The 72,089-nt window shown below is 38.1% G+C and overlaps 1 pseudogene across 1 annotated transcript; it reads right to left on the bottom strand.

Moving 5' to 3' along the window:
• Positions 1-46,029: 46,029 nt before the first annotated feature.
• Positions 46,030-55,279, bottom strand: LOC308632825 (U6 snRNA-associated Sm-like protein LSm2; annotated as a pseudogene). The gene is made up of 2 exons: positions 55,194-55,279; positions 46,030-46,436 (listed from the first exon to the last, which is right to left on the bottom strand). The product of its transcript is annotated as a U6 snRNA-associated Sm-like protein LSm2 (transcript).
• Positions 55,280-72,089: the final 16,810 nt, after the last annotated feature.

The following is a 72,089-nucleotide window of genomic DNA, read 5'->3' as shown; positions in this document are numbered from 1 at the left end:
GAAAAGATAGCCTCTTCAACAAATAGTTCTGGGAAAACTGGAAGCCCATAGGTAGCAAAATGAAATTAGACTCCTATCTCTCACAATGCACAAAACTCAAAGTGGATCAAGAATTTAGGCACTAGAGCAAAGACCCTGTGCCTATAGAAGAAAAAATGGGCCCAAATCTCTACCGTGTTGGCCTAGGACCTGATTTCCTTAACAAGACCCCTAAAGCACAAGAAGTAAAATCAAGAATCAATGAATGGGATGGGATCAAACTAAAAAGCTTCTTCACAGCAAAGGAAACAATAATGTGAACAGAGAACCTGGAAAGATTTTGACTGAGCCACTGTTTTATGACAGCCATGGATACAACTTTAAAACACAAATATCAAGTGTTTCAAATCATAAAATAAGGACAGAACTGTTAGCCCAGGAAAGTCAGTTGCTAGACCTTGAATTAATTACACTGTGATCTAAGATTAACTTTGCCTGAGGAGAAAGGGCCCAAGATTTCCCATACTCAGTGTTTCTTTATATTGGCCAAAATTTCTCAAAAAATGTGCACTGAAGGGGTGTTAATGGTATGTGAAGCAAGATGATCCCAGGCATGGTGTAATGGACTGAGGGATCAAAGACCTGTGCTAGCATGCTGGAGTAGTTAGGTGAGTAAATAAGAAGGTGGCAATCTTCTGTGTAGAGGTTTTGGTTTCTTCATCTAATAAGGAGACTAAGATAAATAATCTGCTAAATTTTCTTCCCACTTTTGAGTTGTAATAATGGAGTGTTCCACAATAATGTTTAAGAGCTGGTAGTTCTGATTTGGACAGAGAGTGTGTTTAAATTCCGGCTCTACCATTCACTAGGGGTATGAACTTGGCCTTGCTACTGAATGATTTTTATTTTTGTGAACTTCAGTTTCAAATTCTATAAAATGGAACCAGTGATGCCTTTCTTGATTTATTGCAATAAAGCATTGTTTGGGAATCAGCAGAGTCAGGTCTATAACACAGTCATTCCACAGGGAATGAGGACATGCCACGATGAGGGTACCACTGGTGACTGTACTTACCTCAGTTTTCTAGACTAAGTGCATTCAGCTGTCCAGTGTCAGGATGCTCCATGGTCCATGCATTTGTTTCTTCCCAGGGCTTCTGCTACATGGTGCCACAAATTAAGTGGCTGAGGACAAATTTATTCTCTAGTTCTATAGGCTCGATGTCTGAAATGCCAGTTTTGGCAGGTTTGGTTCCTTTTTTAGGTTCTGAGCCTGTTCCGTCTCTCTCCAAGCTTCAGGTGTTTGCTAGAGATCTTTAGAAATCCTTAGCATTTGGAACTTGTAATTACCTCACTCAGGTTCCAAGTCTGTCTTCACCTGGTCACCTTCCCTCTATGTATGAGTCCCTTTGTCTTCAAACATCCTTTTTAGAAGGATATTAGTCATTGGAATTAGGGCCGACTCTAATCCAGTATTCTTCCATCTTAACTGAAATACATATTCAAGGACAACTACCTCCAAATAATTTTTTGTGTGTGTGTGTACCAGGATTTAAACCCAGAGGTGCTTTACCACATCCCCAGCTTACCTCCCCCGACTTTAAAAAAAATATTTTATCCAGAAACAGGATCTCACTGAGCTGCTTAGGCCCTCACTAAGTTGTTGAGGCTGGTTTTGAATTTGCGATCCTCCTACCACAGCCTTCCAAGCATCTGGGATTACAGGCCCGTGCCACTGTGCCTGGGGCCCAAGTTCACATTCTTGAGGTATAAGGGGGAAGAACTTGAACCTATCTCCCTGGTGAATATAATTATACTCACAGTAGACTGTGGGGATTATAAAAATTTGAAGCAATGAAGTTATTATTCCTGATTATGATGATCATGAGTACTACAGGAGCAATATGAATGAGTGAATTATCAGATCATACAGATAGCACTTTATGCCATTTGCTTTTCAAAATCAACAGGGAGGATTTTGGGGTCTTCTCAAACCATTGATAACCAAGTCACTTGGATTTTAAAATTCTAGGGTACAGTTGTGTTCCTAAGTGGGTCTTGATTTTTACAGACATTTTGATGATATCTGACTGTGGGGATAAGCACTGTTGAGGGCAGTTAAATTTCCTAGAAGTTCCAGGAAACTTGAAAATGATCCATTTTTAGAATGGCATCTAATCGTGTCCATTAGGCCATGGACTGGGGAATCAGAGAAAATGATTTATTCTGATTCCAGTGACTTGGCCATTGTGTGGTTTCTCCTAGAGCTTAGAACTGCTTCTTCTGCCTCCAACCTCAGGTAACAGCCTGGTCCTCATCCTGTGTGACAATACCAGAGCCAACTCCATTCCTCTCTAAATCATCTATCAGGGGTCCCGGGACAGTTAACTAGTTAGCATCATGCCTTCAATTGCCATTTTCCCAGAAAGTGTGAATTTTGGGGGAGTAGTTCTTAAAATCCCTAAGAAAAACCGTCTCCACAAGGATGCCAAAGAACTTTGATGTGTAGGAAGGGCTCTGGGCTAAGAAAAACATCATTCCTAAGAAATTCCAAGTTTTTTCTCTCCCCAACCAAATGAATTAATGATCCATATATATGAGGTGTAGGACCAGCAGACTGGATGTCTGACAAGCTCTCTCCAATTTTTTTCTCTTGTGTCCAGTACACTTAAAAAATAATAATTTGTTGTTGGCTGAATTTGGAACTCAGTCCTAGGGATGAATATGTAAGTTTGCCAAATGCCTATGTTTTCTTCTCTTACAGACATCTAAAATGTATTCTACCAACCTTTCTGGGTCAGTATTCTTCCAGGATCAGGATGTGGCAATGGACCTGCTTATTTCCTTTTTAAGGATTACTCTAACTCTGGCTATTCTCCTCTCTTTGTTTTTGAAATCCTGTGTTTATACTGAAGCCCTTTCTAGGTTCTAAAATCAATATTTTTATCTATTTGTTTGCCTTCTATGTATCTTCCATAGTTTCTTTGAATGTGTACAACTTTTTAGTGAACCAAACCATTCAGTGAACAAATTTGTGAGACTAGAAAAAAGAATAATATGGAATAATGAGCCATTCTTCTTATTCTTGTGCTTCAGTTTCCCCAGTTTTTCCTTTTATCTGCATTCTTAAAAAATCATGCACATTTGCATGCCATGCAAGATTTCAATCTTGATATTTTGTTTGTTTTCCCATCATTTTACCTTTCCAGATTCCTTCCATTTTTACTCTCTTGTTTTCATTTCCTCTCTTCTTCCCTCATAGTCTTCCTATTTTCCTCTCTTCCTTCCTTCCTTTTCCATATTTTTCACAATCAAATAATTCAGGAAGCATCACAATAAAAAGGAGAAGGATGAAGAGGAGGAGGGGAAGAAGAAGAAGGAGAAGAGGAACAAGAGTGTGGAAGAAGAAGAAGAGGAAGAAGGGGAGGAGGAGAGGTCGTGATGATGGAGAAGAAGGAGAAGAGAGAATGAAACAAAGAAAGACAGAAAGATGGAGAAACAAGCATAAAATGGTGATGCCAAAAGGAAGCAGAAATGCCAGTATCTAAAAGTACAAGCCTTAATATAAGTGAATGTGTGTTTAACTTTGTGCCTACTGGGTGCTAAAAGGGAAATATGACTAGTTGCCAAGTATACACTGTTGCTAACATAAAATTATTACATTTGCTTAAAAAACAGGGAAATAACTAAAGTATGGGACTAAGATATATTAGTCAGCTTTTAATTCCTCTAATAAAATGTTTGAGACAATTAACTTTTAAAAAGAAAATGTTTATTTTTCCTCATGGTTTTGTAGATTCCGTGTCTTAGTGTAGTGGACCCATTGCTTTGACCCTCTGTGGGAGTACCAAGTGGCCAAAAGAGCTTTCATTCAAAGAGAAAGATGGATACACTGGCATGCCAAAATTCCCTTCAAGAAAATAAACAGAATATCAAGGGAACACCTATATAAACCTAAGGACCTGCTACAAGATCCCATTTCTCAAAGGTTTCACCACTTACCAATTGTGCCATCCTGGGGATCAAGTCTTTGGAGATGGTTTTCCAAACCATAGCATCACATAAGGTAAGGATTTTTAAAAATTATATAAATACCCATAAGTTGGCTTTCAACTGACCAAAATCTTAGATGTAATAATTTCTAATCAATGGGAAAAGTGAAATTCACCTTTGCTGAGGTATCAGCCACTCAGTGTAAAGTGGCATCCCATAGACTCTGCGGCCGGAAGGCCTGGTGGTAAGAAACCAGGATCTGGAGTCCCAGATCTGGAGCCAGGTGGTGCTGTCACTTCCACATTCCTGTGATCTCGGGATGTAAGTCTCCTCATCTCTTTATTCTTAAAGAGAATAATGAAGAAAAAAAATCTTATATGCATACAGGTATTATTATGTATTATTTTTAATTATTAATTACTCAAAACTAATGTTACAAAGTCATTGTAAATCTCAGGCAACACCATTTTTCAGTCCTTTCAACATTGTTAAATTTTTTGATTCTGTTTAATTAATTTGGTATATTAGAAATTTTTACTGAAAAATTTAAGCTCTTTTTTAATGGCCAAAGGTTTTTATTTTCTGGTTTTCAGGTCACATTTTCTGTTGGTATATGTTAAAAAAAATGTACATGGAGGGCATCTACTGCAACAACTCAATATCCTTTTAGATTACTTTTTAAGAAGAAAAAAAAGAACTTAAAACAACACCTGCTATTCAGCAGAATTTGACCTGACCCCTTTCTCCTTTTCTTGTTATTATAAACATGAAGCTCTTTAAGTGAGAGCTGTTTAAAGGATGGAGGGCTGTGAGTGCTCCTTCCTAGATCCCAGATGCACTGGGAGACGGATGGGCTTTTTGATCTTTATTTTATGAGCGTCTGATAAATTGCCTCTGGCACCTGGCAACTGAAATTTCACTATCTGAAAACTAACCCTCATGTCAAACAATATGACCAGCCTCAGCCTCTCAATCGAAGACCTACGTAGTTGGGCAGAGGACGCCTTCCGCTTCCTGGACAGGTCTACCACACACTCAGGGATTTACATACTTTTAATTTCAGAGGGAAGAGAGGATTATTACAGGATTTATATGCTATGCAAAAACGTGTTTTTTGAAGAGTTTCATCATAGTTTTTATTCTAGGATTCTTGAATGAGTCAAATAAAGACTTGAGCACACTTTCTAGTTTGAAAAAAAATGCTGGTAACAGGATAAAGATTTGCAACCTCGGGTCAGGAGCCTCTGCAGACTAGGCTCACTCTGTGTGTTGACAGGAGAAGAGTGCAGGTGGTCCTTTTCTAGAGACAGAAGAGCTTTAAACAAAGTCATCAGCTGAGACCATTACCACCTTTACTTCAACATCTTGGCCAGGATAAGATTAACTCAACCCCAGGAAAGAGTTCTATTTTTTTCTTTATTTATAGAAATTCCAAATATATATATGTCTTAATTTTTAAGAAAAGTTTTGAATACTCTGGATATTAGGGCTCTATCTGAAGTGTGAGGAGTAAAAATTTGTTCCCATGATGTAGGCTCCCTATTTACCTCTCTTATTGTTTCTCTTGCTGAGAAAAAACTTTTTAGTTTAAGTAGGTCCCATTTGTTGATTCTTGTTATTAACTCTTGAGCTATGGGTGTCCTATTAAGAAATTTGGAGCCCGACCCCACAATATGCAGATTGGAGCCAACTTTTTCTTCTATCAGACTCAGAGTCTCTGATTTGATATCAAGGTCCTTGATCCATTTTGAGTTAACTTTTGTGCATGGAGAGAGGAGGGGATTCAGTTTCATTTTGTTGCATATGGACTTCCAGTTTTCCCAACACCATTTGTTGAAGATGCTATCCTTCCTCCATTGCATGCTTTTAGCCCCTTTATCAAATATAAGATAGTTGTAACTTTGTGGATTAGTCTCTGTGTCCTCTATTCTGTACCATTGGTCCACCCGCCTGTTTTGGTACCAGTACCATGCTGTTTTTGTTACTATTGCTCTGTAATATAGTTTGAAATCAAATAACCCAATAAACAAATGGGCCAAGGACCTGAACAGACACTTCTCAGAGGAGGACATACAATCAATCAACAAGTACATGAAAAAATGCTCACCATCTCTAGCAGTCAGAGAAATGCAAATCAAAACCACCCTAAGATACCATCTCACTCCAGTAAGATTGGCAGCCACTATGAAGTCAAACAACAACAAGTGCTGGCTAGGATGTGGAGAAAAGGGTACTCTTGTACATTGCTGGTGGGACTGCAAATTGGTGCGGCCAATTTGGAAAGCAGTATGGAGATTCCTGGGAAAGCTGGGAATGGAACCACCATTTGACCCAGCTATTGCCCTTCTCGGACTATTCCCTGAAGACCTTAAAAGAACGTACTACAGGGATACTGCCATATCAATGTTCATAGCAGCACAATTCACAATAGCTAGACTGTGGAACCAACCCAGATGCCCTTCAATAGATGAATGGATTAAAAAATGTGGCATTTATACACCATGGAGTATTACGCAGCACTAAAAAATGACAAAATCATGGAATTTGCAGGGAAATGGATGGCACTAGAGCAGATAATGCTTAGTGAAGCTAGCCAATCCCTAAAAAACAAATACCAAATGTCTTCTTTGATATAATGAGAGCAACTAAGAACAGAGCAGGGAGGAAGACCAGGAGGAAAAGATTAACATTAAACAGAGACATGAGGTGGGAGGGAAAGGGAGAGAAAACGGAAATTGCATGGAAATGAAGGGAGACCCTCAATGCTATACAAAATTACATATAAGAGGTTGTGAGGGGAATGGGAAAATAAACAATGAGAGTAATAAATTACAGTAGATGGGGTAGAGAGAGAAGATGTGAGGGAAGGGGAGGGGGGATAGTAGGGGATAGGAAAGGTAGCAGAATACAACAGTTACTAATAGGTCATCATGTAAAATTGTGGATGTGTAACCGACGTGATTCTGCAATCTGCATTTGGGGTAAAATTGGGGGTTCATAACCCACTTGAATCTAATGTATGAAATATGATATGTCAATAACTTTGTAATGTTGTGAACAACCAATAAAAAAAAAGAAAAAAAAAACAAAGGTCACGTATGAAGACACGAATTGGTGTCAACATACTTTATATGCAACCAGAGATATGAAAATTGTGCTGTATATGTATAATAAGAATTGTAAATCATCCACTGTCATTTATTTTTAAAAAATCAATTAAAGGCGGGAGGGAAAGGGAGAGTTAAGGGAAATTGCATGGAATTGGAAGGTGAGCCTCAGGGTTATACACAATTACATATAAGAGGAAAGGAGGAGTAGGATAAAAATTATATAAGTGGAAGAAACGATTTTTAGTAGAGGGGGTGGAGAGAGAGAAGGGGAGGGGAGGGGAGGGGAGGGGAGGGGGGATAGTGGAGAATGGGATAGACAGCAGAATACATCAGTCACTAGAAAGGCAATTTATAAATCAATGGAAATGTAACTGATGTGACACAGCAATCTGTATACGGGGTAAAAATGGGAGTTCATAACCCACTTGAATCAATCTGTGAAATATGGTATATTAAGAACTATGTAATGTTTTGAACAACCAACAATAAAATATTATAAAAAAAAATCAATTAAAAAATTAAGAACAAATTAGGTAAAATAAATAGTGAAATTTATATGCATTGAATTGAAGATATGCTTAAAAGTAATGTATATTTCAACTTAGAATATATTAAAATAAGAATTTTCATATTCTAAAAAAATATTTTTATGATGATTTCCTCACAAATTGAACTGTTGAACAGGAACTCTGCTAAGGTCTGTAAGCAGATCTGATTCTTAGCCTCAAAAGGTTTTGTCACATGACATGTATGTGGACTTTGCAAGTACTGGATGTCTATTGTGACAGAATAATTTCTATTTCAAAACAACTTATTTAAATAACTTGTATTTTACTTTTTAAGAAAAGATGCAAAAGCTCTGTACTAGCTTTGCATGTATTTTTTCGTTTGACTTCTTACTCACAAATTTTCATAGCAGCATCCAGACCCTTCTGGGATAGATGAATCTAGTGCCCCTCTGGGAGGTGCCATCCCCTGCTGGGCTACACCCAAGAACCCAATCACTGCAACCTGCTGACTGGCTCTCCCATCTCTCCCCCACATCATTCTAAGACTCCTTTTCTTTTCAGGCTGCTCTCTGCAGGGATGGCCAGACATGCCTCACTTGCCTTGATGATAACTACTTCGTTTTCAAGCATTGGAACATATGTCACCTCAAACCTTCCCTTCACATTCTTGTGTAGCCTCATTCTTCCAAATACAAATTTCTGAAAAAGCAGAAAAAGCAACAACAAAACGTACATTTACTGTTTATATGTATTTATTTGTCTCTCACATGAGAATATGAGCTCCACAAGATATACATATATATACACACACATATATATGTATAAACTTGTATAACAATAGTTTTCTATTAGATGGATATATAATACACACACACGCATATATATATGTATTATATACATATGTATGTATTATATATATATATATCCAGTTCCCTTCTACATACTCTGAACTAAGCATAAAATTATGCTTAGCTCAGAGTATGTAGAAGCTAAGCATAATAAAATTCTTACTAAATAAATAATAAATAATGCTTCAGATAAGTAAATGATTAACCTATGGCACTGGTGTTTTTATAACAGAGTTACTGTATTTCAGATAACCATGCCCCATGCAGAAATTTCTTATTGGCTCCAAACAAGAAAATACAAACAGGGGTGGGCAGGGGAAGAAAAAAAAAAGAAAAAGAGACAAAAATAAAGAAAAGAAAAATTTAAAACAAAACATATGTGTACTTTGGATAATGATAAATATTTTTTAAAAATAATATTTTTTAAAGTGAAATTCTAAGAAGAAAACAAGGCTATGTGTTAGTAACAGAAAACAAGTAATGAACTTGGATCCTAAAATTTGGGATTCGTGTTCACTTCCTGTGATACAACATAGTACAAAGCAGTACAAAGATTGTGAGAAGCCTGTGAAAGTGCAGTGAACTTCAGGTCCAGGGTCCTGGGATTTGCCATTAAAGTTCTCTACAGCTGTGCATTTAGGCCATTTCTTAACCCCTTCAGAACCTATTTCCCCATTTTGTATATTCCCCTTGGCAGTGCTTACTATACTTGCAATGTTTCACATATGCATATTCTACTGGCCTGATGTCCAAGCACCTAGGAATTGTCTATGAACCAAACCTCAGGCTCAGTGTAGTTCTAAATCAACTTGAATGAATGAGTGAATGGATGCATGAAAGTTGGACAATAGGTAGATCATATCTGGTCCTAAGAATCAATTTCTGAAGAATATAGTTCACCTTCTTCTTGAAAATGAATAATTGTGATTCTCATTCTGGATTTTCTTCTGATGATGGGTTAGTATAGAGTGCAGTGTGAAAGAGCAGGCTATGATTGATCAGCTCTGAGGCTGGGCTTTGTGGCCCATTGTTTCATTTTCTTCATATATAGAACAAAGAAACATTCACTGTTACCTTCTCTCCTCCTTGTCTCCCCCAAGTCCTTTTCCCCCTCCCTCTCTGGTGTCCCTCCTCCCACTACTTCTTCTCCTCCTCCCTGGGAGTAAACCTTACCCTGTAGGAGAGAAACTGAAACATGCCATTATAGTCCAGAGACTCTCAGAGGGTGGGAGGAGGGTGGACTCTCTAGGGAACCTGGACATGCAGATTCACAGGGAAGTTTATGAGTCTGTGAGGGCTGATAATGGGGCTGTATAACAATGCACTGTATACAATAAGCCTACAATGCCTAATTCCAAGTTACCTAGCTAAGGATCCCACCTGTCAGCAGGTCTTGTCCCTGCTGGTAGGAACAGAGCAGTCCAACCTGTGGACCACAGGCTTGCATCCTGGGAGCTCAGAAGACAAGGCCTGGGTACCCTTCAGTCCCCCGCCCCCCACATGTTGCCGAAACACATGCAGATGTGGAATCTCTTGAGCTGGGGTCACCTGGGATTAGAACAGCCAAACCCTGGTTTCCTCTGAATATAATTTAAATTAAGTTATTAAAATTAAAGACTATGCCATCTCAACCATCTAAAGCCTGGTGGAATTTTAATGTACTGAGTGAATTTGTCAACACACACACATAACTACTTGAGTTATTTTTTTATGAGGATGAAGCACACGCATGAAAAACATATTAATGTGTCACTACATAACAATAATTTATAAATATAATACAAACTCTCAGCCTTAAAAGTTCAGATCCCTTGGATATGTATTGGTCCCTCCTGAATATTTGATAAATTTCAGAAAGATAAGAAATCTCTAAGTTGTTGGCTCTGGCATTTAGAGTGTTGACAAGGAATTTAACAATTATGTTTTTCATGTTTACAGAAAAGAGGAATGCTGGTAAAAGTAAGTATGGGCTTGGAAATAATAGGCTTACAAAGAATAAAATTGCTGCACCCAGCCCTCCTTCTGGCTTTCCCCCCTCTGTCTCTGTGGGTCACAAAAGTGAAGCTATCAGGAATAACGAATCTCCTATTGTGCAAAGTGGAAATAAAAGGTTATTTTTTTTCTTTTTGTTTTTCATTCTCTTTTTGCTGTTGATAGTTAAACTGGGTCTTGAACCCAGGAGTCCTTCAAAAACTATTTGGTGAATGAATGGAATGTGGACAAGACCTGCTCACAGGTGGGATCCTTAGCTAGGTAACTTGGAATTAGGCATTGTAGTCTTATTGTATACAGTGTATTGTTTTGGAAGCTCTCCTTGGTGAAGTCAGGCAAAAGAACCTCAGATCAAAAGGACAGGGGCTGTTTCTTCAATTAGCTCCTCTCTTCACCAGTCAAGGGCAGGGAGGAATGGGACCAGACACTCACAGAGCAGGTGGGGTGTGCATGTGGGTCTGTATGAGTGTACTTATGGTATGGGTTCGGAAGTGCATGGCACACATATAACATGCAAAGACAGCTCGCTAGGGTCTGGAAGGAATTGGGGACTCAACACTTATATTGCCATTTTCCCTTGGAAACCAGAAGCATGAACATGTGCAATATGTCAGGGAATGGAGACGTTTGGACATGTCTGCTTTCGATGTCATTAAATGACCAATGAATTAAAGTAAGTGAGGGGATCATAGTGTGACTGTCTCTACAGATAAGCTGAGATTGGAGTGTGAGATGGTGCAGTCTAGTCAGGTTAGGAGTGGATGGCCTGCTGCTGATGAGAAGTAGTTGAAAAATAGTTCCACTTTAATTGTTTCATTGTCTATATTATCAGGACTTGTGGGAGAAAAAAGTTATAGATAACAAAACGTGATATAACCCATGTGCCTAAGAAGCCCCTGTCAAAAGGTATGAAATACTTCTTTAGGTAAATCACATTTCATTTGGCAAGAATCACAGAATGTCTGGGAAAATGCGCAGGAAGGCCCTGGATGTGCTTTCAGATGTAAAGTCTGTAGAAAGTGGTGTAGTCAACAGTATTCAGACAGTAATTAGAAGGGAAATAGCTTATAGAAGCCGCAGCTTTTCAGTGTTTTAATGGTCATGCATGGCCCCTAGAGATGTGGGTGTTTTCTTAGTTTTGGAACTTCTTTAGGCAGATTACATATCTTCCAACAACAGGGTCACTCATGGAGTACGGCTATTGAGGAATGGACCTGTCATCAGAGAAGCCTGGGTTCACATTCTGGCAGAATTGCTTGACAGCTAAGCAGTGGAAATGAATTTTACACCTATCAGAATCTCAGTTTTCTTACCTGTAAAATGGAGAAAATATATCTATCGAATTGAGTTGTGAGGTTTAAAGGAGCAAACAAAGGTGAATAGCTCAATACTATGCCTGGTGGGTAACCAATATTATTAACTTTTATAGTTTTAATCATATATCATCAAATCTAAAATACCAACTTGATGATGTCAAGTTCATCATCAGACTGAGTAACTTTGGCAGGGGCAGGGGTGGTTTAATATGCCCATTTTAAAATTAGTACCACTAACACACAGTAATATGTGCATATAACTTTTCTCTTTAGTTCAACATTAGTATTTAAGGACAATCCTGCCAATATGGACCTTATAATGTCTTTCTGAGTGCATTTTGACCTGGTTACAGAGAGCACCATGGTGATGTTCTTCATTCCTGACTCCTGCTCCTTACCTTTTTTTTTTTTATTGGTTGTTCAAAACATTACATAGTTCTTGATATATCATATTTCACACTTTGATTCAAGTGGGTTATGAACTCCCATTTTTACCCCCTATACAGATTGCAGAGTCACATCAGTTACACTTCCACTGATTTACATATTGACATACTCATGTCTGTTGTATTCTGCTGCCTTTCCTATCCTCTACTATCCCCCCTCCCCTCCCCTCCCCTCCCCTCCCCTCCCCTCCCCTCCCCTCCCCTCCCCTCTTCTCTCTCTACCCCCTCTACTGTAATTCATTTCTCCCCCTTGTATTATTTTTCCCTTTCCCCTCACTTCCTCTTGTATGTAATTTTGTATGACCCTAAGGGTCTCCTTCCATTTCCAAGCAATATCCCTCCTCTCTCCCTGTCCCTCCCACCTCTCATCCCTGTTTAATGTCAGTCATCTTCTCATGCTCTTCTTCCCTACTCTGTTCTTAGTTACTCTCCTTATATCAAAGAAGACATTTGTTTTTTAGGGATTGGCTAGCTTCACTTAGCATAATCTGCTCTAATGCCATTCATTTCCCTCCAAATTCTATAATTTTGTCATTTTTTAAAGCAGAGTAATACTCCATTGTGTATAAATGCCACATTTTTTTTTTTATCCATTCGTCTATTGAAGGGCATCTAGGTAGCTTCCACAGTCTTGCTATTGTGAATTGTACTGCTATGAACATCGATGTAGCAGTGTCCCTGTAGCATGCTATTTTTAGGTCTTTAGGGAATAGACCCAGAAGGGGAATAGCTGGATCAAATGGTGGTTCCATTCCCAGCCTTCCAAGAAATCTCCATACTGCTTTCCAAATTGGCCGCACCAATTTGCAGTCCCACCAACAATGTACAAGTGTACCCTTTTCCCCACATCCTCGCCAGCACTTGTTGTTTGACTTCATAGTGGCTGCCAATCTTACTGGAGTGAGATGATATCTTAGGGTGGTTTTGATTTGCATTTCTCTGACTGCTAGCGATGGTGAGCATTTTTTCATGTACCTGTTGATTGATTGTATGTCCTCCTCTGAGAAGTGTCTGTATAGGTCCTTGGCCCATTTGTTGATTGGGTTATTTGTTATCTTATTGTCTAATTTTTTGAGTTCTTTATATACTCTGGATATTAGGGCTCTATCTGAAGTGTGAGGAGTAAAGATTTGTTCCCATGATGTAGGCTCCCTATTTACCTCTCTTATTGTTTCTTTTGCTGAGAAAAAACTTTTTAGTTTGAGCAAGTCCCATTTGTTGATTCTAGATATTAATTCTTGTGCTATGGGTGTCCTATTGAGGAATTTGGAGCCCGACCCCACAGTATGTAGGTCGTAGCCAACTTTTTCTTCTATCAGATGCCTTGTCTCTGGTTTGATCCCTAGCTCCTTGATCCATTTTGAGTTAACTTTTGTGCATGGCGAGAGAAAGGGTTTCAGTTTCATTTTGTTGCATATGGATTTCCAGTTTTCCCAGCACCATTTGTTGAAGATGCTATCCTTCCTCCATTGCATGCTTTTAGCCCCTTTATCAAATATAAGAAAGTTGTAGTTTTGTGGGTTGGTTTCTGTGTCCTCTATTCTGTACCATTGGTCCACCCGCCTGTTTTGGTACCAATACCATACTGTTTTTGTTACTATTGCTCTGTAGTATAGTTTGAAGTCTGGTATTGCTATACCGCCTGATTCACACTTCCTGCTTAACATTGTTTTTGCTATTCTGGGTCTTTTGTTTTTCCATATGAATTTCATGATTGCTTTCTCTATTTCTACAAGAAATGCCATTGGGATTTTGATTGGCATTGCATTAAACCTATAGAGAACTTTTAGTAATATCGCCATTTTGATGATGTTAGTTCTGCCTATCCATGAACAGGGTATATTTTTCCATCTTCTAAGATCTTCTTCAATTTCTCTCTTTAGGGTTCTGTAGTTTTCATTGTATAAGTCTTTTACCTCTTTTGTTAGGTTGATTCCCAAGTATTTTATTATTTTTGAGGATATTGTGAATGGAGTGGTTGTCCTCATTTCCATTTCAGAGGGTTTGTCGCTGATATACAGGAATGCCTTTGATTTATGCGTGTTGATTTTATATCCTGCCACTTTGCTGAATTCATTTATTAGCTCTAATAGTTTCTTTGTAGACCCTTTTGGGTCTGCTAGGTATAGAATCATGTCATCTGCAAATAGTGATAATAGGAGTGATAATAGGTGGTAATAGGAGTTGGGGGTTGAGGATCCCCTCTACTTCCCTCAGCCCCTGCAGTCACAACCACACTGCTGGCGGTAGGAGGAGTTGGGGGTCTGGAGTGTCCTCTGTTTCCCTCCGCCCCTACCGTCACACCCTCTCAGTTTGCGGTTGAGGGATTTGGGGGTGGGAAGTCTTCTCTGCTTCCCTCTGCCCCTACAGTCACGCCCTCGTCACTGGCAGTAGGGGGAGTTGGGGGTCGAGAGTCCTTTGGCCCTTACAGTCACACCCACGGAGAGATTTTGAAGTTTCCTAGTTGTTTGTATCTGGTGTGGGTGGGAGTCACACACCTGCTAAAGTAGATTCTGCTGGGAAGGAATCTCTTTGGCCGAACTTTGGTGACTTCCCCTCTCTGCTATGGCGGGCCCCTGGCTCCTTGCCGGAGTGTCTGAAGGGAGGGGTGGAACTGGCTTGTCTCTGGTCTGACACAATCTCTGGTTTTAGTTCCCAGTTCGCTATTTCGTAAAGCGTTGGTTAGATTCTCAGGGGGGGATCCATTCGCCTGGTGGGCGGGGCTGTTAGTAGAGCCCGGAGGGCACATGCTGTGTGCTGGGCCAGGCAGGAACACTTCTCGCTGCACCGGGCCGCCGGGGGCTGCCTATAGAGCCGGGCAGCTGCGGCCGTGTGGCTAAGATCCGGGCGGGCGGGGTGGCCGTTCGCTGAGCGAGAGCGGGGCCTCCCGGGATGGCGGGATGGCGGGTGCCGTCTGCGGGTTCGGGCGGGCTGTGCCGCTCGGGGCCGTCGGCAGCTTTCTGAAGCGGCTGGTGGCTGCGGGACTGGACCTCCACTCCCGCGTGTCCGGCCAAGATCCACTTGTCTGGGACAAACTGACACTTTTAATAAACCTACCAATTCCCGGCAGGTCCCCTCTTAACGGAATTTTGCTGGAAGTTCCTCAGTAGGTAGACTGCCGCTGTTCCAATGGGTTTTTCTGATCCCGTTAATGTGGAGACATTGGAATCGCTGCTTCCTTGCCGGCGGCCATGTTGGATCCTTCTGCTCCTTATCTTGACATGGCACCTTTACGAGTGACAGGCTAATTTTAAGCTTGTCAATGACTAAGTGTCCCTTTTTATCCCCCATTAATTGAATTACTTTCACAAGAAGCCCAATAACTTCTTTTGAAAGAAGCCAGCATATTTCTGACAAATTTCTGATGCTTGGGCAATAGTGTTGTGTCTAGGAAGATGTGGAAGGAGTAGTCTTTTGTTACCTGGCTGTCAAAACTTCTGTGTCACCACTGTCTTTCTAGCATGAAAAATCTTTGCTAACTCATAAAATCTGAGATTTTACTGAATTAAGTGAATTGACATGTTAAGCAACTTGATTAAATACAATAATGTGTTTTGTTCTGTATTGCTTCATAAAAGAATCTTAAAATGTTTTAAGCAACAGCTGGTGTTGTAAATCAAAGCTTAAATCTGATCCTATGTGATGTTATCTATGAAACTGCTAAACAGAGGTGGCCATTAATTAACATATACCTCATGGATGGTCTTTTTCCACCAGTGAGAAAACCGGGAAATCTATTCCCAAGCTACCTCTCTGCCTCACTGCTGACAAATCACTGCTGAGATTCAATTGTCAGGTGTGTTCAGTTTTGAAAATGACAAATGATTTTGAAATACACACTGAATATGTGAATGGCATCACATTGTACCCCCAAAATACATACAATCATAGTATGTCATTTAAAAATTAATTTGACAAAAGAAAAATATAAAAATATCAAAGTGTATTTTCTAAAATGAAAAAAATCAAAGCATTATGGGACTCTCTAAAACATGTCCTAATATGTTCTAAGTATTATACCTGGTGTTTCCTTAAATGCTCATCCTCCATAAGGTTTATTACTGTTTTCCCTGTGCTTCTTCAATAGCTCACTCTGTTTGATTTCTTCTGGTCCTGTATTTGATTACTATAATCCTAGAGTCAGATCCATTAACCTTATGGAGAACATGAGCTTTAAAATCAGTGCAACATATTGGTCTAGCCTCAGTGAAGAATGACTCTCTGCAAGTAGATAGTCACTTAATTCTCAGCTCTTGCCACTGGCTAAACCATCCAACCTCTGTTATCCTGTTTCCTCTTCTGTGAAATTGCTATGAATCAAGTACCTAGGCATTAGACCAGAGACCCTGTGCCTATTAAAAGAAAATATAGGCCCAATTTTCCATCATGTCAGCTGAGGAACCAACTTCCTCAACAACATTCCTAAAGCATAGGAAGTAAAATCAAGAATCAAGAAATGGGATTAAAAGTGGTGATAGAGGGCATCCCTGTCTTGTTCCAGATTTTAGAGGGAAAGCCTTCAGTTTTTCTCCATTTAGGATGATGCTAGCCTGAGGTTTAGCATATATAGCTTTTACAATGTTGAGGTAAGTTCCTGTTATCCCTAGTTTTTCTAGTGTTTTGAACATAAAGGGATGCTATACTTTGTCAAATGCTTTTTCTGCTTCTATCGAGATGATCATATGGTTCTTGTCTTTAAGTCTATTGATGTGGTGAATAGCATTTATTGATTTCCGTATATTAAACCAGCCTTGCATCCCAGGGATGAATCCTACTTGATCATGGTGCACAAGTTTTTTGATATGTTTTTTTATTCAATTCGCCAGAATTTTATTGAGAATTTTTGCATCCAAGTTCATTAGAGATATTGGTCTGTAGTTTTCTTTCTTTTTTTTTTTTTAAAGAGAGAGTGAGAGAGGAGAGAGAGAGAGAGAGAATTTTTTTAATATTTTATTTTTTAGTTCTTGGCGGACACAACATCTTTGTTGGTATGCGGTGCTGAGAATCGAACCCGGGCCGCACGCATGCCAGGTGAGCGCGCTACCACTTGAGCCACATCCCCAGCCCCTGTAGTTTTCTTTCTTTGAAGTGTCTTTGTCTGGTTTTGGGATCAGAGTGATGTTGGCCTCATAGAATGAATTTGGAAGAGCTCCTTCTTTTTCTATTTCTTGAAATAGCTTGAAAAGTATTGGTATTAATTCTTCTTTAGTTCTAGAAGTACTAGCCAGAGCAATTAGACAGACAAAAGAAATTAAAGGCATAAAAATAGGAAAAGAAGAAATTAAATTATCGCTATTTGCGGATGACATGATAATATACTTAACAGACCCAAAAGGGTCTACAAAGAAGCTGCTAGAGTTAATAAATGAATTCAGCAAAGTGGCAGGTTATAAAATCAACACGCATACATCAAAGGCATTCCTGTATATCAGCAACAAAACCTCTGAAATGGAAATAAGGAAAACCACTCCATTCACAATATCCTCAAAGAAAATAAGATACTTGGGAATCAACCTAACAAAAGAGGTGAAAGATTTATACAATGAAAACTACAGAACCCTAAAGAGAGAGATAGAAGAAGATCTCAGAAGATGTAAAAATGTACCCTGTTCATGGATAGGCAGAACTAACATCATCAAAATGGCGATATTACCCAAAGTTCTCTACAGGTTTAATGCGATGCCAATCAAAATCCCAACAGCATTTCTTATAGAAATAGACAAAGCAATCATGAAATTCATATGGAAAAACAAAAGACCCAGAATAGCAAAAGCAATTCTAAGCAGGAAGTGTGAATCTGGAGGTATAGCGATACCAGAGTTCAAACTGTACTACAAAGCAATAGTAACAAAAATAGCATGGCACTGGTACCAAAACAGGCAGGTGGACCAATGGTACAGAATAGAGGACACAGAGACTAATCCACAAAGTTACAACTATCTTATATTTGATAAAGGGGCTAAAAACATGCAATGGAGGAAAGATAGCATCTTCAACAAATGGTGCTGGGAAAATTGGAAATCCATATGCAACAAAATGAAATTGAATCCCTTTCTCTCGCCATGCACAAAAGTTAACTCAAAATGGATCAAGGAGCTATATATCAAATCAGAGACACTGCGTCTGATAGAAGAAAAAGTTGGCTCCGATCTACATATAGTGGGGTTGGGCTCCAAATTCCTTAATAGGACGCCCATAGCCCAAGAGTTAATAACAAGAATAAACAAATGGGACTTACTTAAACTAAAAAGTTTTTTTGTCAGCAAGGGAAAAAATAAAAGAGGTAAATAGCGAGCCTACATCCTGGGAACAAATTTTTACCCCCCACACCTCATATAGAGCCCTAATATCCAGAATGTACAAAGAACTCAAAAAATTAAACAATAAGATAACAAATAACCAAATCAACAAATGGGCCAAGGACCTGAACAGACACTTCTCAGAGGAGGACATACAATCAATCAACAAGTACATGAAAAAATGCTCACCATCTCTAGCAATCAGAGAAATGCAAATCAAAACCACCCTAAGATACCTTCTCACTCCAGTAAGATTGGCAGCCATTATGAAGTCAAACAACAATAAGTGTTGGCGGGGATGTGGGGGAAAGGGTACACTTGTACACTGCTGGTGGGACTGCAAAATGGTGAGGCCAATTTGGAAAGCAGTATGGAGATTCCTGGGAAAGCTGGGAATGGATCCACCATTTGACCCAGCTATCGCCCTTCTCGGACTATTCCCTGAGGACCTTAAAAGAGCGCACTATAGGGATATGGCCACATCAATGATTATAGCGGCACAATTCACAATAGCCAGACTGTGGAACCAACCTAGATGCCCTTCAATAGATGAATGGATAAAAAAAAAAATGTGGCATCTATACACAATGGAGTATTATGCAGCACTAAGAAATGACAAAATCATAGAATTTGCAGGGAAATGGATGGCATTAGAGCAGATTATGCTAAGTGAAGCTAGCCAAGCCCTAAAAAACAAATGCCAAATGTCTTCTTTGATACAAAGAGAGCAACTAAGAACAGAACAGGAAGGAAGAGCCTGAGGAAAAGACTAACAGTAAACAAAGACGAATGGGGGGAGAGAAAGGGAGAGAGAAGGAAAAGCATATGGAAATGGTAGGAGACCTTCAATGATACACAAAATTATAAGAGGTTATGAGGTGCAAGGGGGAGGGGGGAAAAAGGGGGAGAGAATTGAACAACAGCAGAGGAGGTAGAGAGGGAAGATAGGAGGGGAGGGGAGGGGAGGGGGGATAGTAGGGGATAGGAAAGGTAGCAGAATATAACAGTCACTTATATGCCATTATGTAATAATGTGAGTATGTAACAGATGTGATTCTGCAATCTGTATTTGGGGTAAAAATTGGAGTTCAAAACCTAATTGAATCTAATGTATGAAAGATGATATATCATGAGCTCTGTAATGTTTTGAACAATCAATAAAAAAAAACTGTTGATATGCACTTGGGAGGCTACCCCTGAGAAGTGTAAATTAGCACCAAAATGAAAGTCACTGAGAGAATGACTTGGGACATAAACTTGGATTTACATTAAAAAAGTGTTGGAGGAAGAATAAATTCATAAGGTAAAAGAAAAAAAAAGAAATGTGATTAAAAAGTTCTTCACAGTTTTTTTAATTAAAAAGTTCTTCACAGTAAAGGAAACAATTCAACACATGAAGAGAGAGCCTACAGAATGTGAGAAAATTTTTACCACCTGCACCGCAGATAGAGTTAATCTCCAGGATATATAAAAAACAAAAAAACTTAATATCCCTCTCAAAAAAAAACACAATCAATAAATGAGCAAAGCAACTGAACAGTCACTTCACAGAAGAAGAAATATGAATGGTCAACAAATATATGAAAAAATGTTCAACATCTCTAGCAACTAAAGTAATGTAAATTAAAACTACACTGAGATTCTATCTCACTCCAGTCAGAATGGCAATTATCAAGAATACAAGCAACAATAAATGTTGGAGAGGATATGGGAAAAATGGTTCATGCATACATTGGCTGGTGGGGCTGCAAATTAGTGCAACCATTATGGAAGGCAGTATGGAGATTCCTCAGAAAACTGGGAATGGAACCACCATTTGACCCAGTTATCCCTCTCCTCAGCATAGACCTAAAGGACTTAAAATCAGCATTCTGCAGTGATGCAGCAACATCAATGTTCATAGCAACTTAATTTACAGCAGCTAAGTGTGGAACCAACTAGGTACCCTTCAACAGATGAATGGATACAGAAAATGTGGTATATATACCACATTTTGGAATATTTCTCGGTCTTAAAAATGAGTGGGTTTATGACTTTTGCAGATAAATGTATGGATCTGGAGACTATCAGCTAAGTGAAATGGGCCAATCCCCCAAAACCAAAGGCCACATGTTCTCTCTGATAAGCTAATGCTAACACACAATAAGTGGGTGAGGGAACAATAGAAGTTCAGTGGATTAGACAGAGGGGAGTGAAGTAAAGGGAGATGGAATTGGAAAGAGAGTAGAATGAATTGGACATAACTTTTCTATGTTCATGTATGAATACATAACCAATGAAACTACACATCATATACAACCACAAGAATAGGATCCTGATTAGAGTAATTTCTACTACATGAAAGTATAATATGTCAAAATACACTCTGCTGTCATGTCTGTCTAAAAAGAACAAATAAAGAAACTGCTATGCCATGCACTTCTTGGTTTATATCTGTACTACATTGTTGACTGTTCCTCCAGATGCCAGTATAGGTATAGGTATGGCAACCAATAAAACATAGGTTTAAGCTTATTGCCATAGGTAAATAAATCAAACACCTATACACCTGCTACTTTGTAGTTTCCAAAATATTTTCTTGAATAGTAGCTTAAGTTTTATAGCAATAGGTAGCAGTAACAATTCTGTTAAATGAAAGCAGATTCACTTAAAAACAAATCTCTGTATTTTTATTGCATTAAACTTTTTACTTCCTCCTTGCCTCTCAGTGCAAAATTCACTACTCTTCGGGCTATCAAAATCCAGATTTGATGTAGTGTCAACTTGTGTCATAGTTCAGCATAAGTAATTTTTGAGTAAATGTAGTTGAATAGGAATGTTTTGGTAATATTTAGGCCCAATAAACACTCAAGGGTCTCCACTTGAGGCAAGACAGGCTATTTTGCCTCAGCAATGCAAAGTAGGAGGCAGAAGGGCCGAGGCAGGAATTGTGTATGAGAGGGGCATGCTCTAGGGCAGCTTTCTTAGCCCCACAAATAAGGCCACCAGAAATGGTACCTGGAAATGTAAAGTCTACTTTTAAATTTCTGTCAGATAATGCTGTACCTATATATTTTTTCTTGCTGTCCTCTATCCCTAAACTTCTGGTTCTCCATGATCCAAGTGTGTTCTCAGTCCTTGCTTGGGTCTTGAAAAGTCAGCCCTGAAATCACTGTTGAGTTTCTGTGCGCCAAGTTCAAGCAGAGTGCAGGGCTTTTGGAATCTAGCTTTGGTGCATCCCATGGTGTAACTATGATATATGATAAAAGGAAAAATTGCAGCCAAACTTGACTATGTTCAAAGCAAGGTGCTAGTGAAGGGATGGGACGGAAAATAAGTCCTAATGGATTAATGGGTCATGATAAATGTTTTATTATAAGAGCTTGTGAATGATTAGATAATTCTTACTTCCAAGAGCATAATTTAAATATTTCTGCCTGGCTTGTTACCAAAGTAAATAAATCACTTAAGTATCTAGTTAGTAGTCAAAACTTTATGTGCAAAAAAATATAGGATAGGAAAGGTATTTTTTTCACGTAAATAATCAATAGCTAAATTTTCACTGCTCATTTTTAAAATAACATTTACTGCTGGTTGAGCCACCTTACAAAAAACTAAATAAATAAGAATATTTTCATTAGACCATTGAAGTTATTCTGTTTGATACCTATCTATTAAGCAAAATAAATTTTCACTGCTCATTTTTAAAATAACATTTACTGCTGGTTGAGCCACCTTACAAAAAACTAAATAAATAAGAATATTTTCATTAGACCATTGAAGTTATTCTGTTTGATACCTATCTATTAAGCAAAATAAAAATAAAGCAGAGACAGCTGTAGTTGTTAGTAGAAACCAAACATTTAGTGAAATATTTGCTGAAGTTTATAAAAGTTCTTCAATGATTCTAGGCCAATTCTCCCTCATGTATACCCACGTGGTTCCCACTGAGTGGAGCACATGCTTGTTTGAGGGCAGAAACCAAGCATGATCTCCCTTTGAGCTAATTTTCTTTTTCAATTTGCTAAGGTCAAATTTTCTTGGATCCTCTTATGAATGGAATTCATATCCTTGTAATGGGCTGGAAGCCTATATGCCTATTGACTTCAGCATGGGGAAAACATCATTAACAAGATTTCAAAGTACGGTGCAAATATTTTTTCATACCTGGATCAGTGATCTGGACTGGCTGATTTTTCGCTCACCTTTTTTTCCTTCTCAGATTCAGCTATCATATACAGCAAATGATTTGTTCTGATCACATTTTTATGTGTCATTTGTTTTTTGTCTACTAAAGTATTTCAGGCTTTAAAAATGACCATTGGAAAGCATCGCATGGGCCACATCTGGGAACATTTTTTTGTCTTTCATATCAACCAAATCAAGATGCTTTTTTGTCATATATGCTGTAGAGTCTTTGAAGTGAACTAGGCAGTTGTAATCCGAGGAGCATTTTAAAGATGACAAACGATAGCTTCTGTATGTGCTTTCCCATTATTGAAACACTAATTGATAGCCTGAGGTTACACTGCTTACTGCTTTAGCACAGTATATTGCACATAGTAGGTGTTCACTTGTTATTTATTTATTTATTTTGTAGACACCACCTTATTTTGGTTACACAGATAAAATCCATCTGATAAATTATTTTAGTTTGTGACCCTTTTCTAGGCTGGCAAAAGTTAAAATTTTATATTTTTGCTTTATGTTGATGAGAAACAAGTCTGAATTTGTCCCAAATCCACAGCTATTTCAACTTCAAGCCTCAAATTTATATAGGAAGTATTTTCCCCCTCAAGTGCAAAGATTTGCAGTTAATTTAATTGTTATTTATTTATTTATTTATTTATTTATTTTTTTTAAAGAGAGAGTGAGAGAGGAGAGAGAGAGAGAGAGGAGAGAGAGAGAGAGAATTTTTTTTTAATATTTATTTTTTTTTTTTTAGTTCTCGGCGGACACAACATCTTTGTTGGTATGTGGTGCTGAGGATCGAACCCGGGCCGCACGCATGCCAGGCGAGCGCGCTACCGCTTGAGCCACATCCCCAGCCCCATAATTGTTATTTATTTAAAAACCAAACTCAGTATTGGACACTGAATGGTTTTATCTTCATTGTGTAACTGCATAAAGGAGGAAAAAAATCAACAATAGGAAAAATAAGATTTTCTTTCTTATCCTATTCAATCTGCTTTTTCCTATAAAATTAATCTTATGAACATAATTGGAATTGCATACATTTCCTAATATTAAAACACTATTTATACCAGTGCATCATTTTCTTACAGTAATGGTTACCTGATATCCTAACTACCCATTCATAAGTTGCACAGATGGAAATGGAAATGTGTATTTACTTAAATATACATTTCTTGGGGTTAAAAACCATGCCATAGGAAGCAGTTTTCCCATTTTGAAGTCTGTGGGATATTTTGAGAAATGAATAATTGGAAAAATATATGGACCACTCTGAATTTCCCTGTAAGATGGGAGGCAAAGTAATGGCGAGCTGCAGCTGAGTATTGAAGGCAGAAGTGGAAAAGGGGTGGTCCCTGGTGGGACTGAGGTTGGTTTTTGAGAGTGCACCCATAAGAGTACAGGTGCAGGAGGAGGTTGGCAGGATGAAATAGTAGTTTGGGAGGAGGCTTTAGCCTAAGTCTTAAGTAATTATTTTTCTCTGTCCTCTCCCCACATCATGATAGAAAATCTTTTGATTGTAAAACTGGTCAGCTCTTATGTTTGTAAGGGGCTGAATGAAGAAACTCTTCAATCTGAAGGAGTATTTCTCTTGAAGGGAACAAATTCATAAGATTTTTAGAACAAGGTGAAAATCCAGATGAGATTCCATGAAAGCATAATTAAATTTGGAGAATTAAGACCTCAGAAAGACATGATAAAAAATTAATCTCTTCACTGAATAGCAAGTAACACATCATCTGTTTCACTTGAGGTGAGACTTGAGATTGATACTGAATCAAAGTAGAGCTTTCATATAAGAAAGGGAAAGGAACACATGGCTATTCAGATTGTGCTGTACAGGAGCACTGCACTAGTCCATTTGTCAACGTCATTTTATTTTGTTCATATAATGACCTTGTGATTTACAGGAATAGAAGCTCAATTTTATGGAGAAATGAAAAGAAACTTTAAGAGGTTAAAATGTTGCCGAATTTCATGATACTGGTATTTTCCAGGCCCATAATTTAAATATAAGATTTCTTGAATCCAAAACTTGGGGTATTAAAAAGAGTTTGGGTGGATATTTCAAAAGGACCTTAATGATGTTTGTTGTCTTAGCTGGTACAATCTGCTTGTGCCATGTTCACATGTGACTTCCCTCTATGTGGTGGCTTCTTTGTTGTCACTTAGACGATGTTAAGTGTTTTGTCTCATTCTGCTACGTCAGCACTAGGAGTATTTTAACCTACAAGAGATGCTCTGAATTTTCAAGGAAGGATTATTAGAAATCAGGTGCACTTATGTGTTCATACATGTGCATGTGTAAAATTTCATGTTCTCAGCAAGTTGTTTGCTGTCCCATTTGGTCCTGTTTTCCAAAGCTACACTGGAGCCTATGGAGTATTTACCAAATCTGTGGTGAAGGAGGTATCTTGTGCCACTTGGAAGAGAATCTGAACCACACACCTTGTTTAAAGAAAATTGATTTCTCTAAAATAAATACTTTTCACAGATAACCTACACCAGAAAATGAATGTAACTTTTGTTTCATTTACTACAAACCTGCTTTTTCACCTGTTGGGTTAATCAACTGCATATAAATAGGTGGTCATCTCCTGTTCTGCCTCCCCCATTTTCATTACTGTTCCATACGATTGTAGCTTGTCCTTTCAGACGCCTTTTATATCTCCCCTGAGAGAATCGTATGTGAATATTTATGTAAGAATCCATGAAAATAGAAAATTGTAATTAGTTAAGGCTTACTTTAGTAAATAGAAAATTTTTGCTTCATCATCCTTATTTAAATGTCATCCAACATTTAGAGATTATGAAATTTATTTTTGCAAACTGAAGGATATCATAAATGATCCATAGTTATTGCTTCTCTAGTGACTAGTAAAATTCTGACATATTCTACTGGGTAAGAGCTATGTGATAAACTCAATTTAATTTTATGTTCTCTATGGCCCTTTTTATATTTAACATTGTTTGATTTGTTGCCTCAATGATCTAACACATATTCAAGTACCAACACATTAATCATAGTGTTTTGGACAATGAGATGTAGCAGGGAATCACACATGTTCACCTTCATTAAGTCTGCATACTGGCAGGATGATAAACTTACAGACAGCAAACAGGCAACAGAAACAGTGGACCAATCGGGTGAGGAGTCTGTAGAGCAGGGCCCATGACATAAAGTGCTGGGGGTTCTTTCTTCAGTAGATGGTCAGAAAACAAAAACAAAAACCAAAAACTGTCCTGATAAGAAAAGACAACGCAGAGGAAGTGAAGTACTAAGGATGTGTGTGTTCAGGAGATGAGCATTGCAGAGAAAAAAGAAAGATGAGAGAGCAGTTGCAGGGTTTGGGACAGCAAGGCACACAGAGTGGCCAAGCAGGAGAAAGAGGTGGGGAGAGAACCTTCCAGGAGTGAAGGGAAAGAAATGAAATCAAAGGGCATTGAGGGCCGTGTTGGGGACTTCAGAAAGCCACTGGAGGCTTATGATCACAGGAGTATCAAGATCACAATAGTATATGCCAACATAGGGTCAACTCTACAGTAATTTAATAGATGTGATTTAAATATGTATTTTAAAGGATGTCTTTGAACACCTTGTGAAGAATATATATTTGGAATCAGCTGCAGAAATTAGAAGGTCAGTTGGGCTTTGGAAATAACCTGAGAGCATGATGATGGCACTTTGAACTAGGTAGTAAAAAGTGATTAGATTCTATAAATATTTTGATGCTATAATCAAAATAATTTAATTATTTTGTGCAGATGCACTGCACATGAGGCATGGATGAAAAGAGATGAGCTAATGATAACTAATTTATTGTCATTTGCTAGGATGGGGAAGGCTTCAGAAGGGATAGGGTGGGAGGGAATCAAGGTGGAGATTTCACTGGGGCATCTGGGTGAGCATGTGAAGGAAGCAATTGGAGAGCAGAGCCAAGTCTGGACTGGAGAGGTATTTTGGGGTCAAGAAATTAGATAGTATCTAAGCCTGTGAGTCTGCATGGGATCACCTTGCAGGAGAGAGTGGGTAGAAGGGATATGAGGTCAGACGATTGAGCTCACACCTGCATCAGCCCTTACAAGTTTTAGGGTCTAAGGGGAGAGAAATCAAGGAGACTGGGGGAAAAAAACAGCCAGTGGGCAAGTATAAGTTTGTTGGTGACATTGAAAATAGTTGTTTTGATTGATTGTGGGGACAACAGTCTGACAAAGCTGGATCTGGAAAAAAATGGGAAGAGATGTAATGGAGGCCGGGATGGCAACTGTTTCTTCCTAAGGGTTTTACTGTAAAAAGCAGCATAGAAATGTGTTGGCTAGGGGGACATGCTGGGCAAAGGAGGTGCTTTGGTTCTTTTTGTTTATCTGCTTTTGGTTTTAACATGGGAGATGCTTTGGCATGTTTTGTGGTGAGTGGAAGGGTCCACCAGAGAGTGGCAGCAGGTAGAGATTTATAATGGTGATTTTTGATGAAACATTCTTGTTGAAAGTTCATTAAACAGATGCCTTTTGGCATTAAGGCACCTCCTGGTCCAAGGGTGGATGGAAATTCCCTTCACACTTTGTAACAGAGTCAGCACCATGACAGGGACTCACCCATCACTCCATTTGCTAAGCTAATAAAGAAAGCAATCAAGGGCTCATGCGCTCGTTCACAAGGTGGGTTGCTATGATCAGAAAAGGAAATTTATGGCTCAAAATGGGCCACGATATTAAACGGACACAAATTATATTTCCCTGTCACATACTCTCTACATGTCCTAAGGCCCTCTACTTCTGTCTGCTTTTAGAGAATGTGCTCAAGTGCAGTTGTGAGCAGTGCTAACTTGTGACGGTTAACAATGGCACTGCATAATCCCAGGGGTGTGGAACAGAGAGGCCTCCGCCCTGAGAACTAGCATGGACTCCTCTTGACCAAGACAGAGTGGGAGTTCCTGCCAGACGGGTCAGGACAGACAGTCCCTCTTTCTGCTGTCTGTCTGTGGCTTCCTTCTGGTACTAGTGTCCTGTGTTTTAGTGATCCCAGAGTGGGCTTTTCAGAAACCATGATAACCTGCTCTTCTTGCTGCTTCAGAAACAGCAGTGCCTGCTTCTACACAGAAAGTTCCCAGGCTGTTAAACTACCTCTCAGGAAAAAGCCATCTCTGACTTTCACCTCCTTTACATTTCTCCTTTTCTTCAGATAACTTGCCTAACTAAATTAACTGAATGCTCAAGGACCTTCAGCCATGTCTTTCTGCTGATTAAAGGTATTTGGAATCTATTATCAATAAAGACTAAACTGAAGTTTACTCTAGCACAAGCTATAACAGAAAGCAGCTTTTTAGGTGTGTGTATGTGTGTAAGGCAGTGGTGAGTTATGTTTGGTTGATGGATAGAAACAATCTTTTCATATATTAGAAGAACCTGTTTGTCTAGAAATAGCTATTGTATAATTAAAGTTAGCAGGGTCTCTACTGGGTAGTATTCCTGTAGTCAAGTGATTCATATGCCCTCAAGTTTTATTTATTTACTTATTTATTGGTTGTTGTTATGTTTCCTTTGATTCACTTCTACTCTGAACAAAAGCATGTAAGTAAGGATGGTTTGAAAACTGATTTCAAGTTAATCAGTCATCGGTCAGTATCAGTGAAAGAATTGCTGACCACCCTGAGCTTCCAGGTGGAAATAGCAATAAGGGACAGATAGTGTTTTTTTCTGTTTGTCCTGATGTGTCAAAAACTTAAAAAAAATATTTCACATCCATATCTTAAAAATATTAAATGGCAAAGGACTATTCTCTTTATTAATTAGGAAGGACTAAGATGCAAAGTATAATCATGAAGATATTTGGGAACAAGACGTTGCCATAAAAGCAGGCTTTTGTACATCGGCTTAATCCCAGTGTTCTCCTTTGATTACTTTGGGTACCATTTAGTCCACTTACTGCATCATCTTGTAATTGCCTTGAGCAGTTTTTCATCACGAAAGTAGTTATGTTCTCTTGTTGTTTGACACCAAGTGTAAAGAAAAAGTATTTAAAATGTCAGGCTACTTTGGTATGTTATACCACAAAGGAGGGAGCAGATGTTTTTAAATAAACATCAGCCCTGGTTGTGCCTTGTTGAGACACTGAGAGAGCCTTTTTCAGAAGCAGGGGCAGCTCATGAATTTAGAGGGGGCTTAAATACTGTACTTTCACATAAAACCATAAAAAGTTGGCAGAAGTATCAGGGGCCAATGAATGGGCATAGAGCTGAGCATGTTATAACTCAGATTACCAATAAAAATGTCAACCTTGAATCCGAAGTGAATAGTTTTGTAATTCTGAACTGAAAGCATTTTTTAATTGCTTTCAAATGGAAAAACTTCATATAATTTAATAAAATTTATCTACTTTATTATCAAGAAAGCTATTATTGCAGCAAAGGGAAATGGAGGATTTAAATGTCATTCCTAGCATCTAATTTCCCAGCTCTTTTATTGGGATGTTATTAAAACAAGACCAAATGGACTTTGCTACATCCATAAAAGCTAGTCAAGCAACAAGAGTTCATCTGGGCACTGCAGAATGATGAAACATGGCCCGTAGCTGTAGCTTGGTTGGTGTGGGGTGAGACCTGCCCTGGAGGCAGGTGTGATATGTCAGGAGCAATGTTTTGGCATTCTAGAGCTCGTGGAGCCGAAAGAGCAGCTGGATCCAGGAAGATACATGCCAAGGACAATGGTAGCATTGTGCCCAAGAGCTGTTTCATTCTTTAATGTTCGTAGTGAATCAACTGTATGCTTGAAAGCAGTGAGGATATCCTGAGGTCCTTGGAAAGGGCTGATAGGAGAGAGATTTTCTTTTCCTGTTGGAAAGCAGTGCCACATTGCTAATGGGCTTGAGGTGCCTTCTGTGGATCTATTGAGATAAATTCTAGGCTGACAGGAGGGCAGATTAGTTTATGAATGGAAGTATGATTCAAAAGGAAATGCTTAAGGTGAGATTAGGAGCTATTCAGGTATCTGACGATTGGGAGGGAGCTGTGGTTCCTAGGAAGACAAGAAAAGGGGATAAACATTTTCTAAGTATGTTTTAAGTGCTACATGTTGCACAGGGTGTTTTAATAATAGTTACAGCCATAGTACTAACCACTTCTGAGAACTTGCCATCTGCCAGCCATGGTGCTTACTATATGGCATATTTTGTTTCATCAGCAATAATCTTTTGAGGATACCTATTTCACAGATGATCCTAAAATTCAAGTAGCTTCTTTGCTTTAATTCCTTGTTCCATCTTTTAGAGTGTCATGGGTATCAGGCACATATGCTACCAGCTTATTTTCCTGTGCAGAGAAACTACTACACCACCACCACCACCACCACACTCTCTCTCTCTCTCTCTCTCTCTCTCTCTCTCTCTCTCTCTCTCTCTGTGTGTGTGTCTCACACCACACACACTTTATTACTTGGAATTCTCAAGAGTAAATATAGATTGTGCTGGAAAGGCAACATCCTAAGAAAAGAGGACAGCTGGCTGGAACAACCTCAGCTCTATTCCAGTCCCCTAGCACAGGATGCCCCTCGATGCTTTATCTTGTGGTGTCATGTGATCCTATATAACCTACAGTTGGTTGCCTTTTGTAGTTCTTCATCTGAAGTGCAAAGGGAGCTTATGAGGATGAGACTCCATCTGCTCTAGGTGGCTTTTCTGAGATTTGAGGGACTGACTCACAATGAACCCTAGACTCTGTTTCTCCCTCTCTGCTTGCATGTAAGTAATAAATCCAAAGCATGTACCTTGATGCATACAGAATTTGTTTTGTTTCACTGGAACTGGATGAATTACTAACCAGTGCACAGTGAACCTGCTTCAAGTAACCTGTATTAAGGAAGAAGTAACCAGTATAAAGGAGCCATTTGTGGAGGTTTTGATATGAACAATGTTTTGGCCATGAATATACAAAGCTAACTGTTGTATGCCCTCTGAAACTGCATGTTCTTTTTTTTTTTTTTTTTTTTTTTTTTTTATTGGATGTTCACAACATTACAAAGCTCATGACAAATCATATTTCATAGATTAGAATCAATTGGGTTATGAACTCCCATTTTTACCCCAAATACAGATTGCAGAATCACATCAGCTACACATCACATTTTTACATACTGCCTTATTAGTGACTGTTGTATTCTGCTACCTTTACTATCCTCTAATATCCCCCCTCCCCTTCCCTCCCATCTTCTCTCTCTACCCCATCTATTGAAATTCGTTTCCCTCCATGTTTGTTATCCCATTCCCCTCGTATACTCTTATATATAATTTTGTATAACAATGAGTGTCTCCCTCCATTTCCATGTGATTTCCCTTTTTTTTTTCTCCCTTTCCCTCCCGCCTCATGTCTCTGTTTAATGCTAGTCTTTTCTTCCTGCTCAGCCTCACTGTTCTGCTCTTAGTTGTTCTCATTATATCAAAGAAGACATTTGGTATTTGTTTTTTAGGGATTGGCTAGCTTCACTAAGCATAATCTGCTCTAGTGCCATCCATTTCCCTGCAAATTCCGTGATTTTGTCATTTTTTAGTGCTGCGTAATATTCCATGGTATATAAATGCCACATTTTTTTTATCCATTCATCTATTGAAGGGCATCTGGGTTGATTCCACAGTCTAGCAATTGTGAATTGTGCTGCTATGAACATCGATGTGGCAGTATCCCTGTAGTGTGCTCTTTTAAGGTCTTCAGGAAATAGTCCGAGTAGGGCAATAGCTGGGTCAAATGGTGGTTCCATTCCCAGCTTTCCCAGGAATCTCCATACTGCTTTCCAAATTGGCCGCACCCGTTTGCAGTCCCACCAGCAGTGTACAAGAGTACCCTTTTCCCCACATCCTCGCCAGCACTTGTTGTTGTTTGACTTCATAGTGGCTGCCAATCTTACTGGAGTGAGATGGTATCTTAGGGTGGTTTTGATTTGCATTTATCTGACTGCTAGAGATGGTGAGCATTTTTTCATGTACTTATTGATTGATTGTATGTCCTCCTCTGAGAAGTGTCTGTTCAGGTCCTTGGCCCATTTGTTGATTGGGTTATTTGTTATCTTATTGTCTAATTTTTTGAGTTCTTTGTATACTCTGGATATTAGGGCTCTATCTGAGGTGTGAGGAGTAAAAATTTGTTCCCAGGATGTAGGCTCCCTATTTACCTCTCTTATTGTTTCTCTTGCTGAGAAAAAACTTTTCAGTTTAAGAAAGTCCCATTTGTTGATTCTTGTTATTAACTCTTGTGCTATGGGTGTCCTATTAAGGAATTTGGAGCCCGTCCCCACAATCTGTAGATCGGAGCCAACTTTTTCTTCTATCAGACGGAGAGTCTCTGATTTGATATCTAGCTCCTTTATCCACTTTGAGTTGACTTTTGTGCGTGGCGAGAGGAGGGGATTTAGTTTCATTTTGTTGCATATGGATTTCCAGTTTTCCCAACACCATTTGTTGAAGATGCTATCCTTTCTCCATTGCATGTTTTTAGCTCCTTTATCAAATATAAGATAGTTGTAGCTTTGTGGATTAGTCTCTGTGTCCTCTATTCTGTACCATTGGTCCACCCGCCTGTTCTGGTACCAGTACCATGCTGTTTTTATTACTATTGCTCTGTAGTATAGTTTGAAGTCTGGTATCGCTATACCACCTGATTCACACTTCCTGCTTAGAATTGTTTTTGCTATTCTGGGTCTTTTGTTTTTCCATATGAATTTCATGATTGCTTTATCTATTTCTACAAGAAATGCCATTGGGATTTTGATTGGCATTGCGTTGAACCTATAGAGAACTTTTGGTAATATCGCCATTTTGATGATGTTAGTTCTGCCTAACCATGAACAGGGTATATTTTTCCATCTTCTAAGATCCTCTTCTATTTCTTTCTTTAGGGTTCTGTAGTTTTCATTGTATAGGTCCTTCACCTCTTTTGTTAGGTTGATTCCCAAGTACTTTATTTTTTTTGAGGATATTGCGAATGGAGTGTTTTTCCTCATTTCCATTTCAGAAGTTTTGTCGCTGATATACAGAAATGCCTTTGATTTATGTGTGTTGATTTTATATCCTGCCACTTTGCTGAATTCATTTATTAGTTCTAGTAGTTTTTTTGTAGACCCTTTTGGGTCTTCTAGGTATAGGATCATGTCATCCGCAAATAGTGATAATTTAAGTTCTTCTTTTCCTATTTTTATGCCTTTAATTTCTTTCGTTTGTCTAATTGCTCTGGCCAGTGTTTCAAGAACTATATTGAATAGAAGTGGTGATAGGGGGCATCCCTGTCGTGTTCCAGATTTTAGAGGGAATGCCTTCAATTTTTCTCCATTCAGAATGATGCTAGCCTGAGGCTTGGCATAGATAGCTTTTACAATGTCGAGGTAAGTTCCTGTTATCCCTATTTTTTCTAACGTTTTGAACATAAAGGGATGCTGTACTTTGTCAAATGCTTTTTCTGCGTCTATTGAGATGATCATATGGTTCTTCTCTTTAAGCCTATTGATGTGGTGAATAACGTTTATTGATTTCCGTATATTGAACCATCCTTGCATCCCAGGGATGAATCCTACTTGATCATGGTGCACAATTTTTTTGATATGCCTTTGTATCCGATTCGCCAGAATTTTATTGAGGATTTTTGCATCTATGTTCATTAGAGATATTGGTCTGTAGTTTTCTTTCTTTGAGGCGTCCTTGTCTGGTTTTGGAATCAGGGTGATGTTGGCCTCATAGAATGAATTTGGAAGAGCTCCCTCTTTTTCTATTTCCTGAAATAACTTGAAAAGTACTGGTATTAATTCTTCTTTAAAGGTTTTGTAGAACTCCGCTGTATACCCATCCGGTCCTGGGCTTTTCTTGGTTGGAAGTTTTTTAATTGCTTCTTCTATTTCATCTATTGATATTGGTCTGTTTAGGTTGTGAGTTTCCTCCTTACTCAGTCTGGGCAAATCATATGACTTAAGGAATTTATCGATGTCTTCACTTTCTTCTATTTTATTGGAATATAGGTTTTCAAAATAATTTCTAATTGTTTTCTGTATTTCTGAAGCGTCTGTTGTAATATTGCCTTTTTCATCCCGTATGTTAGTGATTTGGGTTCTCTCTCTTCTTCTCTTCGTTAGTATGGCTAGGGGTCTGTCGATCTTATTTATTTTTTCAAAGAACCAACTTTTTGTTTTGTTAATTTTTTCAATAGTTTCTTTTGTTTCAATTTCATTGATTTCTGCTCTGATTTTAATTAGTTCTTGCCTTCTGCTACATTTGCTATTGTTTTGCTCTTCCTTTTCTAGGGCTTTGAGATGAAGTGTGAGCTCATTTATTTGTTGGTTTTTCCTTTTTTTGAGGAATGACCTCCAGGCGATGAATTTCCCTCTTAAAACTGCTTTCATTGTGTCCCATAGATTCCAATATGTTGTGTCTGTATTTTCATTTATCTCTAAGAATTTTTTGATTTCCTCCTTTATGTCTTCTGTAACCCATTGATCATTCAGTAACATATTGTTCATTTTCCATGTGATGTACGATTTTTCTTTCCTTCTTTTATCATTGATTTCCAGTTTCATTCCATTATGATCTGATAAAGTGCATGGTATTATCTCAACCCCTTTATATTTACTGAGGGTTGCCCTATGGCATAATATATGATCTATTTTTGAGAAGGTTCCATGTGCTGCTGAGAAAAAAGTATATCCACTTGATGATGGTTGATATATTCTATATATGTCAGTTAAGTCTAAGTTATTGATTGTGGTATTGAGGTCAATAGTTTCTTTATTCAACTTTTGTTTAGAGGATCTGTCCAATGGTGAGAGAGGTGTGTTCAAGTCACCCATAATTATTGTGTTGTGGTCTATTTGATTCTTGAACTTGAGGAGAGTTTGTTTTATGAACGTCGCAGCACCATTATTTGGTGCATAAATATTGATAATTGTTATGTCTTGTTGGTGAATGGTTCCTTTTAACAGTATATAATGTCCTTCCTTATCCCTTTTGATTAACTTAGTCTTGAAGTCGATTTTATTCGATATGAGAATGGCCACGCCTGCTTGCTTACGAGGACCGTGTGCTTGGTATATTTTTTCCCAACCTTTTACCTTGAGCCTGTGTATGTCTTTTCCAGTCAGATGTGTCTCCTGGAGGCAGCATATCGTTGGATTTGTTTTTTTAATCCATGTTACCAGCCTATGTCGCTTTATTGGAGAGTTTAAGCCATTAACGTTTAGAGTTACTATTGATATATGGTTTGTACTTCCTGCCATGTTTGATTATTTATCTCTTTTTTTTTCCCCTAATTTAGTTTGTTTCTCCATGATTAGCTTTCCTCCCATCCTCTGTCTTTACTGGGGCACTTCCCGCTGATGGTTTTGGTTATTGTTTTCCATTTCTTCCTCGTGTAGAGTTTTGCTCAAGACGCTTTGCAATGCTGGTTTTCTGGCTACAAATTCTTTTAGCTTTTGTTTATCATGGAAGATTTTTATTTCGTTGTCGTATCTGAAGCTTAATTTTGCTGGATACAGGATTCTTGGTTGGCATCCATTGTCTTTCAGTGTTTGAAATACATTGTTCCAGGATCTTCTCGCTTTCAGCGTCTGTGATGAAAAATCCGTTGTCAACCTTATTGGTTTACCCCTAAATGTAATCTGCCTCTTTTCTCTTGTAGCTTTTAATATTTTCTCTTTGTTCTGTACATTGGATAGCTTCATAACAATGTGTCTTGGCGTTGGTCTATTGTGATTTTGTGTGCTCGGTGTCCTGTATGCATCTACAATTTGTATATCTGTATCCTTTTTTATTTCTGGAAAGTTTTCTGTAATTATTTCCTTCAGTAAGTTACCCATTCCCTTGGCATGAATCTCTGTGCCCTCCTCTATCCCGATGACTCGTAAGTTTGGTTTTTTTATGTTATCCCAAATCTCTTGGATGTTTTTCTCGTGGTTTTTTACCAGCCTATCTGAGTTGGCTAGACTCTTTTCAAGGTGATATATTTTGTCTTCATTATCTGACGTTCTGGCTTCTACTTGCTCCACTCTGTTAGTGATACTCTCGGTTGAGTTTTTAATTTGGTTTATCGTTTCCTTCATTTCTAGAATTATTGTTTGATTTTTTTTTATAACCTCTATCTCCTGATAAAGATATTTAACTTCTTCTTTTATCTGTTTTTGTAATTCCTTTTCAATGTGATCTTTAAGGTTCCTTTCCATCTGTCTAAGGTGTTCCTTGAGTTCTTTATATGGCCATTTTTCTGATGACTCCAGGTCCTCCTGAATATTTAGGCTGTCTTTCATTGTTTGTACTCCTTTTCTTCCTTGCTTTTTTATGCTCATGATACTTCTTGTTCTGTTTGACTGTTGAGTTACTGTTTACTCTTATAAGTTTATTTGATGCTTGGGAGGAGAGGTATTAGAAGGGAAGGGAAGAAGTCACTAAAGAGAGCAAGTGTAGGCAGGTGGAGTTCAAGAGAGGGGGAATAAGAAAGTTGAAAAGAAATGAAAAGACAAAAGAAAAAAAAGTGAGAAGAAAGAGAGAAAAAACGAAAAAATAAAAATTTAAAACAAACGGAAAAAAAATTATAATGGTAATAAAAAATGGAAATTGAAGTTTAAAAAAATAATAGTAATAATAATAGGATAAGAAAAATTAACAAAAAAATTGAAACCATTAGTAAGAAAGTTAAAGAACACAACAACGTCAACTACAAAAAGTGAGAATAAAAAAAAAAATACTAATAATACTCATTAAGTAAATAAAAAAAAATACTAATAATAAATGCAGTCATAAAGCTCGATTGACTTCTCTTCCAGTGGGTGGAGCTATGCCCACTGGGCCAGGCTTCTCCTCTTGATAGGTGGGAGCCAATCACTGTGCCTCAGCTTTTCTTCCCAGACTGTGTGAGTCTCCAGTCCTGAATGTCTGGGTCCTTCTCTTGTGGTTCCTCAATCCAGGCCCCACTCACCTGTGATGCTTACCACATTACTGTCTACACGTCGGGTCTGCTGCACCTGGGAGCCCTGTTTTCATGGATGTCTGGGCACACCCTTTCTGTTTGCCTCCCTCAGGCCCTAAGTTTGTAGGGTTTGGGGCTGAGGACCCCCAGCGAATTTGTTTGCCCTCAGGTAGCAACTCCCCTGGTAGGTGGTGCAAGGGACCTCTGTTGTCGGCCCTGGTGGGGGCGATAGCCGGGAATTCTGTGCCGCTAATCCCACATCACTTCTGATTCCCTGGGTCTGGCTATGGTGCTCTGTTTTTTTTTTTTTTTTTTTTTTTTTTTTTTTTTTTTTTTTTACCTCTGTGAGATCATGTGGGCCGACTAGTTATTTCAGCTGGGTCGTTAGTGCTGAGTCACGAGAAGCAGGCGATCCGGGGCTTAAACGCAGCAGATACGTGCTCAGTGTGTGTTTTCTGAGGGGCCCAAAGTGTACGCCCTAGCTCCACGTCAGCTCAGCATTGCCTAGTGATCCTGAGCAAATAGGCTTTAGATAGCAGCGCCGCCGCGGCCTCCGCTGTTCCTCGGCCCGGTGCCTAGCTCCTGGGGCCCAAGCGGCTGCCGCCGCGGCTCTCCAACCGCCTCCTCCGGAGCACGGGTCCTCTCGCAGGGGGATGCCGAATGACCCAGCCTTCGGAGGACAGGGCTCGACACGCAGCCCAGTTCTAGTCTCTAGAAGCGGCAGCTAGACCGTGTAGACAGGGCCCTCAAGACAGCGTGCCGAAAGCAAATGGCAGCTCCAGCGGAGTGGATTTTCGGCCCCGAAACCCCAGCCCAGCCAACAATTTCAGTCCATTAATTCTCCCTGTATAGTCATTATTAAAAAAAAAAAAAAAAGGGCGGGGGTGTACTAAGCTTTCTTAGCCTCAGGTACTTAGGATCAACTGCTGATTACCCATTCAGCTTCTCTGCGGGAGTGAAGTGGAAGAGGAATAGATGGGCGCAAAGCGTGGCTCTGAGCAGAAAATCGTCAGGGAGCCAAGCGTCCTCTTTTTCAATCTCTTTGTTTTTTTTTTTTCTCCCACTTGGCCGGGTGGTCCACTACAGTCTAATGGTGAGAGGCGCTCTAACAAGCTGCGCAAAGTCTCGATTAAAGCCTCTGCTCCGAGCTCCAGGCTCAGCACTTCAGCCACCCCCGTACGCAGCCCAGTTCACTATTTCATAGAGGCTTGGTTAGATTCCCTTCACGTCGCCTCCTGGGCTGGGCGGGCGGGGGGCTGTTTGATGAGCGGGCGGAGACCCTTCTCGCAGCGCCAGGTCCCGCAGGCGGCGGTAACCCTTCTCGCTGTGCCAGGTCCCGCCTCCGGGGGCCGTTTACAAAACCGGGCAGGCAGCTCCGGCTGCCGTTTGGCGGCGGCTGGCAGCGGAACTAGTCCTCTGCACCGCGTGGCCAACATTCACTCATCTGGGACAAACTGTCACCTCTAATCAACTTACTAATTTCCGGCAGGTCTCTTTTCAGCGGAGTTTTGCTCGAAGTACCTCAGTAGGTAGAATCTGGGTGTATTAATGGATCTTTTTGATCCCGTTACTATAGAGATAGTGAACGTGCTGCTTACTCGCCGGCCGCCATCTTAGCTCCCCTGAAACTGCATGTTCTGTCTACAACACAAGTATCTCAAATTTTGGGTGAGTAGAATAATATAAAAAAGGTCAATTTTTAACCTTGTGACCAAAGATCACAGCGTTTATATATGTGAGTATGTACGTTATCCTGATATACAACTGCCCAGATTTCTGTAAGTTTTAGGCTCAGAAATAGAGTTGTTGGACCACAAGTTTTTCCTTCCGTGTTTGTGCTGTGTATGTGTGACTTTAATAGCAATATTAAAGGCAATTTTGAAAAAAAAAATGAAAGAAAAAAGCATTCACAATCTTATCAGCCAAATATATTATTGGTTTTCAAAATAATCCATTTTATTCATATTCTGACATACTTTTATGAAGTTACCATTAGCAGCAGGAATTTTTTAAAAAATTGAGGGGTCAGTAGCAATAGTTATAGCTGGAGACAGATGTCCAACTATCCAATCCTACCTCTTTTATTTATGACCTTGGAAATATTATATAGCTGTTATTCCACTTCAAATTACTCATATGTAAATGGAAATAATGTTAGTGTCTGCCTCAAGAGGTTACTGGGAAGATTCAATGAGACGAGTCACATTAGGCACTAACCTGGCTTAATATGGTGCACATAGATGACACATAGATAAAAAATTGGCTTTTCTTGGCATTTAGCATTCATGCTTCACAGAAATCACTTTCATAAGTACCTTTATCTACTTAAGAAGTGTTTAAGAGTGAGGAAATTTCTCTAATAACACTACAAAAACAAGTAGGGAGTTCATGCAATCATAAGTTGAGAACAATTCAAAAACACCATCAGGAGAGGTCCCTTCCATGCCAGAGTCTTAAACCAGAAAGTACAGGATTAATAGTGATTCCACCCAGGCCACTCAGATGTAAACTAACCATCCATATTAAAGTTTTTGTGTGACACAGCTATAAAAATCCAAGTGACAGAGTCAGGCTTTAAACTCTTTGAATCTTAGCTCAAAGCCAACTAAATAAACTGTGACATTTGGACAGGTTACTTAACTTATTTGAACTTCAGTTTCCTAATAAAATCTCTAGCAGCAGGAATTATAGCTATCTCATAGAGTTTGAAAATTAAATAAAAATTAAATGAGATGCATGTACTAAGAACAATGTAAATTGGAATCCTCACACAGTGCTAGAGGGAATGTAAACTGGTGCAGCCACTTTGGAGAACAGTTTGATAATCCCTGTAAAGGTTAAACATAGAATTTCTATTTTACTCAGCAATTCCATTCTTAAGTACATACCCAAGAGAAATGAAAAGCCTGTACATGAAAGTTCATAGCAGAATTATTCTTAATAGCCTAAAGTGTAAACAACTAAAGTGTTCTTCAAGTGATGAATAGATAAGTGAAATGTGTTCTATCTGCCTACTAGATTATGATACAGCCACAGAAAAGAAGTGCTGATGCATGCTACAACATTGGTGGAATCTGAAAATATGCTAACTGTAAGAAGCCAGGCTCAAAAAAGCACATATTGTACGATTGCTTTTATATGAAATGTATAGGCAAATTGATAATGTGAAAGGCAATTAGTGATCCTCAGGGGCTAATGGGAAGGGAAATGGGGAGTGATGAATGATGGGTACAGAGTTTCTATGTGGGGTGATGATAATGTTCTGGAATTAGTGGTGATATTTGCACAATTTTGTGAATACATTAAAAACATTGAATTGTACACAAAGGGATAGATTTTATGGCATGATAATATGTCAATAAATAAATGTACTTTGAAAAATAAGATGTATAAAAAGTTTAAGGCCTGTTATTTTATTAATCACTAATTCTAATTATTAGAATTAACCTTTAAGTACATTGCACCATCTACGGGAAGGTGTCTGTTCCCTGTACTTAGAATCCATCCATTTTTTTTTGTTTATTTGTTTTGAAATTTTTTCTCCAATGAATAGTCTTCACAACCCTATAGAGTACGAATTTTACTGGTAGGATTAATGAAGCAATATAAGTCAGGCTTTATCAAGGGAAGATTAACTCACAAGCATGGTAAGTGATTTATGGATTTTTTTGAAGGAAAAACATATCAAGTAGATCCATTTGAAACTGGTAATGTTAAGTTCATTTTAAAAGGATCTTCTAAACTGATAGGAGATTGGGGTTTTATTTATTTATTTTTTTATTGTTGGTTGTTCAAAACATTACATAGTTCTTGACATATCATATTTCACATTTTGATTCAAGTGGGTTATGAACTCCCATTTTTACCCCGTATACAGATTGCAGAATCACATCAGTTACACTTCCATTGATTTACATATTGCCATACTAGTGTCTGTTGTATTCTGCTGCCTTTCCTATCCTCTACTATCCCCCCCTCCCCTTCCCTCCCCACCCCTCTTCTCTCTCTACCCCCTCTACTGTAATTCATTTCTCCCCCTTGTATTATTTTCCCCTTTCCCCTCACTTCCTCTTGTATGTAATTTTGTATAACCATGAGGGTCTCCTTCCTTTTCCATGCAATTTCCCTTCCCTCTCGCTTTCCCTCCCACCTCTCATCCCTGTTTAATGTTAATCTTCTTCTCAAGCTCTTCGTCCCTACTCTGTTCTTAGTTACTCTCCTTATATCAAAGAAGACATTTGGCATTTGTTTTTTAGGGATTGGCTGGCTTCACTTAGCATAATCTGCTCTAATGCCATTCATTTCCCTCCAAATTCTATAATTTTGTCATTTTTTAATGCAGAGTAATACTCCATTGTGTATAGATGCCACATTTTTTTTATCCATTCATCTATTGAAGGGCATCTAGGTTGGTTCCACAGTCTTGCTATTGTGAATTGTGCTGCTATGAACATCGATGTAGCAGTGTCCCTGTAGCATGCTCTTTTTAGGTCTTTAGGGAATAGACTGAGAAGGGGAATAGCTGGGTCAAATGGTGGTTCCATTCCCAGCTTTCCAAGAAATCTCCATACTGCTTTCCAAATTGGCTGCACCAATTTGCAGTCCCACCAACAATGAACAAGTGTACCCTTTTCCCCACATCCTCGCCAGCACTTGTTGTTGTTGGACTTCATAATGGCTGCCAATCTTACTGGAGTGAGATGGTATCTTAGGGTGGTTTTGATTTGCATTTCTCTGACTGCTAGCGATGCTGAGCATTTTTTCATGTGCTTATTGATTGATAGTATGTCCTCCTCTGAGAAGTGTCTGTTCAGGTCCTTGGCCCATTTGTTGATTGGGTTATTTGTTATCTTATTGTCTAATTTTTTGAGTTCTTTGTATACTCTGGATATTAGGGCTCTATCTGAAGTGTGAGGAGTAAAGATTTGTTCCCAGGATGTAGGCTCCCTATTTACCTCTCTTATTGTTTCTTTTGCTGAGAAAAAACTTTTTAGTTTGAGCAAGTCCCATTTGTTGATTCTAGATATTAATTCTTGTGCTATGGGTGTCCTATTGAGGAATTTGGAGCCCGACCCCACAGTGTGTAGGTCCTAGCCAACTTTGTCTTCTATCAGATACTGTGTCTCTGATTTGATATCAAGCTCCTTGATCCATTTTGAGTTAACTTTTGTGCATGGCGAGAGAAAGGGATTCAGTTTCATTTTGATGCATATGGATTTTCAGTTTTCCCAGCACCATTTGTTGAAGATGCTATCCTTCCTCCATTGCATGCTTTTAGCCCCTTTATCAAATATAAGATAGTTGTAGTTTTGTGGATTGGTTTCTGTGTCCTCTATTCTGTACCATTGGTCCACCCGCCTGTTTTGGTACCAGTACCATGCTGTTTTTGTTACTATTGCTCTGTAGTATAGTTTGAAGTCTGGTATTGCTATACTGCCTGATTCACACTTCCTGCTTAGCATTGTTTTTGCTATTCTGGGTCTTTTGTTTTTCCATATGAATTTCATGATTGCTTTCTCTATTTCTACAAGAAATGCCAGTGGGATTTTGATTGGCATTGCATTAAACCTATAGAGAACTTTTAGTAATATCGCCATTTTGATGATGTTAGTTCTGCCTATCCATGAACAGGGTATATTTTTCCATCTTCTAAGATCTTCTTCAATTTCTCTCTTTAGGGTTCTGTAGTTTTCATTGTATAAGTCTTTTACCTCTTTTGTTAGGTTGATTCCCAAGTATTTTATTATTTTTGAGGATATTGTGAATGGAGTGGTTGTCCTCATTTCCATTTCAGAGGGTTTGTCGCTGACATACAGGAATGCCTTTGATTTATGCGTGTTGATTTTATATCCTGCCACTTTGCTGAATTCATTTATTAGCTCTAATAGTTTCTTTGTAGACCCTTTTGGGTCTGCTAGGTATAGAATCATGTCATCTGCAAATAGTGATAATTTAAGTTCTTCTTTTACTCTTTTTATGCCTTTAACTTCTTTCGTCTGTCTAATTGCTCTGGCCAGTGTTTCGAGAACTATGTTGAACAGAAGTGGTGAGAGAGGGCATCCCTGTCTTGTTCAAGATTTTAGAGGGAATGCCTTCAATTTTTCTCCATTCAGAATGATGCCAGCCTGGGGCTTAGCTTAGATTGCTTTTACAATGTTGAGGTATGTTCCTGTTATCCCTATTTTTTCGAGAGTTTTGAACAAAAAGGGATGCTGTACTTTGTCGAATGCTTTTTCCGCATCTATCGAGATGATCATATGGTTCTTATTTTTAAGTCTATTGATGTGGTGAATAACATTTATTGATCTCCGTATATTGAACCAGCCTTGCATCCCAGGGATGAATCCTACTTGATCATGGTGTACAATTTTTTTGATATGATTTTGTATCCGATTCGCCAGAATTTTATTGAGGATTTTTGCGTCTAGGTTCATTAGAGATATAGGTCTGTAGTTTCCTTTCTTTGAAGTGTCTTTGTCTGGTTTAGGAATCAGTGTGATGTTGGCCTCGTAGAATGAATTTGGAAGTTCTCCCTCTTTTTCTATTTCCTGAAATAGCTTGAAAAGTATTGGTATTAGTTCCTCTTTAAAGGTTTTGTAAAACTCTGCTGTATACCCATCCGGTCCTGGGCTTTTCTTAGTTGGTAATCTTTTGATGGTTTCTTCTATTTCCTCAATTGATATTGGTCTGTTTAGGTTGTCTATATCCTCCTGTCTCAATCTGGGCAGATCATATGACTTAAGAAATTTATCGATGCCTTCACTATCTTCTATTTTATTGGAGTATAAGGATTCAAAATAATTTCTGATTATCTTCTGTATTTCTGAAGTGTCTGTTGTGATATTGCCTTTTTCATCCTGTATGCTAGTAATTTGAGTTCTCTCTCTTCTTCTCTTCATTAGCATGGCTAAGGGTCTGTCGATCTTATTTATTTTTTCAAAGAACCAACTTTTAGTTTTATCAATTTTTTCAATTGTTTCTTTTCTTTCGATTTCATTAATTTCTGCTCTGATTTTAATTATTTCTTGCCTTCTACTTCTTTTGCTGTTGTTTTGCTCTTCTTTTTCTAGGATTTTGAGATGAAGTATGAGATCATTTATTTGTTGGTTTTTTCTTTTTTTAAGGAATGAACTCCATGCAATGAATTTTCCTCTTAGAACTGCTTTCAATGTGTCCCATAGATTCCGATATGTTGTGTCTGTGTTTTCATTTATCTCTAAGAATTTTTTAATTTCCTCCTTAATGTCTTCTATAACCCATTGATCATTCAGTAACCTATTGTTCATTCTCCAAGTGATGCATGATTTTTCCTTCCTTCTTTTATCGTTGATTTTCAGTTTCATTCCATTATGGTCAGATAAGATGCATGGTATTATCTCTACTCCTTTATATTGTCTAAGAGTTGCCCTGTGACATAATATATGATCTATTTTTGAGAAGGTTACATGTGCTGCTGAGAAAAAAGTGTAACTGCTTGATGTTGGGTGGTATATTCTATATATGTCAATTAAGTCTAGGTTGTTAATTGTGTTATTGAGTTCTATAGTTTGCTTATTCAACTTTTGTTTGGAAGATCTGTCCAGTGGTGAGAGAGGTGTGTTGAAGTCTCCCATGATTATTGTATGGTGGTCTATTAGACTCTTGAACTTGAGAAGAGTTTGCATAGCTGCACCGTTGTTTGGGGCATATATATTTATGATTGTTATGTCTTGTTGGTGTATGGTTCCCTTGAGCAGTATGTAGTGTCCCTCTTTATCCCTTTTGATTAACTTTGGCTTGAAATCTATTTTATTTGATATGAGTATGGACACTCCTGCTTGTTTCCGAAGTCCATATGAGTGATATGATTTTTCCCAACCTTTCACCTTCAGTCTATGTATATCTTTTCCTATCAAATGCATCTCCTGTAGGCAGCATATTGTTGGGTCTTGTTTTGTGATCCATTCTACTAGCCTGTGTCTCTTAATTGGTGAGTTTAAGCCATTAACATTTAGGGTTATTATTGAGATATGGGTTATCCTTCCAGCCATATTTGTTTATTTATGTTACTGAATATGGTTTGTTTTCCTCTTTGATTATTTTCCCCCCTTTACTGTCCTACCTCCCACTGTTGGTTTTCATTGTTATTTTCCATTTCTTCTTCCTGTAATGTTTTGCTGAGGATTTTTTGGAGAGATGGTTTTCTAGCTGCAAATTCTTTTAACTTTTGTTTATCGTGGAAGGTTTTAATTTCATCTTCCATCCTGAACCTTAATTTTGCTGGATACACGATTCTTGGTTGGAACCTATTTTCTTTCAGTGTTTGAAATATGTTATTCCAGGATCTTCTAGCTTTCAGAGTCTGTGTTGAAAGATCAGCTGTTATCCTGATTGGTTTACCCCTAAATGTAATCTGCTTCGTTTCTCTTGTAGCTTTAAAATTCTCTCCTTATTCTGTATGCTGGGCATCTTCATTATAATGTGTCTAGGTGTGGATCTCTTATGATTTTGCACATTCGGCGTCCTGTAGGGTTCTAGGATTTGTGATTCTGTCTCATTCTTCAAGTCTGGGAGTTTTCTCGAATTATTTCATTTAATAGATTGCTCATTCCTTTGGTTTGGAGCTCTGTGCCTTCCTGTATCCCAATGACTCTTAAGTTTGGTCTTTTAATGTTATCCCATATTTCTTGGATGTTCTGCTCATGGTTTCTTAACAGTCTTGCTGAGCTGTCTATGTTCTTTTCAAGTTGAAATACTTTGTCTTCATTGTCTGATGTTCTATCTTCTAAGTGTTCTACTCTGCTGGTAGTATTCTCAATTGAGTTTTTAAGTTGGTTTATTGCTTCCTGCCTTTCTAGGGTTTCTGTTTGTTTGTTTTTTATAATCTATCTCCCTGTATAGTTGATCTTTTGCTTATTGGATTTGTTTATGTAATTCATTGTCGAAGTGATCTCTCATTGTCTGATTTTGCTGTCTAATGTCTTCCTTGAGACTCCAGATCATCTGAAGCGTGTATATCCTGAATTCTTTATCTGACATTCCATCTGCTGCACCTATTACCTCTTCTAAAGTTGAGTTGACCTGCATTGCTTGTGGTCCTTTCTTTCCTTGTAGTTCCATACTGCTCACGTTTCTTTCTGTTTGGTGAAACTGTTGTGTTTTTGAAATTTTCCCCCTATATATTTATATTACTCTTGTATAGTTGAAAAGTCTCCCTTGCAGGGAGGGCAGCAGCTGTGCTCCTCCTCCAGTTGGTGTGAAGTGTCTACCACGCCCGCGGACCCCTGGGGCTGTTCTGCTGGTCGGTCGCAGGTCTGCCTACCTTGCAGGCACGGGCGGCCGCTCTGCTCTGCCCTTACACCAATTGGGGTGACGTGTCTACCTCGCCGGGGGGGGGGTCACTGGGCCTGTTCCGGGCGTGGGAGGCGGCTCTGCTCTAAATCCCTTTAGAAAAAAAAAGGCATCACTTAAAAACAAAACAGAAACACCTCAAGTATTGGGGAGACATAAGGTTATGGGGTAACCAATAGAAAAGGCAGAGGAAAAGGAACAGTGGCAATCACTGCTTCTGCTGCAGGGCTTCCTTCCTTGCTGCATCCTGTAGCAACTGTATCCACTTCGTCTGCTGGCAACTGCACATAAGGGACCACTGAGCCCCGGATGAAGCAGTTCTTCACTGATAACATGTGAGGATATTTCTCAGGGTCTGTAACACTGATGTCAGTTAGTTTGATGTTAAGATACTGATCCACAGAATGGAGGGTTCTACAGATGCTCAGATCATTCTTGAGTTCCACGACCACATCCTTTCCCACAAGGGACTTGAAAAAGGAGTAGAAGAGCTCTGGCACTGTCCCGAAGTTTTATCTCCGGCAGGAAAGTGCTCCTTGAGGTTGTCCCCGCCAACTTTCGCTGGGATTCGTTGGGATTCTTCTCTCATAGGAAAAAAACCCATTTGCTCCCAGTAGTCACCTCCGAGAACTTGAGGCGCACGAACTAAGGATGGAAGGAAAAGCTCCGGGGCCTAATTCCAGCCCAGAGGGACAAATACTAAAGTCCCATCCTGCGCCCAACTGTCCTAAACACCCCTTGACTGGGGTTTTAGATGCAAGAAATGATCCTGGATAAAATTAAGAAAGTCTACTTGTATAATTTCAATAATTTTTAAGAAAAAAGAATATGTAAATGTTATTTTAAAATAAAGGTTAAAATCACAAACTAATTTTCATGTAGAAACATATAAATACAATAGCTGTTCAAAATCATTTAATATATCAGAAGTACTGAGGTTACTTTTCAGCCTGAAGTTTGTTGAACTTGGGCTTATTAAATGTGGGATATTTCTGTTTTTGTAAATTTATCTTTTTATAAAAAATTATTATTGCATTATAGTTATATATAGTTTTGGGGTTCATTTTGATATAATTATGCATGAGTAGAATATAATTTACTCCATTTCAGTCTCTAGTGCTTCCTCTTGCCCTTCAAACCTCTCTCCCCTATTTTTTTTCCTCTACTTTATGGGTCTTCCTTCTATTTATTTATTGTAAATAAAACAAGGTTTCTATATTTGTGAGAATAAAAGATAGTTTAAAGGACCCCCAGATTCTTTTTAATCCTTTATATCAAATCCTAAAAAGATTTTATTATAAGTAAAATTATGTTATTGAAGATAAGTAACATTTTCCTGCAGTATTCCACAGATATGTTTCTCTCCATGCAGCTGCTCTTGCTACTTTTATATCTAGTTTCCAGCCCATTCTTAATTTTTCCCCACTTATTTATTCATTGATCATTTCTTCTTTCACTTACCAATGCAGGAAGTAATGACCATTCAATGTAGATAAATTATTTTTCAAAGATGGTCAATGAAACTGTAACACAGATAAGCAACAACAAAGCAAACTTAAAATTACTAGTAGGCTGTGAGTGGCTTGAAGTATTCTCTTAAGAAAAAACATGTGAGAGTAGAAAGAGAAATGTCTCATAGAATAACTCCAGGATCATAGGGTAGGTGGACCAAAGGTTAAACATGGAAAGGTGGAACACTTCTGAACTTGGTGCAGGAGGCCAGATGCACGAGCTATACTACTCTTTACTGAGTCCTCCAGCAAGGAGGCATGTGTTCCCTACTCCACATTTTGCCTGAAAAAGGGGAGGATACCATTGTGAATCTAGGTACAAAATCTTTGGAAATTACATTAAGGAATTGTGGACCCGGATTGCCAGAAATCTCAATCCAGTTCCCTCATTTCCTGGAGGGGAAACTGAGACTCAGAAAGGAGCTGTAATTAAGTGGTGAACTCTTTAAAGACAAGGGTTATCTCTCAGTCTTCTTAGTATTCTTAGCAGGTACATGGTGTCTGAGGTAAAGTGTATGAACAAGTACATGCACCTGGGGGTGAGAAATACCTGGCATTTAAGTAAAGTACGAAAATCATGATACACTCATAAACACACCTCTAAAGGAAATTCTAATGCTTTAGCAATTCTCGCTCATTTATTCAATTCCACAAAAGGCAGCTAGGATTCCAGTTGGGTTATAAATACTGAGAAATGGCCAGATTCTCTAGTGGGTACTGTTTGGATAACCCCATAAGCCAGAGAAATGTAATCTCATTGACTTCTACCTCTGGGACCAGGAGGGCTTGATGAATCTCCTGCCCAACAAAGTTGCTTTTGGCATATGTTATAATCTGGATGTGAGAAGTCCCCCAAAACCTCACATATGAGACAATGCAAGAAGATTTGGAGGAGAAATAAGTGGATTATAGACTTAGCCTAATCAGTGAGTTAATCTATGATGGGATTAACTAAAATGATAGAGTGTGGCTGGAGAAGGTGGGAATTGGAGTGTGACATTGGTGTATATATTTGTATCTGGCAAGTAGAATCAATCTCTCTCTCTCTCTCTCTCTCTCTCTCTCTCTCTCTCTCTCTCTCTCTCTCTCTCTCCCCTGCTTAATCACTTGGATGTGAGCAGCTTCCCTCTGCCACACACCCCACCATGATGTTCAGCCTCATTTCCAGCCCTGAGGAATGGAGCTGGCCTTCTCTGGACTAAGACTTCTGAAATGGTGAAAATAAACTCCTCTGTAATTATGCTGGTGTGGTCCTTTAGTCACAGCAGTGAAAAAGGTGAGTAAAACAGCATATTAATATGAATTTGTTTGTTTCTGTATTTGTCCTAATGGACCTTAAGAAAAGTCAATTTCAGCTAGTCTACAAGCTGTCTATCTAAAGTATAGGAAACTATTCTCTCTTTTCATTATGAGACATCTGGAATCTAGCTAGAAATTTTGGACCCAAGAAATCTCAGCATTTCCCCCCCTCCCTTCCCTTTGAGTTGAAAGCCAACTTATAAAATTTGGGATTTCTGGAAATAATATTATTTTACAGTAAGAATTCTATGCCCATTGCAAACTATAATTTCAGATTCTCTTTTCACACTCAAGGATACCATGATGAACAGTACCAGCTGTGGAACTGTAGTTTGGAATTCCTCAATAGATGAAAAAAGAAACAGATGAGGCTTCAGTGCTAATTTTGGTACAAAAGCCATGCCCATATTCAGCTCCTGCACATATTTGTTCAACACACTATAGTGGCACTTCTTAGCTTAAGCAATACTCGCCATTTCAGGTAAGAAGGAATGTAATTTTCCCTTTCTGTGTGACCCACAGGTCTGAGCTGGGAGGCTTAGGCAGTGTGAGGAATTGCCCAAACTTTCATTATGGGGGACAAAAAGATTGACATGACTCTTTTTTACTTCCTGGAGAATCCTGCCTTTCTCTAATCCAGTTGATCCTCTCCTACTGCTTTCAGAACAGGCACAGAACCTATTTAGTAAGAATCTGACTTCAGATGAACAGATGCCCTAGTCACAGGACTTTCAGATGTGATTTTTCAAAGTTCTCTTCGGCAAAATGGCTCTGAGGTGGCACCTTCTCCAACTTAGAACTAGCCCACAGGATGCCAGTCACATCTCCATACTGGAAGAGGGTGGTGCACAAGTCCTCATTCTGGATCCTCACCCAGAGATAGTAAACTGGAAGTCTGTTGGCTCTTCCTGGCTTCCGTGTATTTATTTTGTCTCCAAAGGCTTGGCCTACACAGTAATTTATATTTTATTGTTTGGATGACAAAGAGTGGGGTGATTACATGTAAATTACATGTTTAAATTCCCAAACTTCTTGAAAACACTTGGCCCTATAATCCTATTTGAAAAAACTATAAAAGAGCATTTCTTGTTCTTTTAAAGAAAATCAGTGTGGTATTGTTATTTTTACTAAGAAATACATATTTTTGTATCTGTCTGCTGTTCATGACACAAGGCTCCTAATCACTTGGAATTTCCAGGTGACAGGCACCTCTTTTGTTCTAATGAGGTGATCCTTGGTGGGCTTCTGGATGGGGTTTGTAACCAAAACACTTTGAACTTTTAGCTCCTTCCTGCCTCCTTCAGGAAGGGGAAAGGGTCTAGAGATTAGGTTAATAATGGGTTATGCCTATGTGTTGAAGGCTCCATAAAAATCTCCCAACTATGGGGTTCACAGAGCTTCCAGGTTAGTGAACAAAAATGCATCCATGTGTTGGAAGAGTGGTATGCCCAAACTCCCCTGGGACAAACATGCCTGCATTTGGAAACTTCCTGAACCTCACCCTATGTACATCTTCATCTGGTTGTTCCTTTCTAATAAAATAGTCTTGAGAAAATCAGAGACATAGATCAGTGTCACAGAATAGAGAGCCCAGAAATCAAAACTGGACCCTTATACACCATTCACAAAAATCAATTCAGAACACATTTAAGGCCTAAATATAAGACCTGTTACAAGACCTGGAACTATAAAATTCCTGGAAGAAAACAGAGAAAAATGTTTTTGATATTTTTTTAAAGAGAGAGTGAGAGAGGAGAGAGAGAGAGAGAGAGAGACAGAGAGAGAGAGAGAGAGAGAGAGAGAGAGAGAGAGAGAATTTTTTAATATTTATTTTTTAGTTCTCGGCAGACACAACATCTTTGTTGGTATGTGGTGCTGAGGCGAGCGCGCTACTGCTTGAGCCACATCCCCAGCCCCTTGATATTTTTACTTGCAATGAATTTTTAGATAATACACAAAAAGCTCAGGAGGCAACAACAACAAAAACAACAAAATAATAATTACCCAGTGGGGCTACATCAAACTAAGAAACTTCTGCTCAATAGAAAGGAAATGGAAGGAAATAATCAACAAAATAAAAAGTCAGCCTGTGTGTTAGGATAAAATATTCAGAAATTATGCATCCAATAAGAGGTTAATTTCTAAAATATTTAAGGAATGCACACGATTCAATAGCAAAACTATCTGAATAAATAAATTATCCAATTAAAAGTTGGCAAATGAACTGAATGGACATACATCCTAAAAAAACCTAAAAACAGCCAAAAAGTACATGAAAAGGCACTCAAAATCACTAATATCCAGGGACTATAAATCAAAATTGCAATGAGATATTGTCTCAAAACAATGTTGATTAGGGTCAAAATTAAAAATAGAGCTACCGAATAATCCAGCAATCCCTCTGTTGGGTATGCACAACACCTTATGGAGAGAACTACACTCCCGTGTCCACTGCAGCATCATTCACAACAGCTAAATCATGGAAACAAACTAAGTGTTTTTAAATTTAAGATATACACATATATACATTTTATTATATAAATATAAATAAATATATATACGTGTGTGTGTGTGTGTGAGAGAGAGAGAGAGAGAGAGAGAGAGAGAGAGAGGGGGAGAGTGCTCATGTTTCTTTAAAAAGGAAAGAGGTACTGCCATTTGTGACAACATGGATGAACCTGGAGGGGACATTATGCTAATTAAAATAAGACAAACATATATAAAAAAATACTGCATGATTTGTCTCCAATGTAAAATCTAAAAAATCTGAATACATAACAACAGAGAATGAATGGTAGTTATCAGGAAGAGAGGCAGGAAATGGGAAGTCATAGGTCAAGAGGTATGAATTTGCAGTTATGTAGAATGAATAGGTATAGAGATCTAATGCACAGTTTAGGGGTTATAATAAATACTATCTATTGCAGACTGAAAATTTGCTAAACTAGTTAACTTGGGTTTCTCTTACCACACCCTTGAATACAGGACCATCACGTGAAAGGTTGACTGCAGTTATATACATGTGTATATAACTATTCATATGTTAATCAAAACATCATGTAGTATAACTTAATATGTAATAAAAACAAAAAGTTAAAAATAAAATTTATAAAATAAAGTTATAATTTCTGTCCTTTGGTTTTTTAGGAATAGCTTATTTCATTAAGCATGATATTTTCCAGCTTCATTCATTTACTGGCAAATGCCATAATTTCCTCCTTCTTTATGGATGATAAATATTACATTGTGAATATATACCACATTTTCTTTATCCATCCATCTGTTAAAGGGCACCTAGGTTGATTCCATAGTTTAGCTATTGTGAATTGAGCTGCTATAAACATTGATGTGGCTGTGTCACTGTAGAATGCTGATATTAAGTCCTTTGGGTATAAACGGAGGAGTGGAATAACTGGGTCAAATGGTGGTTTCATAGTAAGTTTTCTGATGATTCACAATAGCTAAACTATGGAACCAATGTAAGTGCCCTTCAACAGATGAATGGATAAAAAATTGGAATGGAATGTTACACAATGGAATATTACTCAGCCAAAAAGAAGAAGGAGAGTGTGGCATTTGTCAGTAAATGGATGGAACTGGAGGATATCATACTAACTGAAATAAGCTAATCCCCCAAACCAAAGGTCAAATGTTTTCTCTGATATGGGGATGCTAATTCACAATAAGGAGCGGGGGGTGAGAGAAGAATAGAATATTTTGAATTAGACAAAAGGGAATGACGGGAAGGGAGGGGAATGGGAATAGGAAAGATTGTAGAATGAATTGAACATTACTATCCTATGTGTGTATATGATTACAGGACCAATATAATTCTACATCATTTATAACTAAAAGAATGAATATATATACTCCATATATGTATAATATGTCAAAATACAGTCTACTATCATGTATAACTAATAAGAACACATTAAAAAATAAAAAAAAATCAATGTCAAATCTAAAAAAAACATAAAATGAAAATATAGTAATCAATCCACAAAATAATACCCTTTGTAGTAAATCTTCACCAGTAAGTAGGTTGATTCCTTTGGTTCATGAGCCACTCTAGCAAGTTGAACTTGAGAAGAGAATCTTGGGAGCTTCTGATTTATAACCATGTTGGACAGAAGTTGTGAGAAACCTATTAACATACTGCTTGTGATTTGTGTCTGAAGTGACAATTCTATAGGACCAAGGTTTTACCCCCACAGGATTGCCACTGACTCCAGTTAGTGTCAGAACTGAACTGATTGTAGGATGCCCCATTGGTGTATGCTTGGTGGGGAGAAACACCCCACCTGGTCACAGAAATGTCTGTTGGGTGAGAAAGTATAGAGAAACAGTTTTTTTTTTGTTGTTGTTGTTGTTTTGTTTTACACCTAGCAAGCTTCAGTTTACTACAATTCCTTATGCTCATTTTTCTCCAAACCGAAATGGCATTTTATACCAATATCATTTAGTAAGTCCCCTGCATGGGCTTTGTAAGCATTTGAGTGTGTTGAGCAGGACTGTTCCTTCTAACCCTCCTTTAGGGCATAAGACTGAAAAGATCATCCTAATAGGAGCCCTATCTAAGGTACTCTTTTTCTTCTGAATTTGTGTCTTTGGGAACCATCTGATTAAGTATCATGATGATAACTTTCCTCAGTGGAAAGAGAGCATATGTTATTTGAAATTTTAAGCAATTTAATAGGCCATTATATAAAAAAAAACACTGAAAGCAAAATCTCTGTTTTATGCTCCAGCAATGCATAACTAATTCAACAAATACCCAGTGCATGTGTCGAAGCCTGGAATAGCATGATTTATCTTTGTTTGAAGTGACTTAAGACAAATTAAGGTGTTAGCCAGGCTGCATTCTTCTCTTGAGGCTCTTTGGAAGAGCCCACTTCATGCTTGCTCATTTGGAGTGCTGGCAGGATTTAGCTCCTTGTATCTTCTGGTTTTGGCACTGATACTAGCGCTCATCTTAAGATATTTCTATCCCTCAATCCCTATTGCTTTGAATCTCTCTGACCTCTTATTCTGAAACCAATTGATGTTGACTTGACTGTGTTAAACCTTCTCAGATAATCTCCTACCTTAAAGTCAACTGATTAGTAACCTTAATTACATCTGCAAATCTTTTTGTTCCATGTAATGTAATATTCACAGGAATGACCTCAGAGTCAGCATGTTGGCCATATGAGAATGCTGCCTACCAACATGCTCGGTACCTAGATCTCTAATTTACTGTGGGATACAAAAAGATGTCCTTATTCTGTAATTTCCAAAACAAGAAGAGTGAAAACAGTAGCTTGTTTGGATACACTTTAAAAGTGCTATAATTTAAAAGAGATATTTCCCTTCAATAACTAGTTGTTATTCAGTTATATAATTAAAATGGGAAAGATAATATAAATTATTGATTTTTTCCTTCTTAAGTTTTTAATATAATAAATTTACTCCTTAAAATCCTCTGAAGTTGAACAGTTACTTTTTAAAAAATATTGTTATGAATTCATACATTTCAGAATATTTTAATTAAGTATATTATATTGTTCTTTTTGAAGCTCAACTTGTCTGGTCTTTAGCTCAGTCCTGTCATTTCAGGCAAAATGGATAGGACTGAAGGACTTTATATTAGGTGAAATAAGTCCACCACAAAGGCAAATGCTGTATGTTCTCACTCATATGTAAAAGCTAAAAAAAAAACTTTAAAAAGATAGTAGACAAGTGATTACTAGAAGTTAGGAAAAAGAGGAGGGATGGGGGAATAAAGGAAGGTTGGACAACAGTTACCAAAATAGACACAGGAGAAATAAGTCCTAGTGTTCTATGGTACAATAAAGTGACTACTGTTTGCAACACGTATTATGTATTTATAACGAAGTAGGAAGAGAGGAATTTGTAGGCTTCAAACACTAAGCAATTATAAATGTTTAAGAAATTGAAAATGCTCATTATCCTGGCTTGATCATTACTGATTGCATACATATATTGACTTACCATACTATACCCCATAAATATGTACAATTATTATGTGTTAAATAAAAACAGGGGGATCCAACATGGCCACCGGCGAGGAAGCAGCGATTCCAATGTCTCCACATTAACGGGATCAGAAAGACCAATTGGAACAGCGGCAGTCTACCTACTGAGGAACTTCTAGCAAAATTCCGTTAAGAGGGGACCTGCCGGGAATTGGTAGGTTTATTAGAAGTGTCAGTTTGTCCCAGACAAGTGGATCTTGGCCGGCCACATGGGCGCGGAGGTCCAGTCCCGCAGCCACCAGCCGCTTCTGCAAGTGGCCAGCGGCCCAGAGCAGCGCGACCCGCCCGAACCCACAGACGGCAACCACCATCCCGGGGAGGCCCTGCTCTCGCTCTGCGAACGGCCACCAGGCCTGCCAGGCTCGTAGCCACGCGGCCGCAGCTGCCCAGCTCTACAGGCGGCCCCCCGGTGGGTGCAGAGGTACAATCCCGCGGCCACCAGCCACTTCAGAAAGCAGCCGGCAGCCCCGAACGGCTCGGCCCGCCTGAACCCGCAGACGGCACCCGCCATCTCGCCGTCCCGGGAGGCCCCGCTCTCCCTCAGCGAACGGCCACCCCGCCCACCCGGATCTTAGCCACGCGGCCGCAGCTGCCCGGCTCTATAGGCAGCCCCCGGTGGCCCGGCGCAGCGAGAAGTGTCCCCGCATGGCCCAGCAGACAGCCCGTGCCCTCCCGGCTCTACTAACAGCCCCGCCCACCCAGCGAACGGCTCCCCCCCCTGAGACAGTGTGAAGGGAATCTAACCAACCCTTTACGAAATAGCGAACTGGGAACTAAAACCAGAGATTGTGTCAGACCAGAGACAAGCCAGTTCCACCCCTCCCTTCGGACATTCCGGCAAGGAGCCAGGGGCCCGCCATAGCAGAGAGGGGAAGTCACCAAAGTTCGGCCAAAGAGATTCCTTCCCAGCGGAATCTACTTTAGCAGGTATGTGACTCCCACCCACACCAGATACAAACAACCGGGAAACTTCAAAATCTCTCCCTGGGCGTGACTGTAAGGGCCAAAGGACACTCGACCCCCAACTCCCCCTACTGCCAGTGACGAGGGCGTGACTGTAGGGGCAGAGGGAAGCAGAGAAGACTCCCCACCCCCAAATCCCCCAACCGCGAACTGAGAGGGTGTGACGGTAGGGGCGGAGGGAAACAGACGACACTCCAGACCCCCAACTCCTCCTATCGCCAGCAGTGTGGTTGTGACTGTAGGGGCTGAGGGAAGTAGAGGGGATCCTCGACCCCCAACTCCTATTACCACCAGCAGCGACACCAATGGCCTTAGCTGCCCTTCCCACCAAAGGGGTCCGGAAAAATTAAACAATTGACTCCCAGACCACAGCTCCACAGCACTGTGGCTTAGATGAATGACAGCGAGAGTGCTCAGTAGTTAGGGAAATAGAGCACTCGGTGGGGCTGAAAGTGTAACCAAATCCTTGGGGAACTGCCTCCGGGGAGCAGGACCTGGCTGGCTGGCAGGAGGAAGGGGAGGAGGGGCCGTAGAAGTGAAACGGCTCTGGACCAACAGGATTGAGAGACGCCCAGGAACTGCCTTACAGCGATTGCTGTTGACACATTGAGGGCAAAACTCAGCCCGGAGGGCACAGCTTTGCCTACGGGAAGAGAAGAAAATGGATCTCTAAGACCTAATTTTATTTCCTATTTCATTTTAATTTTTTCTCTTCCTTTTCCCTCTCTCTCTCCCCTTCCAAGTTTTACTGCTCTTTCCATTCTCCTCTATGCTATCTATCTCCCTCTCCTTCTTTCTTTTCAAGAGCACCCACCTTCCCCTTCCCCCCAACTTTCATCCCAAGCATTACGTCCTCCATTTCGCGTAACTGTCTAAATACAAATAGGTGTGAGCCCTCCCCCCGCGCCTGCAAGGTAGCCGGACCTACAACCCACTAGCAGGTCAGGCCCAGCAACCTGGGAGTGGCAGAGCCGCCCCACGCGCCTGCAAGGTAGGCGCACCTGCTACCAACCAGCAGAACAGGCCCAGCGGCCTGCCGATGTGGTAGGCACAGTGCCCCAATTGGAGGAGGAGCAGAGCCCCGGCCCGAACCTGCGCGGGAGACTTTGCAACTATACAAGAGTAATACAAATATATAGGAGGAAAATTCAACAACACAACAGTCTCAGTAAGCAGAAAGAAACGCGAACAGTATGAAGAGACAAGGAAAGAAAGGACCACAAGCAATGCAGGTCAACTCAATGTTAGAAGAGGTAATATCTGCAGCAGATGGAATGTCAGATAAAGAATTCAGGAGATACATGCTTCAGATGATCTGGAGTCTCTAGAAAGACATTAGACAGCAAAATCAGACAATGAAAGATCTCTTCAACAATGAAATACAGAAACAAATCCAGGAAGCAAAAGATCAACTATACAGGGAAATAGAGGTTATAAAAAACAAACAAACAGAAATCCTAGAAAGGCAGGAAGCAATAAACCAACTTAAAAACTCAATTGAGAATACCACCAGCAGAGTAGAACACTTAGAAGATAGAACATCAGGCAATGAAGACAAAGTATTTCAACTTGAAAAGAACATAGACAGCTCAGCAAGACTGTTAAGAAACCATGAGCAGAACATCCAAGAAATATGGGATAACATTAAAAGACCAAGCTTAAGAGTCATTGGGATACAGGAAGGCACAGAGCTCCAAACCAAAGGAATGAGCAATCTATTAAATGAAATAATTCGAGAAAACTTCCCAGACTTGAAGAACGAGACAGAATCCCAAATCCTAGAAGCCTACAGGACGCCGAATGTGCATAATCATAAGAGATCCACACCTAGACACATTATAATGAAGATGCCCAACATACAGAATAAGGAGAGAATTTTAAAAGCTACAAGAGAAAGGAAGCAGATTACATTTAGGGGTAAACCAATCAGGATAACAGCTGATCTCTCAACACAGACTTTGAAAGCTAGAAGATCCTGGAATAACATATTTCAAACAATGAAAGAAAATGGGTTCCAACCAAGAATTGTGTATCCAGCAAAATTAAGCTTCAAGATGGAAGATGAAATTAAAACCTTCCACGATAAACAAAAGTTAAAAGAATTTGCAGCTAGAAAACCATCTCTCCAAAAAATCCTCAGCAAAACATTACAGGAAGAAGAAATGGAAAATAACAATGAAAACCAACAGTGGGAGGTAGGACAGTAAAGGGGGGAAAATAATCAAAGAGGAAAACAAACCATATTCAGTAACATAAATAAACAAATATGGCTGGAAGGATAACCCATATCTCAATAATAACCCTAAATATTAATGGCTTAAACTCACCAGTTAAGAGACACAGGCTAGTAGAATGGATCACAAAACATGACCCAACAATATGCTGCCTACAGGAGACGCATTTGATAGGAAAAGACATACATAGACTGAAGGTGAAAGGTTGGGAAAAATCATATCACTCATATGGACTTCGGAAACAAGCAGGAGTGTCCATACTCATATCAAATAAAATAGATTTCAAGCCAAAGTTAATCAAAAGTGATAAAGAGGGACACTACATACTGCTCAAGGGAACCATACATCAACAAGAAATAACAATCATAAATATATATGCCCCAAACAATGGTGCAGCTATGTTCATCAAGCAAACTCTTCTCAAGTTCAAGAGTCTAATAGGCCACCATACAATAATCATGGGAGACTTCAACACACCTCTCTCACCACTGGACAGATCTTCCAAACAAAAGTTGAATAAGCAAACTATAGAACTCAATAACACAATTAACAACCTAGACTTAGTTGACATATATAGAATATACCACCCAACATCAAGCAGTTACACTTTTTTCTCAGCAGCACATGTAACCTTCTCAAAAATAGATCATATATTATGTCACAGGGCAACTCTTAGACAATATAAAGGAGTAGAGATAATACCATGCATCTTATCTGACCATAATGGAATGAAACTGAAAATCAACGATAAAAGAAGGAAGGAAAAATCATGCATCACTTGGAGAATGAACAATAGGTTACTGAATGATCAATGGGTTATAGAAGACATTAAGGAGGAAATTAAAAAATTCTTAGAGATAAATGAAAACACAGACACAACATATCGGAATCTATGGGACACATTGAAAGCAGTTCTAAGAGGAAAATTCATTGCATGGAGTTCATTCCTTAAAAAAAGAAAAAACCAACAAATAAATGATCTCATACTTCATCTCAAAATCCTAGAAAAAGAAGAGCAAAACAACAGCAAAAGAAGTATAAGGCAAGAAATAATTAAAATCAGAGCAGAAATTAATGAAATCGAAAGAAAAGAAACAATTGAAAAAATTGATAAAACTAAAAGTTGGTTCTTTGAAAAAATAAATAAGATCGACAGACCCTTAGCCATGCTAACGAAGTGAAGAAGAGAGAGAACTCAATTTACTAGCATACAGGATGAAAAAGGCAATATCACAACAGACACTTCAGAAATACAGAAGATAATCAAAAATTATTTTTTATCCTTATACTCCAATAAAATAGAAGATAGTGAAGGCATCGATAAATTTCTTAAGTCATATGATCTGCCCAGATTGAGACAGGAGGATATAGACAACCTAAACAGACCAATATCAATTGAGGACATAGAAGAAACCATCAAAAGATTACCAACTAAGAAAAGCCCAGGAACGGATGGGTATACAGCAGAGTTTTACAAAACCTTTAAAGAGGAACTAATACCAATACTTTCCAAGCTATTTCAGGAAATAGAAAAAGAGGGAGAACTTCCAAATTCATTCTACGAGGCCAACATCACACTGATTCCTAAACCAGACAAAGATACTTCAAAGAAAGAAAACTACAGGCCTATATCTCTAATGAAACTAGATGCAAAAATCATCAATAAAATTCTGGCGAATCGGATACAAAATCATATCAAAAAAATTGTACACCATGATCAAATAGGATTCATCCCTGGGATGCAAGGCTGGTTCAATATACGGAAATCAATAAATGTTATTCACCACATCAATAGACTTAAAAATAAAAACCATATGATCATCTCGATAGATGCGGAAAAAGCATTCGACAAAGTACAGCATCCCTTTTTGTTCAAAACTCTCGAAAAAATAGGGATAACAGGAACATACCTCAGCATTGTAAAAGCAATCTAAGCTAAGCCCCAGGCTGGCATCATTCTGAATGGAGAAAAATTGAAGGCATTCCCTCTAAAATCTTGAACAAGACAGGGATTCCCTCTCTCACCACTTCTGTTCAACATAGTTCTCGAAACACTGGCCAGAGCAATTAGACAGACAAAAGAAATTAAAGGCATAAAAATAGGAAAAGAAGAACTTAAATTATCACTATTTGCAGATGACATGATTCTATACCTAGCAGACCCAAAAGGGTCTACAAAGAAACTATTAGAGCTAATAAATGAATTCAGCAAAGTGGCAGGATATAAAATCAACACGCATAAATCAAAGGCATTCCTGTATATCAGTGACAAACCCTCTGAAATGGAAATGAGGACAACCACTCCATTCACAATATCCTCAAAAATAATAAAATACTTGGGAATCAACCTAACAAAAGAGGTAAAAGACTTATACAATGAAAAGTACAGAACCCTAAAGAGAGAAATTGAGGAAGATCTTAGAAGATGGAAAAATATACCCTGTTCATGGATAGGCAGAACTAACATCATCAAAATGGCGATATTACCAAAAATTCTCTATAGGTTTAATGCAATGCCAATCAAATCCCAATGGCATTTCTTGTAGAAATAGAGAAAGCAATCATGAAATTCATATGGAAAAATAAAAGACCCAGAATAGCAAAAACAATGCTAAGCAGGAAGTGTGAATCAGGTGGTATAGCGATACCAGACTTCAAACTATACTACAGAGCAATAGTAACAAAAACAGCATGGTATTGGTACCAAAACAGGCGGGTGGACCAATGGTACAGAATAGAGGACACAGAAACCAACCCACAAAACTACAACTTTCTTATATTTGATAAAGGGGCTAAAAGCATGCAATGGAGGAAGGATAGCATCTTCAACAAATGGTGCTGAGAAAACTGGAATTCCATATGGAATAAAATGAAACTGAATCCCTTTCTCTCGCCATGCACAAAAGTTAACTCAAAATGGATCAAGGAGCTTGATATCAAACCAGAGACAAGGCATCTGATAGAAGAAAAAGTTGGCTAGGACCTACATACTGTGGGGTCGGGCTCCAAATTCCTCAATAGGACACCCATAGCACAAGAATTAATATCTAGAATCAACAAATGGGACTTGCTCAAACTAAAAAGTTTTTTCTCAGCAAAAGAAACAATAAGAGAGGTAAATAGGGAGCCTACATCATGGGAACAAATCTTTACTCCTCACACTTCAGATAGAGCCCTAATATCCAGAGTATATAAAGAACAGAAAAAATTAGACAATAAGATAACAAATAACCCAATCAACAAATGGGCCAAGGACCTATACAGACACTTCTCAGAGGAGGACATACAATCAATCAACAGGTACATGAAAAAATGCTCACCATCGCTAGAAGTCAGAGAAATGCAAATCAAAACCACCCTAAGATATCATCTCACTCCAGTAAGATTGGCAGCCATTATGAAGTCAAACAACAACAAGTGCTGGCGAGGATGTGGAGAAAAGGGTACACTTGTACATTGTTGGTGGGAATGCAAATTGGTGCAGCCAATTTGGAAAGCAGTATGGAGATTTCTTGGAAAGCTGGGAATGGAACCACCATTTGATCCAGCTATTCCCCTTCTGGGTCTATTCCCTAAAGAACTAAAAACAGCATGCTACAGGGACACTGCTACATCGATGTTCATAGCAGCACAATTCACAATAGCAAGACTGTGGAAGCAACCTAGATGCCCTTCAATAGACGAATGGATAAAAAAAATGTGGCATTTATACACAATGGAGTACTACTCTGCATTAAAAAATGACAAAATTATAGAATTTGGAGGGAAATGAATGGCATTAGAGCAGATTATGCTTAGTGAAGCTAGCCAATCCCTAAAAAACAAATGCCAAATGTCTTCTTTGATATAAGGAGAGTAACTAAGAACAGAGTAGGGAAGAAGAGCATGTGAAGATGACTAACATTAAACAGGGATGAGAGGTGGGAGGGACAGGGAGAGAGAAGGGAGATTGCTTGGAAATGGAAGGAGACCCTTAGGGTTATACAAAATTACATACAAGAGGAAGTGAGGGGAAAGGGAAAAATAATACAAGGGGGAGAAATGAATTACAGTAGAGGGGGTAGAGAGAGAAGAGGGTAAGGGAGGGGAGGGGAGGGGGGATAGTAGAGGATAGGAAAGGCAGCAGAATACAACAGACACTAGTATGGCAATATGTAAATCAATGGAAGTGTAACTGATGTGACTCTGCAATCTGTATAGGGGGTAAAAATGGGAGTTCATAACCCACTTGAATCAAAGTGTGAAATATGATATATCAAGAACTATGTAATGTTTTGAACAACCAATAAAAAAATAAATAAATAAGTAAATGAAAACAAATTTTAAAAAAAATCATGTTAGTTCCTAAGCTCTATTGACACACCCTTAGTCTTTGATTACTTCCTTGCTATTTGTTACCATATGCTGATGAAGCTCAACTTCAGTGCATACAAGAAGAATGTTTTCTTTTTGAATTTTTATTGGTTCTTTTTAGTTATACATGAAGCAAAATCCATTTGGACATGATACAAAAGCATGGAATGAATGTTGTTCTAATTTAGTACCCAATCCCCTACTCCCTTCCTTCTATTGATCTTTCTGACATTTACCTGTATTTATTTTTTAATTAATTTCTTGTAGATGTAGATAATGTGACATTCATTGTGGTGTATTCCTCTGTGTATATAGGAAATTTATGTCAGATTCATTCCACTGTCTTTCCTTTTTCTATCTTCCCTCTTCCCTCCCTTCCCTGCATTTCCCTTTGTCTATTAGAAGTTCAGTGGAGGAAGGCCTGTTTCTATATTAAAGTATTTTGCAGGTCTTTTCTTTTCTTTAGTTTTACTGATTTTATTTTTTAAAATACATGACAGTGGAATGCATTACAATTCTTATTACACATATAGATTACAATTTTTCCTATCTCTGTTCATATATAAAGTATGTGGAGCCCTTACATTTTTAGTTCCCACTAAGGGACTGTATGTAGAAAGAAAAAAAAGTTCTGTGAACTTGGTAATTTTTTAAGTGGATTTTCTTGTTTATTACTATAATTACATGTGCATATAAAGGAAAACATAACAGTCCCTATGTGTATACTACACATTCAGTCAACTTACAGTGATTGATGTGTATTTACATCTATAATCCATAGCTTACAAATGTTGAGCTACAAAAAGACCATCTCTCGTATTGTGCAATCTCCATGCCACTGACTAAAATATTAATGGAGGAAACAGTAGCTCACTATAATTACGGGAAATTCTTTCTCATTGCTTTCCTTATTTGGGCTCAGTAGGATGAAATAAATGGTCCTGTTACTACCTGGCAGATTATAAAACCAGATATTATACAATGTTTTAAATAACATTTTTCTTATGATTCAATGATTAATGCATGATGTTTAAGAAAATTTGTAGTTTATAAAGTAAAAATTATCCCCAAATCTGTCATATTGAAAATAATCAAACTGTCAATAATTTCAGATACGTTTGTCCATTTTTGAAATGTGTATGTCGTGTGCATGTGTAAGTATATAAATGGATGAGGTGTAAATTGACTCCCAATTCATTTACAATTTGATAATTTATTTTTGAAAGTAAGTAATGTGAATACTTTCCCATATTCATCTCATTTAATATTCACTGAAATCATGAGCCTTTAAAGATGGCATGAGAATGATCATATATATGTTATTTTTGTTCTATTAATGATTAGAGCTGGGCTCTAGGGTATCTTACTCTTATAAGTAACATTGAAATATTTTATACAAACATGATTCTGCCTTTAAAAAAATTTCTCAATGGTGTAATATTTTCATATTACACTATATTTTCATATTTGCATATTTCTTTATGCAAATGGTCCTCAAAAGGTTTATAGCAATATATTGTTATAGGTGGGCATACAATATATAGGCATTTACCAGTATATTGAATTCTCACCAGTGAATATATGGCTATGTAGTATCTGAATATCATCATTTGTAAAGATTTATTGAAGACTTTTAAATTCATAAGATGGTCTCTCTTGTCTTATCACATTTAATCCTCCATGGCAGTAAATGAAGCTTAATGACATCTCCATTTTATCCTTAGGAATCAAAGGTATTAGGAAATCAGGTTTGCCCAAGGCTTGCTAGTAAGCAGTGTGACAGAGACCAGAAGCTCGTCATTTCTCCCAAACCACTCTGCCAAATGAGGAGGCCTGTGGAATAAAGAGGCCTGACTTTTCTAACTACAAGGTTTATCTGGCCAGAGACTTGGAATAAGCACCAGATTTCCTTATCCAATGGAGGGTCTCTCTTTAATCTAGGTCTGTCTCCTATGGATTCATTGTTTTTGTTGCTCTTCTATAACTGATAAAAAGTAAATCTGACTGTGTGTGTAGATTAGTCTCAGTACACTGAAATCTTAAAACCTAATCTGTTGATGTTTGTTTTAAAGCCTTACTGGTCCAACCTCATCAGGGTGTTTCCTTCTAGTTGCCATTAGTGTGATTATTATTTATTCAGACTTTTCCAAAAATTGACTCATGTACACCCTTCTCTGTCTTTCCTCATTATCCACTCCCTCTCCCTCTAATCTTTCCTGAGAGATAAATCATATTATTTATTGGCGATTGTCTTATAATGGGGAATTTAGCACAACATTGAGATTTACTCTGAGCAAAATTTGCTGGCCCTGATTCCTTTTATACAGTTGCACCAACTGGCTACATTAACTGAGCCAGAAAATGGCAGGCATACTAGACAATGCCTGTAGAATCCAGGGAGCATGATTAGGACAAGGGAACACCAGCTCCATATATGCCTTGTGCTTCATTATTTAATTAAGTTGACTAGTGTTTCTTTATGAAACAAACAAATACATCTAGATGATTACTATCATCTCTTCTAATTGGGCAGATATGTCTAAGTAGTGGAAAAAAGCACTGTGGAGACCTGAAGTAGAGTACTATGTAGATTTGGCCCCATAACCCAGGGGGTAACTGGGATGTGTATTGTTCTTGGATGCCTCTAAAGTGAAGGCCAAAAGGAAAGCATTCAGAAACCTTAAAATGGAAAGATTGGTGTTACTCATCTTCTGATGACTGTCTTCAAAGTCAACAAACTCAAACAGCTGGAGTTGAGAGAAGTCATATTTATGGAGTAGAGAAGATCAGACTATTCTTGACTACTCCCTTGATTTTTATTTTTGCTTTATTATTACAAAGGACACCTATTTTAATGAGTCTTGGTCCTTTCAAAATTTTCAAACATCCCATTGAGAATCTCTTTTTCGTTGGAGTTGGGGTGGGTGGGGTGGGTTTAGACTCTTGTATCTGCCTTGTCTTTTAGCAAACATTTGGATTCTATTTTATTTTTGGACCCTAAACTCCTACTAATTTTCAGAGATTATCTTCTTTTTGGTATGTGCTTTTGACTGCAGAAAAATAGCCGAGTCCAATATTTCCTACCCTAAATCAAATTTTTGAGAACCATAAATAGGTCATTAAAAACTTTATACTTTTCCAGTGAGATTAGTAAAAGAATGTTCCAATAAATTCACACCATTGTTTTAATGCCTCTGAGTGATCACAAGAATAAGCCAAAAATCACATAATCAACCTCTAAGATGAATATGACCTAGAATAAGAAACAAAACAGTCTAAAACTGGTACAAACCTCTTTTAGAAGTAATTGAATTATCATTCCCAGGAGGGCCATGTATACATCCTATTTTTTCATAAACATGGAATTACTATTTTTCATAATTTTTCCATAGATGTTATTGATTATTTTTATTTTTAAATTTGTTTTAATTAGTTATACATGACAGTAGAATGTATTTATACACTTTGATATATCATACATAGATGGGATATAATTTTATTTTTCTGAATGTACATGTTGCAGAATCATATTGGTCATGTAGTCACATATATACATACAGCAATAGTGTCTATTTCATTCTATTCTTTCCTATCCCCACATCCTTTCCTCTTCTCTCCCATCACTTCCCCCTACCTAATCTAAGGTAACACTATTATCCCCTAGTGCCGCCTGCCTTATTGTGAATTAGCATCCACATATTGGAGAAAACATTCAGCCTTTGGTTTTGTGGGATTGGCTTATTTTGCTTAGCACAATATTCTCCAACTTCATTCATTTACTGGCAAATGCCAAAATTTCACTCTTCTTTAAAGCTGAGTAATATTCCATGGAGTATATATACCACATTTTCTTTATCCATTCATCTATTTAGGGACACCTAGGTTGGTTCTATAGTCTAGCTATTGTGAATTGAGCTGCTATAAACACTGATGTGGCTGCGTCACTAAAGTATGCTGATTTTAAGTCCTTTGGGTATAAACCAAGGAGTGGGATAGCTGGGTCAAATGATGGTTCCATTCCCAGTTTTCTGAGGTCATACTGCTTTCTGTAGTGGTTGCTATTATTCCTCACCACTGTCTCAGTTGTACAACGTGGGTTATTCCCTCATGCAACCATAGTTCTTGTTCCATATATTTTGACTAATCCAATAGCTATAGATACTGGGATTTATTACTTGGACACCATGGGAAGTATACAATAATCACTTAGTCTAATAAGCTTATTAGTGTTAAGTATAGCTCAAAGAAGATTATAGGTTAATATTTATTTGGCAAATATTGTTTTCTGAATAAATCTCTATGGGGAAAAAGCAATTCTGTATACTAATTCTGTATAAGTGATTTCATTTATCCTTGGTAGCACATGGATGTATTAAGAAATGAAAAGCAGTGTAGAATTCCATTTTGTAATCTATCCCAGCAGCAAGGAAGATCTGACAAGGGGAAAATAGAGGACAATTTCAGAACATCAGGAATGCTAGCAAAAAAATCCTTTTTGGGGGGAGGACTTTACAAAACTTGCCTTTAAAAATCTTTAATATGGTAAAGACATATTACTGAGTTTGCTGAATTCAATATAAGATATTGTGAAATTCTGAAACAGTGAATGTCACTGAGATTCCAAAAGGGCAGAAATTTAAGTGTAGTGCATGTAATTTAGGGAGGTTTATGTGTGTTTATATGTGTCTTTGTGTGTTTCTGATTGGAGAAGATTAGACTGAATGGTCATACTTCATGGTAAACTGTTAGCCTAGGGGATGTTTAATCTTTAGGACTGGACAAGAGACAATCTTGGCTGACATATACTGGAAGACAGATGATTAATGAAGTTGGAACTAATACTAAGAACATGTCTTTCTTTTAAAACAACAACAAAATTACATGTGATATTATTGGCAAGTTGCTTACATTATGAATCTTAACAGAGTTCTTTCCACATGGGCTACCTGAATAGATGAAGCAATAGTGAGAGAACACTAGCTTGTACTTGGCAACTATGGAATATGATTATACATTCTAAAACAGAAAAAATATACATTATGATATTGGTATAAAAATGGATCAGTTGGGTAGATTATGAATTCCAGAAACAGAATTAACTTGATATATGTCAATGTAAGGGAACATTCAAAATGAGGAGAATGTACGAATTACTCTCTAAATGGTGATCTGACAAGAAAGCAATCTGGAAAAGGAAAAGTTATATTAAATATTTCTATGTTGATGGTCAAGGAATGAGCACTTTACCTCCACTCTTTTCTGAAATGCCACCAAAATGGAATTTTAAGCATAAAATTTATAAGCATAAAATTATAAAAGTAGAAAGAAATTGAGAAATGTCAATAGCATAATATTTTTGAAAGATGGAAAGCAAAAAATGGGTATATGGAAATACACTTAACTGACCTAAGAAAACTGAATCTTATGTAAGCAAAGGATAAAGCTGAGCAGCTACAAAATGTACACCAAACATCTCCCAAGAGACTCAGAAATTGTCAGCACCAGGAACCTGGGGAGGAGAGAGGATGGAGTGTTTGAAGAGGTTGTTGAAAACTGGAAGTTGGATTAAATTTTTCCCTGAGACTCCATTAAATCACCAGATTCCCTTTCTCCCTGTACACAGCTGAAAGACTTCTTATCCCTCACCCTGGCAGAAGACTGGAAATTTATTTTCTAAATAGGTAAAACTGAGTGTCTCTGTATTGGGAATATGAGGTGCATTTTGTAGGAAGAAAAATATCACTGCAAATTAGAAAATTTCACCAAAGTTTACCTACTGAATGTTGGGCACTCCTGTATTATTCTCCTCTCACTCTGCTCTCAGAATGCTGGAGACTGTTAACTTCTTTAACAGAATGGATGATTATCCTTTACAAAATTTTTCAACAAGAAAATACTAAAGACACATATGAGTACTTTCTTCAGTAATAAGGCCCAGTCAGGTTACTCCTTTAGGCGAAGCCCAAAGTTGACATTTGAACACAGTCCTCAGCAGTTCCAGTCAGTTCTTAGAGAGCCATTCTCCTATATGGTCTACAGCCAAGGATCCCTAGGTATTTTAGCAGAACCACTAACTCAAGTTAGAGACTGAAATCGTAATTAGAAAGCAACAATATGTATGGAACAGATGATGTAAAAATATTTATCAGTATATCCCAAATAACTAAGAGAAGGACAAGAGTAGTATGCCACACAAAGGGATAATATGACTCCCAAAAGTTCTTAAAAATGAAAAATATGCAATATTATAAAAGAGTTGGAAGTTTTAGAAGCAAATGATGAGAAATTCACTCTGGAAGTAAAGCAGAAATCAGGAATAGAAGAGGAAAAATGATAATATTAGAGTATCATTTCAAAGGCCAATATCTAACATTATGGTTCTAAAATGAAAAAACAAAACTTTAAAGACAAAATTATCAAGAAATAATTCAAGTATTTTCCAGAATTATAGAATATGAGTTGTATAATCAAAACTAACAACAAGTGTCAAGTAAATGGATTATAGTACTACATCATGTATTTTCAGTATATAAAGGGCCATGAGAAGATACGGAAGTTTATGTATAGAGAAAATTTCATATGTACCAAACACTATAAATTGAATGGTGTAGACTCTGCAAAAAGTAGAGCAACACCTTCAAAATTTTTAGAGAAAGCCCTGAAAATTTTCAGACAAAATGTTTTCCATCTAGACTTCTGTACTAAAAAATGCCAATGAAATATGAGAGTAAGATAAAGAAGTGTTTCAACAGTGAATATTAAAAGTTTAGATCTGCTCATCCTTTCTCAAAAAACTACTTTAGGATATGCTCCGCCAACTAAGAAAGTAAAAGCAAGATACAAGAAAACAAAGGATCTGGCAAATAGGGGATCCCACTGCAACAAGTAGCAGAAGCAATACTCTAGAAGGTGGTGTGCAAGTATTTCTGACTCAGTACACTTTTACTTTCCTTTTCTTGTTAGGCACATCACCAAATTCTCCTGCCTTTATGTATGGTCTTATGGTAAGTCGTATGTGCTACTTCCAGGACTTTATTTTCAATTAGTAAGCATGTCTCTTCTGGCTTCCCTTAAAGCTAGTGGATGGATATGAATATAGGAAGTCAACAGATAGTGAATTTACAACATGAAAAATCTGGATTCCTAAATCACCATATGCAGAAGAGTCTCCTAGTAGCCAACAACCACCATCTTAGTTTATTACATAAATAAGAAATAAGTTTCTATTCTGGGAATCTATCACTATAGCTGACCCTAACTACTATGAGGGGTAGAGAAAAGAAATGCTAGGGCAAAAACTGTAATAGGCCTAGAGAATAACCAGTCCAGATTGGAGCAAGTCAGAAACTCTGGAAGAAAAGTTTTCCAAGAAGATGCAATTGATAGAAAACTGGATGTGTTTGAACACTGGGGAAAAGTTTTGGGGTGAATTAGTCATAATAGCACAGGCAACGAAGAAAACAAAAGTAAACAAAACAGCCATTAAATCCAGGGAGAACAAATTTATGCAAGATAGAAAAGTAATTGTAGCTTGCTGCATGGTTCAGCTGTAAATAACATTTACATAACCTTAGTAGCTTGGCCTAAACTTGAAAATATAACTGAACTGGGGAGATGGGAATCTGAAGGCATGTATGTATGTGGCAATGGAGGATGAAGGAAGAGATCCAATTCTAAAACCAAACCAATCCATTCTAAAACCAAACCAAATCAAGCAAAACAAGATCTAACAAAACTAGCACTTTATTAATACAAATGGAATAAATACCAAGACAAAAAAGTAGCCAGAAGTATGGAAAAGATATATAATTGAAGAATGGAGATATCAAAAGAGTGTCAGCAATGGCCTCATATTTTATAATAAGTTTTATAGATTTATTTTACTTTTTAAAGGTACATAAAAATGTACTAAAAGAAAACACCAAATTTAAAAAGTTATATCCACATTCCAACTAAATATTTCAGACAGACCAAGAATAGTCCTAACATTATAGTAAAGTTCAGAGAGAAACAGAAAACAAAATGATGGGGGAAATCCTCTTCTTTGAAACCACAGAAGAAGAACTAAAGAGGAAAACACCTGTGAAGTGAAAAGCATAAAACTAAAGAAAAACAAATCTGACAAAAAACAATTATGAAAATGGTTAATTTTGATTATACAACAAGTCATTGAAATAAATGAGAAATATAAAAGCTTTGTAGATGAATGAAAAAAGTATTATATAAGAAGAATTAGAATGAATAAATATTGGAAACAAAATTAACTTTTAAGTTAATATTTTGCACATTTATATTTGACTAACTTAAAAATGGCAACCTTAAGTGTTCTAGGAATTATGATAATCTTGTATTTTTGTGTAGACATTGCTAGTCTCAATGCAAGCATTTATATTATACTTGACAAGAATGGAATGAATCTTCATGTGGAATCTTCAATGTCTGTGATGAAATTTCACACTCAAGTAATTATCCTAAATAAATAATCAATCAGAGAGAAAAAAGGGGCATGTGCAATGGAAGAATGACAAAATAAATTAGAATATCCCACCCTACAGAATAAAAACCTAATTATGCTAACTATAAAACAATTTGATCAGATTCTTATTAAATAAAAAATGGAAAAATTTGCAATATAATAGTGTATTTTTGATCATTATATAAAATGCAAATGCATATGGACACAATATTTGAAATCCACAAATTTATATTTTTAATATACTGGCATGAGATTTTTTATCTTTAAGAGGTTCTTTGATATTACAAATAAGATTTAATGTTCAAGTTTTATCTACAACATCGTTGATAAATTAATTTAGACAAAACACATATATTTTAAAGTCTAATTTTCCATCTGAGAATAATAAAGAATATAATTTTTGTTCACCTACTTCAGAGCATTGTCACAAGAATCCCATACTATAATACATATGAAAGCATTTGATAAAAGTAAAGTACTTTACTGATATATGGAATTATTATTATCATCAGGGCTATTGAGAAAGCTGCCTTGGCAGGATTATTTCTTCTCTGAACTTCAGTCAGAACTTTATCTCCCTGAGTCCATATGTGACACATTAGAAGTTGCTTGAGCTCAAGGTCAGTTTTTAACTTTGGCTTCTTTGAGAAACAATGGAATAAACCAAAGATCAATGTGAATATTTTCCAAGAAAACCATCCAAAAGGAATACCCAGGGAGGGATAGAAAGCAGTCCAAGGACCCCACAGGAAGAAGAGTCTTTGAGAGGTCTGGGCTGCTCTAACAATATTGTCTTAGCCATTGTTCATCTCTCCATTGGAAAACACTCTTTCCTTAGTCAACTCCTATTACTTTTCAGTGTCTTTCAGGGGCTTAATGAAATAGCCATATCATTTTAAATTTAAAAAAGGGTAATATAGAAGGACCAAGATTTCTTTTGTGTTTTTTTTAATGATACATACATGTTATTTTTAACTTGAGAATCTCCCTATGTCAGACAATTAAAATCATCCTTTGGGAATATTTTTGTTGGGGAAATTAAGTATTCAGCTATTGTTCAGTATAGTATCCTGTAAATGTCATTTAGATCCAGTTAAATGATGATCTTGTTTAATTATTCTATATAGTTGCTAGTTTTCTATCTACTAGTTCTATCAATTGCTAAGTGTACTTTGTTGAATTCTTAATTATTAATATAGCTTTGTCTCTTTATTCTTTCATCTCTATCAGTTTTTGTTTTATGTATGTACTAGGCTCCTATCAATGATCACATATTTGGTATCTTCTATCTGTGC

The sequence above is a fragment of the Spermophilus citellus genome (genome assembly GCF_964194105.1).
Source record: "Spermophilus citellus genome assembly, chromosome: 13".
NCBI classification, from domain to species: Eukaryota; Metazoa; Chordata; class Mammalia; order Rodentia; family Sciuridae; genus Spermophilus; species Spermophilus citellus.
Note: the sequence above shows the minus strand (reverse complement) of the source record. Positions and strands in the feature narration are given on the sequence as shown.